Here is a 72,089-nt window from a genome sequence, read left to right as displayed (position 1 = left end):
AAATTTGACTTTCAAATACAACAATCAGGAGAAGCATGAAAAGATAAACAGCAAAGAGAAGCCATAAGGGACTTACCAAAGTTGAACTGTTTACATTCCTACCTGGAAAGATGATATTTGTAACTCATGAGACCTTTTTTCAGCATTAGGGTAATTAGAAGGAATACATACATACATATGTACATATATATAATATATATACACACACACACACACACACATACATATATATACATATCTATGTGAGGTGTATATGGGTATGTATATATATGCATATTATATATGTGTAGGTATGTATATATACATGGGTATATGTGTATATATGTATATATATATATACACACACACACACACACACATATGTGTGTATATATACATATACACACATGTATATGTGTGTATATGTATATATATATATATATATATGTATATATATATATATATATATATATATATAGACATAGACATAGACAGAGCATACAGGGTGAGCTGAATATGAAGGGAGAATACCTAAAAAATAAAATTTCCTGTTGAGTGAAATGTACTAGGAGTAAGAGAAAGATAGGGGTAGAATGTAGCAAATCATCTCAACTGAAAAAAGGCAAGAAAGAGCTTTCATAATGGAAGGAAAGAGGGGGGAGATGAAAGGGTATAAGTAAGCCTTACTCTCACGTGATTTGGCTTAAGGAAGAAATAACGTACATTCAATTGGATATGGAAATCTATTTTACCCTGCAGGAAGGTGGGGGGAAGGAGATAGGAGAGGGAAGATAATGGAAGGGACAGCAAATTGGGGGAAAGGATAATGGTAGGAGGACAGGTCAAGGGAGAAAATGGAATAAATGGAAGGCAGGACAGGACAGAAGGAAATGTGGTTAGTCTTTTGCAACATGACTGTTATGGAAGTGTTTTGCATGGCTACACATGTATGACCTATATTGAATTGCTTGCTTTCTCAATGGGGGTAGGTGGGGAGGGAGGAAGGGAGAGAACACTTTAATAATGAATGCTAAAAATTGCCTTTGCATGCAACTGTGAAATAAAATGTATAGACAATGGAGTATAGAAATCTATTTTGCCCTATAGGAAAAGAGAGAGGAGGGGGATGGAAGAAGGAGCTTAATAGAAGTGAGGAAAGACTAGAGGAAAGGGTGGTTGGAGTGCATGCTTTCCTGGGGAAAAGGGTGGGGAGAGATGGGGAGAAAATTTTGAATTCAAATTCTTGTGGAAGTCAGTGTTGAAAACTGAAAAATAAATAAATTATATATACATATATGTGCATACATACTCACACATATACATACACATATACATGCACATACACATACATATATATGTATAACAAAACCAGACTAGGTCAAATGGTAAAAGAAGTCCAAAAAGTCAATGAGAAGAAGAATGTCTTTAAAAGCAGAATTGGCCAGATGTAAAAAGAGGTCCAAAAACTCATTGAATAAAATAATTGCTTACAAATTAGAATGGAGCAAATGGAAGCTAATGATTTTATGAGAAACCAGGAAGCAATAGAAAAATACCAAAAGAGTGAAAAAATAGAAGACAATGTGAAATATCTCATTGGAAAAAGAACTGATGTGGCAAATAGATCCAGGAGAGATAATTTTAAAATTATTGGACTACTGGAAAGCCATGATAAAAAAAAAAGAGCCTAGCCACCATCATTGAAGAAATTATCCAGGAAAACTGCCCTGATAATCTAAAACCAAAGTGTAAAATAAAAATTGAAAGAATACATTGATCACCTCCTGAATGAGATCCCAAAATGAAAACTGAGGAATATTATAAACAAATTCCAGAGTTTCTATGTCAAGAAGAAAATATTGCAAGAAGTTAGAAGGAAAGAATTAAAGAATTCAAGTTTCATGGAGCCACAGTCAGGAAAACACAGATTAACAGCTTCTACATTAAAGGATCAGAGGGCTTGGAATATTATATTCCAGAGGTCAAGAGGGCTAGGATTACAACTGAGAATCACCTACCCAGCAAAACTTCAGGGAGAATAATCCTTCAGGGAGAAAATGGATATTCAATGAAGATTTTCACACATTCTTGATGAAAAAGACCAGAGCTGAACAGAAAATTTGAGTTCCAAATTCAAAACTGAAGAGCATAAAAACATATATAGGAAAGGAAATTCATAAGGGACTTAATAAGGTTAAACTGTTTACATGCTTACATGGGAAGATGAGATTTGTAACTTGTTGGGGGTGGAAGCTCAATTCCATGTGGACAGTCTCGGGTGGGTAAAGGTGGGAACTTCTAAATCTTAGAGTTCTCATGAGGCCCCCCAGAAAACAGCAGGGAATCGAGGAGTGAGACCGAGCAATCTTGTGTATTTCCGCCTCTTCCCGTGAGAAACGTGATGGGAGGAGCATCCCCCTCGAGACTGTCCCGGATCTGGGCACACCTATTGTTGTCTAACAGGCACGGTATTCAGGTGCAAACTATGCGGCCGGAGAGCTTAATTAGGATCAGGAAAGCCTGAAGGCTCTCTTAGCACGGAGGGGCCCTGACAGACAGAAGGCCTCTCTTCTCTTTTCCTCTCTTCGCTCTCCCCTCCCCCTCTCTCCCCACTTACACTTCTGCTTCCAATCTCTTATTATAAGATCTTTGCCTCCTTGGGAGATTTTCTCTCTCCCTCCTAAGGAAGAGCTTCCCCTGCACATGTAACCGAGACCCTGAATAAAGCCTAACCCTTGTTCGACTCCGGAAAGTCTCTTCTCTCATACGTTTATCCGGTTTGGCCAGCCGAAGACCTGCGATAGAGGTAAGGTAAGATTCGGGTAGCCCTCAGGCCTCTAGGCCTGGCAGTAACTCATAACACCTTTCTCATTATTAGGGTAGTTAGAAAGAGTATATATATCCAAAGGTAGAGCTGTGAATTGAATATGAAGCGATGATATCTAAAAAAAATAAAATGAAGAGATGAGAGAGAAGAATATACTTGGAGAAAGAGAAAGGGAGAAGTAAAATGGGGTCATTAAATCTCCAATAAAAAGGACAAGAAAAAGCTTTTACAGTGGAGGGGAGGAGGCAGAGGTGAAGAGGAGTGAGCGTACCTTACTCTCACCAAAATTGGCTCAAAGAGGGAATAACATCATTTATTTGGGCATAGAAATCTCTCATCCCCTATAAGAGAAGGAAATAAGAGGAAGGGTGTGTGATAGAAGGTGGGTGGATTGGGGAGGGAGTAGTCAGAAACAAAACACTTTTGAGGAGGGACAGGGTGAAAGGAGAGAAAATAGAATAAAAGCAAGGATAGGATGGAAGGAAATACAGTTAGCAATAGTAACTGAAAAAAGAAATTTTGAAGCAAGTTTCTCTGAGAAAAGGATCATTTCTCTAACATACAGAGAACTGTCAAATTTATAAAAATAAGAATTATTCCCCAATTGATAAATGATCAAAAGATATAAACAGCTTTCAGATGAATAATCAAAGCTATCTAAAGCCATCTGAAAAAGTACTCTCATTACTGATTGAAGAAATGCAAATTAAAACAATTCTGAGGCACTACCTCATACCTATTAGATTGACTAACAGGACAAAAAGAAAAAATGACAAATGTTGGAGGGTGTGTGAGAATAATGAAACATTCATGGAATTGTGAACTGATTCAACCATCCTATGAGAGAAGTTTGGAACTATGCCCAAATGGCTACAAAACCATACATGCCACTTGACCTAGCAATATCACTACTAGGTCTGTATCCCCAAGGAGATACGCAAAGAGGAAAAGGACTTATAGGAACAAAAATATTTATAGGACCTCTTTTCTGGAGCAAAAAATTAGAAATTAAAAGGATGCTCATCAACTGAAGGATGACTGAACAAATTGTGCTATGTGATTACGATGGAATACTATTACACTATAAGAAACGATTAGCAGGATGCTCTCAGCAAAACCTGGAATGACTTGCATGGCTTGATGCAAAGTGAAATATACTGTATACAAAGTAACAGTCATACTGTAAGATGATCAGCTGTGAATGACTTAGTTATTCTCAGCCATACAATGATCCAAGACAACTCTGAAGGATTTATGTTGAAAAAGGCTCTCCATTCCCAGAGAAAGAACTTATGGTGTCTGAATACAGATTGAAGCATACTTTTTTCTAAACTTTATTTTTCTTGAGTTTTTTTAGTCTGTGTTTTCTTTCACAACATGACTATTATGGATATGTTTTGCATGACTACACATGTATAACCTATATTGACCCGCTTGTCTTCTCAATGAGCAAGGCTTGGGGAAGGAGGGAGGGAGAGGATTTGGAACTCAAAGTTTCAAAAACAAATGTTAAAAATTGTTTTCACAGGTATCTGTGGAAAAATAAAAATAAAATACTAAAAAGGGTGCTGAAAAAAAGAAAGGGATATATGTTTTCACTTTAATAATAGGCACCAAAATTATACATCATATTTGTTGAGTTTTATTTCTGTTTTGCTTTTGTTACTGAGTAGTTTTCAGCAGTCTCTGACCTTTCTGACCCCATCTGTGTTTTTCTTAGCCAAGATATCAGACTGGTTTGCGATTTCCTTCTCCAGCTCATTTTACAGATGAGGAAGCTGAGGCAAACAGGGTTAAGCAACTTGTCCAGGGTCATGCAGCTAGTGTCTGAGGCTAGATTAGAAGTCAGGAAGATGAATCTTCTTGATTTCAGGCCCAGTACTTCCATGCACTGTACCACCTAGCTACCCTTGCACTGATCTACTGCTTGGTGTTCTTAACATTTATATTATTACACTTATTCTGTACATATTTATTTTGGCTTTGGTTCTTTACTTTGCGTTACTTCATACAAGTCTTTCCAAGTTTTTCTGAAGTTTCTTGGAAGTGAAGGAGTCATATTCGACATTCCTTATGGTGCAGTAATATTCTATTTCCTTTGTATACAACAATTTTTTCAGTTATTCACTAATTGTTGCATACATCATTTTTTTCCAGTTTTTAGTACTACAAATAGTGATGTTCTGAATAATCTGTAGACAGTGTCTTTTGAAGATCATACTGAAAGCTGTTTTTTTCTCATATACTTAACAATCATCAATAAACATGAACATTCCAGTAGAGAAAGAGCAAAAAAAAGGATCATATATGAAACTGCGAACTTCTGTTTGTAATGTTTTGGTAATGTTTTTTTCTTGTTTTCATTTTTTCCATCTTTGTAAGTACCCACTTGTCATCCTTAGCACCACAACCTCAACTGCACCTCCAAATAGAAGTCCTCTCTTGCAACAAATAAGTATAGATAAGGAAAACACATCAATGCATTAGCCATTTCTCTTCATGTCCCTGACCTCTCAGTCAAAAGTGAGTCCAGATGATGGCTTCCTCATCATTCTTCTGAAGTCACTGTATTCATCAGAATTCTATAATCTTTCTAAGTTGCTTATCGTTACATTATTGTGATTATTTTGTAAATTGTACTTATGGGTCTTCTCATTTCACTTTGCTTCAGCTCATAAAGTATTCCCAGGTAACTCTAAAACTGTCATATTTGTTATTTCTTACAATTTAACAATATTCTATTTCATTCATCTATTGCAATTTGTTCAGCTATTCCCCAATTGATGAATACTCATTTTACTAATTCTTTGCTACAACAGAAAAGTGTTGTAATGAATATTTTTGTTCACATTGATTTTTAAACTCTTTCTTTGAAATCTCTACCTTTGATCATCTAGGCCTAATAGTGGTATCAGTGGGTAAAATTGTAAGCAAGTTTAGTGACTTTTGGGATATGATTTCAGATTGCCCTAAAAGAATTTACAGAATTCTAGGAGATGCCAACCTGGTATATTCTTTGAGAACTTAGGGTTACCACCACAACATAAGGATCTAATTCTACCCATAAAGAATTCTAGGGAATAAATACCGCACCCATGAAATTAAAAGACACTTGCTCCTTGGAAAGAAAGCTATGGCAAAAAAAGTAGAGACGTCACCTTACTGACAAAGATATGTATAGTCAAAGATAATATTTTTTCCAGCAGCAATTTATGACTGTGAGAACTGGACTATAAGGAAAACTGAGTACCACAGAATTATCGCCTTTGAATTGTGGTACTGGAGAAGATTTTTGAGAGCTCTTTGGACTACAAGGAGATCAAATCATTACTTAAAGACATTAACTGAGACTATTCTCTAGAAGGTCAAATACTGAAATTGGAGCTTAAGTACTTTGGCTATAAAATGATGACATTGGAAAAGATCCTGATGAGAGAAAGATTGAAGGCAAAAAAGAAGGGAATGGCAGAAGATAAGATGGATAAATAGTATCATGAAAGCAATGGACAGCTTGGACAGACTTCAGGGAATAAAAGAGCCTAGCATACTTATAGTCCATGGGGTCACAAAGAGTCGGGCTTGACTAAATAACTGAACAACAAGAAATGAATGAATTCTGATTAATTATGGACTAAAATGAAAAACATTTATTAAGTACCTAGCATCTATTGCAGACAGCACAACTCTGATGGACTGGCCATGTTGTTTGAATGCCAAATGTACACTTGCCAGAAAGACTATTTTATGGAGAACTCACACAAAGAAAGCACTCACATGGTGGTCAGAACAAGCTATATAAGGACCCTCTCAAGGTCTCTCTTAAGAACTTTGGAATTGATTGTGTGATGTGGGAGACACTGGCACAGGACTACTAACCATCGTGTACTCTCGTCAGAGAAGGTGCTGTGCTCTAAGAGCAAAGTAGAATTAAAGTAGCTCAAAAGAAATGCAAGATGCATGAATTTAAAGAATTCACCCCAAATATTCACATGGACTATTTGTGCTCAACCTGTGACAGGGTATTCTGAGCTTGTATTGCTTTGATCAGCCACAGTTGGATATACTGTAACTTAATTCTAACATAGTGAGGTTATTTTGGTCATCTTCGAGAACGAAGGACAACAACCAGAATATGATAGATGGAGATATAAATACAAAAGCAAGGCAATTATTGTCTTCAAGAAGTTTATATTTTTGCTGAAGAAAAGAACTTATATTAAGGGGATTGCATCCAGCAGAGGCAAGCTAGGTAGTTTGGTAGACAGAGTGCTGAATGGAGTCAGAAAAACCTCAGTTTAAGTCTGACCTCAGACACTTAGTAGCTTTGTGACTCTGGGGAAATCACTTAACCTCTGTTTGCCTTAATCCACTGGAGAAATAAATGGCAAATCATTTATATCTTTGCCAGGAAAATCCCAGGGACAACATTGGTATCTTATGGTCTACAGGGTCATGAAAAGTCATATACAACTGAACAACAAGTGACAAGGAGAAGTTATTTTGGTTTGAGAACTTATAGGGATGGTGAGAAAAGTCATAAGAGCATCTGTTGACATTCTCTGGCATGAAGATGGCTGAAGTCAGCGGTTATATGGGATGTGAAGCATGGTCTGGTGATCAAGCTGGCTAGATATAGTAGGCCATGTGCTTTGCACTGGTTGACTCACCAGTCAGAACTGCAAAACCTTGGTCAGTGGTTTCAGAGATGAGTGAATCAAATTTCTCAAGGCATGATCTCAAGAAGTTCAGTTGCCCAGGGCATTAAGAGGGTGGAGGAGAAGGAAATGGTCAAGGTAGACAGCTGGGTGGGATGTCAAGCATGAAAGAAGGCAAAGATAAAAAAAGGTTAATGATACATTTTCTAAGCTATCGTCCCATCTAAATTCACACTCTCTTGATTCCTGTGAGGAGAGAATTCACATCCAAAAGTATTTCTGTAGTGCCAACATGATATTCACAGCACCTGCAGCAGCTATGAATATGCTATTATGTTTCTGAATCGTGAAATACAACACATTCTTCACATGGAAGACAGAACCAAAACATTTATTCAAACACCAGAAAGCCAAATCCCAACACCAGAAAGGCATAATCATCATAGTAACCAAGAAATCTATACATTATAACAATACAGTGGGCAACCATCCCAAGTCTTCCCCCTCCTAGGGTTTTCCTACAAACCAGCTCCCTTAAACAAATCATAAACAGGATCCCTTCAACAAAATCACAAACAAACACTGCCACTCATGCTAGCCAACTTCCTGCTCTCTTTGTCCTTCCCAGCTCTGACCAATCTGACCAACTTCCTTTCAGCTCTGCTCCATTCTTTCTTCTCCACTGGTTCAGCAAACTCCTCCCACCACAGGCTCCATGTGACTCAGATTTCCATGTGACCCAGGCAGTTCACTTGGGCCTATTAATGAATGGGGAAGATCTTCCCATTTAAATTGCCATTATATTCTTTAAATTACCATTACAATATCCTAATCCATGAATTTATTGAATTTATGTAGGACTTCCATTACATTTAATTTTGAGTCTAACTCTTTACATCTCATGCTAGCCAAGGGTAAAAAGGCAAATCACTTATGTTCCATAAACCATTTTCCCAAACTGCCAAAACCAGGTGACCAATGAATTTCAAACTCAAATGTATGTTTATGCTTTTATCTATTTTTTTCACTCCAATTCAAAAGTCACAATACTTTTCCCAAACTGAATTAAGCTAATATATGTGATTCACAAACTTTTAAACAGTAGACTCATTTGCAAATAACACTAAACTATAAAGTAATTTTTTCCCTGAATATGAGTCTGCAGAAATCTTCTGTTACTTATAAAATAGAACTCATTTATCATCCTATTTTTCCTTGATATCCCAATGTTCTTCCTGTAATGCTTGATTCACATTTTTAACATCTGGTATTCCCCAATGAATGTGTGATATTTTGAAACATCTGCCCTCAATTTCTGATTTAACCTTTGCTCCTTTTTATACCCTTTACCTAGTTAATCTGGGTCTTTCAAAATCTTGCTTTAAAAGTTTATTTTCTGGCTAGAGGTGGCTTACTGGTTTCTTTAACTTATCTAGCATGTGATCCTCTTCTCTGCTCTTAGTTTCCTCTCTTTCTGCCAGTATCCCTGGTGACGCCCTTTCAGAACTTTGTAGACTAACCAACCTGCAAAATAGTCTTTTCTCTTATTAACCATGTTGTGAAAGCAACATTGTTCATCAAATAGACCTAATTCCCCAATGCTTGCCATAATCTCCTTTGTTGATTAAGTGTTAATTAATATTTCTTAAGCATTTTTTAATGATGTTTTTTTAAAAAAAATAATTCACCAACTCCCCTAAGCTTTTCATGTGTAATCTATCATAGCTCCTAGAAGGCGAGTTATCATGTTCATTTCTATTGTCATTCTATACAGAATGACAAGATATTACATTTTACCTTAGGAAAGTAGAATAACTTTGACATTTTATGCTATACGCTATTGATGCAGGGGATTTGGCCCATTCAAGGAATAAAACATCACATTCTCTGCCCAAGTAGCCACTGCTTAAGATTTAGGTTTAAGTTTTAAGATTTGCCAAAGATTTTTCTGACCACAAATTTGGAGGCAGCATTCTCCTTGTACAGATAATTAAATGGAGACTCACAGACTAAATAACTTGTTCATGGTCACACGGATAGGAAGTATTTGAGGGGAAACTTGAACTCAGGTCTCTTGACAACTCCCAGCGTTCCTTCCAACATGATGTATGAACTTTTCTATCTTGTTTATGGGTGCAGGGACCTATATAACATTATACGTGAACTCTACACAAGTCATCACTTCTATCTGTTCATAGAGCCTAACAGTTAGTTGATTATTTTTGTTCCTAATTCTAAAGATAAGACAGTAAAGTTTCTGAAAATGTTTGGCTACTTATTACTGTTCATTTTGTTCCCCAAAGTATCTTTATCTTTAATTGGCACCAACTCAAGGAATTTGGGTAACTATTTAGTTTACATTAGTAATTATTTTGTTAAATTATCCATATAGGGGCCTAGATCAGAACGAGTACACTAAACCATGTGTTCAAATTGAGAGAATTAATGTTTGGCATTGCTTGGCATTGCTTGAACTTTGGCATCAGTCAGTGTAAAGGCAGATTTACTCTATTACTTTATTTACTTTATTCATTCATTCTTTAATTCATTTTTTATCATTTAGCAAAAATTTATTGGATGCTTACTATGTTCAAGGCCCTGTGCTAGGAAAAGCTAGATATACAAAAATGAATATGACACAGCCTGTCTCCCTTTATTTCAATCCCTAAAATTATCAGTAGTTCAAAGACAAAATATATGACACTAAATATATCTCTCCATTCTATAGAACCTTTCCCTAAATATTCAGTTAAGCAAAAACTACTAATTATAGCTATTGCAATTGGTAAAACATATAACTTTTCACTCTTAGCTTAACAGAAAGGAGAAAATTGTGTTTTAATAATAATAATAGCAAGTATTTAATAGCATTTCAATAGCATTTACAAAAATATTCACAAATATTATCTAATTTATCCTCATAATTCCCTGTGAAGTATGTGTATTATTATTCTATTTTACAGGTGAGAAAACTGAGGCAGAGATTAAGTGGCTTGCCCAGGGTAACACAGGCAATAAATGTCTGAGACCAGGTTTGAATGTAAGGTTTCCTGTTTTAACATTATTCATTGAGAACCAACTTTGATTATTATATTTAATTCTGTTCATTAGTGTTGTCTCCATTTACATTTCTTGTCATTATGTATATTGTGCACTTGGTTCTGCTTTCTTCACTCTGCCTCACTTCCTATCAATTTTTCTATGCTTTTCTGAATTCTTCGTTCAGTATAGTGCAATAATAATCCATTCCATTCTTGTACTACATTTGTTTAGCCATTCACCAGTCATTTAGCACACAATTTATTTCTAGTTATTGCCACTACAAATTCTATTAATTTTTTGTTCATGTATGACTTTTCTATTATTGATTTCCTCAGAGTAAAAATCTCATAGGGAATCAGGAGCATGAGACCAAATGGAATGAACAGTTGGAACAACTTTTCTCGAGTAATTCTAAATATTTTCTAGATTGTTAGGGAAAAAGCTCTACAAAATGTGGTGTGTCTATATTCTTACGGTATCTACAATGTTGACTATTTTCATATTTTTGCAGTCTTAGCCAATTTGATGTTTTGAGGTGACTCTTCAGAGAGTTGTTCTAATTTGTATTTCTCTGGTTATTGCTAGTTTTGAGTTTTCCGGAGGGTTACTGATAACTTGCATTTCTTCTTCTGAAAACTTCATATCATTTGACTGCTTATCAGTTGGAGACTGTTTCAGTTTTATAAATTTGTTAATTTATATGCATTTTGACAGACTTTTATAAGATGTTTGATATGTTGTCCTCTAATTCACTTTAGTTCTTATTCTAAATGCAATAATTTTCTTTGTGTGAAATTTAAATTTTTTAAAAATTGAAATTTTCTATTAAAAATAATCTTAACTCTTTTCTTTGTTACAAAGTTTCTCCTAACCACAGTCATAAATTTATATTTTTTTTGATAGTTTGTAATTGAGGTCACACAATAATTTCAAATTCATTTTCATATAAACTATTTGATGGTGCCTAAACCCATTTTCTTCCAAATTGCTTTCCAATTTTGTTAATAATTCTTGTTAAACAAAGAGGGGTATCCTTCCTCAAGTAGTTTTTGTTCTTGTGCATATTGAACACTAAACTACTGTATATTCATATGCCTCTAAGTCTATTATCTATCATACTGGCCTATTTTTCTAGTTTTTAACCAGGATCAAATAACTTTGACAAGTAGTGCTTTATAATATAATTTGAAATCTGGCTATTATAGTTGCCTTTCATTCCCATTTTTTTAGTTTTCCTTTTGCTCTTCATTCATCCTTCATATGAATTCTATTATTATTTTAGCTAATTCTATACAATTTGATCTTGTGTTTTTTTCTAATATAGTTCTGGTTTTGATGTACCTTAATTTAGGTAGTATTATTATTTTTATCTTATTGATATGGTCAAGCCATCAATATTGAGTAGCTCTAATTATTTAGGTTTTTATTTATTTGTGTAAATACTATTTTATAATTATATTTATATAAGTCCTATTTATATCTTCATAAATTAACTTCAGATATTTTATGAATTTGGTAATTACTTTAAATGAAATTTCTCATTCTAGCTTTCCCTCAATGATTCTCTAGTTTCTTATAAGCAATCAATTATATTGTAAGAAAATAGAAAAAACAATTTTCATCTTTTTGCTAATGCTTATTTCCTTAATATTTTTCCTGTCCTCATGACATGGCTATCATTTCTATTACTATGTTAAGGAATAATAGAAAGAGGGGATATCTATGCTTTATTACTTTTTTGTTAGCAAAACTCCCAGTGTTTCTCTGTGACAAATGATGCTAGCTTTTGATTTGCATGTATGTTTTTCATCATATTAAGGAAAGATCTTTTTACACTTATAGTTTTTTTAAAATATAAATCATTGTGACATTTTATTGGTCTTTTTCTGTATCTATTGGTATAATAATTAATTGTTATGGGTTTGTTATCTATATAGTTAATTATGCCCATTTTTTCCTATTATTAAGCCATTCTTGCAGTTCTTACATAAATCCAACTTTTTTTTTGTATGTTTTACATCAATATTCAATATGTTTGAAAAGATTTCTTTTCTTTCTTATCTCTCCCTGGTTTTGATGTTAGGACCCTGTTTACCTCAGAAAAGAACTGTTTTTCACTGTTTTTGAGAATAAGTTGTGTAGCATGAATATTATTTTTTTCTGTAAATATTTGAAAGAATTTTGGACTTTTGTTTCCTTTGGTAGTTCACTGCGTTGCAAGATGTAGATGACAATTCATATATGTAGATACATTCATATTCCTATATCTATATATAAACAGACATTAAGTATACCTATAAACAAAATACACACTTCATCACTTCATTGTTTTTTTTCCTAAGACTATCTACCTTCCTCCATTTTTTACTCACCTTTGTTTAAGTTCTTCTTTTTTCTTCCTCCCTCATCTTATTCGATGTTCCCCTTTTTCTCTATACATAAGTAATATGCTAATTTGTAGGGTACATAGAGACCTGGGAAGATATATCAACTATTTGGGCATTTCTGTACAATTCTGAGTCACTTGGTAAGCTATAAATTTAGAGTAAAATTTCAGTAAGTTGAAGGTAGTGAATTAAACTAATTCAGATAACTTAGGATCTAGTCTTACCTTGACCTCTTTTTAGTGTAAAGTCCCCTAAAATATTTTGTTTCTTACCAAGATTTCTCTATTCTCTGCTTCATAACAGAATAGAATTCATTCAGGCAGCTTTTACTTTACCTGGAGTTGAAGCAAGCAGGCAGCTCTTTTGAGGTTTTTCTAAAGAAACAAAAACCAGACAAGAGGTTAAGAGACTTAAAAAATTTCAGAAATGGAAGTCACAGAGGCTATGCAGTATGTATTTGTATAAGTATTTGAACAAGAATTCCCTTCACAACATAACTGACAAGTGGTTATCTAGACTTCGCTTGATGACCTCTAGTGAAGAGGAATACACCACTTATGCTGGCAATCTGTACCTTTATCCTAGTAATGAATAAGCATTTAAAACATCATAGTCAAGGAGAGATCACTCTACCAAGGTTGTTCTCTTTAAGCTGGCATCAAGTCTGAATATACCTACTATCATTTCCACAATAATATCGAGTTACTTTGCCAAATGCTTTTCCCAAATCCAGTGAAGTTCTCTATATAACATTCCTTTGATCTATCAGCCTAATGACCTTGTCAAAAAGTAAAGGATATAAAGTAAGTCTGGAATAGTTTACCTTTGGCAAAACCATGCTAACCCAGTGATTATTATTTCCTTTTCTAATAACAGAGTTTATAATTTTTGCCAGGAATCAAAAAATTAAACTTACTTTGTAGATTCTCTTTTTGAAAATGAAGGACATTTGTCTTTCTTCAATGCAATAATACTTCATCTTTCATAGAGAACTGATAGTTACTCAGAAATTACTTCTTTCTCAGTTGAGGGACTGAGCATCATAATTAGGGCAAAGAGGTGACCCAGCAAGAGCAAGGGAGTAGGAGAAATAGAAGGGAAGACTAGAATTGGCAAATGTGATTTCTGAGTCTTGCTAGTGATCTCTGAAAAATAACGTAACGTCAGAGATCTTGTAGGACTGAAGATATGCAAATGTTTTCTTGTTGGGTAAGAAAGGTAAGAGAATAGAGTTCGAAAACAATAGGCTAGAGATCTTGACCTCTATTTCCAGCAAAATTCTCTAGTGTATTATTATTAAAGGGATAGATTGTGAGCATAAAGAAAGAGATCAGTGATCACCAATAATCAGTATTATTATACCTGGATTTTAGAAAAGCATTTGACAAAATCTCTTATGCTATGATTATGCTCAATAATTTGTGGTGTACTTTAGATAGATAAGTTATTTTATACTGGAGTTTTCTGTCTTTCCTTTGTAATCTCATTTCTTGACTTTGTAGGTTTAATATCTTGAGGTCAGCCACTGTCCCACAAAGAAGTTCTAGGATTGATTTATGGAAGCTACAGAAGTAGATTTTGAAGTTACATAAAAGAAAAGATTCCTAAAAATGCTGTCCAAAAATGGAATGGGCTTCCACGGGAGGTAGTAATTTCTCCATCACTGGAGGGGATGATTATTTGTCAGAGATGTTGATGAGGTTATTCTTATTCTGCCATAGGTTAGAGTTGTTCACCTCTAAGGTCCTTTCAAAATATAATCTTCTTTGAGATTGATTCTCTCTACTTTAGAGCCACACTAACAAAATGTACATGAAACTCAACAATATCAGCTATTTTACCAGCCAAATGAAAACACTTATGAAATTCAGATTATTTCTTCTGGACAGTTAGGTCTCCTTAGATAATATTAGAGATACTTTTATGGATTTGTTAATTAATCAATGTGGGCATCTCCTCCAACAATGTAGACTGTGATCCAAATATGCCTATTGTGTCCATGTCTTCCTGTGAATATACAACAGGAGGGACACCTAATATGTTAGGGGCCTTTTCTTAATATAACATCTCATTTGATTCTCACAACAATTCTACAAGGCACACCACAAGTGTTATTCCCAGTTTACAGAGGAGGAAATTGAGGTAAGGATCTTTTGACATTGTGTAGATGCCAGTGTAGCACAAGGACTGATGATAAATCGTTTCTCTCCCACTGCAAGATTACACCACTTTTTTTCCCAGTCATATATTTCTCTGATGACATTCTTTATAACAAATCTCCTTTCTGTTAATGTGTTGTAGGCTGTTCCTCCCTATCTTGTGTGTCTCTATCGTCCTTTCTCCCTATGCCCACCCCAATTCGTTTCTTTAGACACCATGACAGTCCATGACTAAAAGCCATACAATGTTCTTAAAAGAATAATTTAAGTTTTCTTTTAAAAATAAGCCTTTTTTTTTAAAGGGAGAACTTAGGGTTAGTAGAGAATTGCATGTTTTTCTGGGGAAAATTCAAACTACTCTCCTAATCCCCTTCAACTCAGCTCACTATACACACACAGTGTTGGTCTAAGTTCTTTGTAATGTTCGGATTGACCACTCAATTGCATGTTGTAGTTTTGGATAATAGGCAACCCTAATTCACTTAACTTTTCCTGTATAAATATTTGGGACAAATATTTTTTGAGTAATTAAAATATCACTCTTAGAAGGTTCCACAGTGCTCATTGGCTTGATGCTGAGAGTACAGTGTCATCCACAAACAGAAGCATTTGAAGGACCACTTCACTGAGGTGAGGGAGAGTGATATCAAGAAAAAAGCATTAAACTTGGAGTCAGGAGAAATCTGGACTCAGATTCTGCCTGATACTATTACTCCACCATGGACAAGTTAGATAGCTTCTCTGAGACTCAATTTCCTATTCTGTAAAATGGGAATAATTCTTACAGTACTTATCTCACAGGATAACAAAGTTACTGAAAGAATCAAATGAGATAATTTATATAATTTTTCCAACCTCGAAGCACTATATAAATGTTGGTTACTATCATTATCTATGGGTTCTTGAACTTTCTTTGTGGGTCATGGACTTCCTTGGCAATCTAATGAAATCAGTGGTACTTTTCTTATAAGTTTTTAAATGTAGAAAACAGAATGCATAGTATTATAAAGGAAATCAATTATGTGGAAATATAATTATCAAAATATAGTTTAAAAAATTTCATTGACCTCAGGCTAAGAATATTTGATCTGTAAAGAATTTCATTTTCATTTGGACTCTGCTGGATATCATCCATGATGGTGGTAGAAACCTTTAGTGAGTATGTCTCCCTATTTTTTGCCTCATTGTATGTTATTAATCAAGGAATATCATAAAAGATTCTTCTTTCACCTTTCAAAGAATCTTATGTGATTTCGACATGTGCATATGATATATCATTTTGAAGAAAATCTAAGACAATATTTTTACTCTAAAATTTTAACCAGTGTTGTTATTTTGAACACAATGTGTTCTCTATACCTATCAATGAATTGTGTGACTATGTAAGTATAGTTATTATAGAATATTATTTGTGGAATACTGTATGTTCCTTTCTCATACATTCTTCAAAGGATGACTTCAATGTGCACATAGTTAATTTTCATAACAATTTTGTACTAATTGGGAAGGACATCTATAAGTCAAGAGTTATTAATATTTTCTCCATCATTTGTTTCAGTAATCACAAGCACCAAAGTTTTTTCCATGTCTTAGATACCCACCTTCCTTTAAATTTTCTTTGAGAATTAAGGCCCTAATATCCTCAAAACTGTGTCACCTCCAGTACAGACTTCTTCCATGTATACAGTGAGAAAATCTCTGCTTGCTTCCAGAAAGAATAATGTATAGTAAGCTCTCCTTTGAATTCCTTTGAATGTCTCTTGTAAAAAATTTTTTAAAGAAATATTTACTTTTTACAATTAGAAAAACCACTATCCTTCTACTGTCATGATTCCATAAACCCAGAGTGTATTACATACTTGAGATATTGTGAATCTGGAAAGTATCAGAACTCAGCAATATGTTGACGTACTGCATAGAGACAACAAGAGCAGTCTTTTGAATGATTTTCAAGGTAGACATATTTAGGTTCTCTTCCACTTTCTTGAACACCATGTTGATCTCCTTGAAGGTAGGTTATAGAGGCATGAAAAATATTCTTTCTTTTATTTGAAAGCAATTGCCTTCCAAATAACCAGCCTTAAAGAATGGGCACTAGTGAGGCACTGCCACACATCCAGTCTGGATTGTAACTGCCCACACTGGAGAGACTATTGTATCTGTTGATAATCCTACCAGTATCAGGGGATGGTATGATGGAGTTGAGGTCGGGTCTTTTTCCTATACTACATTGGAAAGCAGGAATAAAGCCCAGTACATTTATTATTTGAATAGAAGGGAAACCAGAGCTTATATATTTATTACAATTAACCATTCTGTTGTAGTTTTTGCAAAACAGTACCAAGATGGATATGATCTTTGCTTATTTTCATTCTAACAATAAAGAAAAGGTAAGAAAATGAAGAGTTTGTGAGAGTGAAAATAGTATTGCTACATATTGGGTTATTTGTCATATTACATGTTTTAGATTTCTTCCTATGTTACCTTCGAGGAAGACAAAAACTGCAAAAGGGGGGGCAGAGCCTAGATGGTGAAGTAGGATGGACCTGCTCTAACTCTTCCCCCATAGTCCATAAAATACCTTTAAAAAAATGACTAAGCAAATTCTAGCACAGCAGAATCCACAAAACAACAGAGTAAAAGAGATTTCCACCCCAAGATGGCCTGGGAGACTGACAGGCAAGGTCTATCACACCAGCCTCAGAGCAGAGTCCACCCAGCCCAGCCTTGGCCACATGCCATGGCACAGACAGGACTGGAACAAGCTTCAGGGTGTAGAATCACAGGTAGTAGTTGCAGTTCCCAGATTTCTCAACCCACAAATGCCAAAGACAACTTCAAAGATCAGTAAGAAAGCTCTTTCATCTGAGTGAGAGGGGAGTGTGGTACGGCCCTAGCCCCAGTCTCAGGGTGGCAGCAACATCCACTTTTGGAGCCCTCAGCTGAAAGATGCAGGAGGAATGAAGCAGCTGATCTGGGTCTCAGTCTTGAGTGGCAGTCCTGGAGTGAGGAGGACCTCTGGTATGGTGGAGCTGGTGGCATCTGTGGAGAGGGAGCCCTACTTGCAGTTCCAGGGCAGAAAAAAGTGCTTGCGGTTGCTCACAGACCACAGTGCAGGCTTTGATTGTGTCACCTTGGAGAAACTGAGAACTTACAGGTATAACTTTCACTTTACAAAGGACTCAAAAGTCAAGTAACTGACTGGGAAAATGCCCCAAAAAGAGGCAAAAGAAAGAATGTAGAAGGTTACTTTCTTGGTGAACAGATATTTTCTTCTTTCATTTCAGATGAGGAAGAACAAAGCATACCATCAGAGGAAGACATAAAACTCACAGCTTCTACATCCAAAACCTCCAAAAAATATACAGTGGTCTCAGGCCATGGAAGAGCTCAAAGAGGATTTTGAAAATCAAGTAAGAGAGGTAGAGGAAAAATTGGGAAAAGAAATGAGAGCGATGCAAGAAAATCATGAAAACGAGCCAACAGCTTGCTAAAGGAGACCCCAAAAACTACTGAAAAAAATAACACCTTTAGAAATAGACTAGGCCAAATGGCAAAAGAGGTAAAAAAATCAATGAGAAGAATATTTTAAAAAGTAGGCTTGGCCAAATGCAAAAGAAGGTTCAAACTCTCACAGAAGAAAATAGTTCTTTAAAAATTGGAATGGAGCAGATGGAAGTTAATGACTTTATGAGAAACCAACAAATTACAAAACAAAACCAAAAGAATGAAAAAATAGAAGACAATGTGAAATATCTCATTGGAAAAACAACTGACCTGGAAAATAGATCTAGGAGAGATAAATGAAAAATTACTGGTTTACCTGAAAACCATGATGAAACAAAGAGCCTAGAAATCATCTTCCAAGAAATTATCAAGGAAAACTGCCCTGATATTCTAGAACCAGAGGGTAAAATAGAACTGGAAAGAATTCGCCAATCACCTTCTGAGAGAGATACCAAAAGGAAAACTCTTAGGAATATTGTAGCCAAATTCCAGAGTTCCCAGGTCAAGGAGAAAATATTACAAGGAGCCAGAAAGAAAAAGTTCAAGTACTGTGTAAATACAATCAGGATAACACAGGATTTAGCAGCTTTTAAACTAAGGTATCAAAGGACTTGGAATATGATATTTCAGAGGTCAAAGGAGCTAGGATTAAAACCAAGAATCACCTACCCATAAAAACTAACTAGGGGAAAAAATGGAATTTCAATGAAATAGAGGACTTTCAAGCATTCCTGTTGAAAAGACCAAAGCTGAATAGAAAATTTGACTTTCAAATACAAGAATCAAGAGAAACATGAAAAGGTAAACAGAAAAGAGAAGCCTCAAGGAACTCAGCTTTAATAGTTGAACTATTTACATTCCTACAGGGAAAGATGTTATTTGTAACTCATGAGACCTTTTTCAGTATTAGGGTAGTTAGAAGGGATATGTATATATATATACATACACACACATATACATATATATATACACATATACATATATACATATAGGTGTGTATAGGTATGTATATATTTGTATATTATATGTGTAAATATATATAGGTACATGGGTGTATGTGTATACACACACACACACACACACACACACACACACACACACGGACAGAGGGCACAGGATGAGCTGAATATCAAGGGAGAATACCTAAAAAAATAAAATTTACTGTTGAGTGGAGGGTACTGTTGAATGGAGTAAGAGAAAGAGAGAGGTAGAATGTAGCAAGTCATCTCACATAAAAGAGGGAAGAGAGAGCTTTTACGATGGAGGGGAAGAGGGTAGAGATGAAAGGAAATAATTGAGCCTTACTTTCATGGGATTTGGCTTAAGGAGGGAATAACACGCACTCCATTGGATATGGACATCTATTTTACCCTGCAGGAAGGCAAGGGGGAAGGGAATAGGAGAGAGAAGATAATAGAAGGGACAGCAAATTGGGGAAAGGGATAATTAGAAGCAAGCACTATTGTGGGAGGACAGATCAAGGGAGAGAATGGAAAAAATGAAGGGCAGTATAGAACAGAGAGAAATATGGTTTATCTTTTACAACATAACTATTATGGAAGTGCTTTGCATTGTTATACATGGATGACCTATATTGAATTGCTTGTTTTTTCAATGAAGGTGGATGGGGAGAGAATATAGAACTCATAGCTTTAGGAATGAATGTTAAAAATCATTTTAGCATGCAACTGGAAATTAAGCTATACAGGTAATGGGGTCTAGAAATCTATTTTTGCCCTATGGGAAAATAGAAAAGAAGGAGGATGAAAGAAGGGTGAGTAATAGAAGGGAGGACAGACTGGAGGAAGGGGTGGATGGGGTGCATGTTGTCCTGGGGTGGGGGTGGGGAGAGATGGGGAGAAAATTTTAAATTCCAATTCTTCTGGGAGTGAATGTTGAGAACGGAAAAATAAAGAAATTATATATTAAAAAAAGGAAAAAAAGTGCTGCCAAAAATATTAGTGAGTTTGGTAGTATTGTGGCAGAAAGGCAAGTTAGTTAAAATCAGATTATTCTTGACCTCTTGAGTCTTCGCAGAAGATTCACAAAGAAAAGAGTGGAACACAAAAGCAATAGTATGGTTGGGAAATACCCCATGTAAATGTGCTCAATTGGCCTCGTGGCTCTTGACTTCAATTCTAAAGTAAAGACAGGGAAGATTATTCAATATAAGAAATACTCAGACTTGAACTTTCAAGTAGATACATTTGAAGAGAATGAAAAGAATCATGGGCAAAGTAATGAGGGCAGCAGAAAATTGAGTGGGAAACCTTCAGACAAAGATAGGGAGTTTTAGTTTGAGTTAGATAGGCAAGGGAGGTATTGAAATATAGTTTATTTATTGTAAGTTTTGTTGAAAATTCCCCTTATTGAAATATTATGCTTGATATCTCCCAACCATCAGCCCCCCCCAAATTTCTCTGTTCTTGTGAGTATTCCTTAAGTGCAAAGAAAGACTTTCAAGTTGCTAGAGGATTGTTGATTGAATTTATATATAATAAATTCACCAAATTTCAATAATATAAGTATCGTCTTATGAACCTATTCTATTTTGAGACCTTTTCATTTCAACAGAGTCAATGAAATAAGCAAATCTTCAAAAAGTTGAATATTATTCTAGTTAATCCAAATTAGGATATTGGCAACATTTACTACAAAATTAAAATTGTTGATAATTAAAATTTGTATTAATTACTTATGTCTCCAAGTGATATGTCTGTAATAAGATTGGAAAATCATAATATAACTGAGTAGATGATTTTAATCAGATGAGTGAACATCAGCCACTGGAGTGGAACCTGACTGTGTTAATGACTGAGACATAATTTGTAGAGTATTTTACCCCCTCTTTCTGCAAATTCAAAACAAAATAAGTCTCCAAATGCAAATGATAAATTCACTTCTGAATATATTATGATTGTTATTTTTGACACGACTACCTAGGATTTTGCAAGGCATTTTTTAAAAAGGTTGTACAGTAATGGTGGATATTATTTTGAAGTTGATAGAACAAAGGACATATGTTAGTGATGGCTAAGTCAGTGATGTATAAACTGTAGCATTCAGATCACATTTGTATGCTTGTACATCACTGTCTGATATTTTCTATTCATTTTTCTAGCTATTAACAGAGTTGCTACCTGAGGTTGCTACCAGGCAGTCAACAAGAGAGTATGGAATGTATGTGAGCATGATGTGAGTAGAAGTAGATTCTCATATTCCCTCTATAGCCTGCTCTAGTTGGTAGAAGTCATGGCTTAACATCAGTAGCCATAGCTCCACTGGACTGCTGATTGGTGAACATTTGCTATTTTAGTCCTGACCCAGTACTACCTTTTATATCCTCAGTCACTTCTAAATTGCCATGCTCCTATACTCCAGTCTCCACCTCAGACCTAGCACTCTAGCTCCCATCCTGGGACTCAGTACTTTTTCTTGGTGATTGGTATACTTTTACTATATCTAGCACTTACCAAGACCTAATAAGATACTCTGGGCCCATCTATATACCGTATTTCTGTACAGATAGCTTCCCTTCCTCTTTCCAAATGTAACTCTGAGAATAAGAATAATAATAAATTATAAACACGTAAATATTACCATTCCTAGAAAAGGAATATAAATCAATTGCCACATTATTTCTATCATAATCCTTGTGGTTTCCAGGTCATTCCTCTCTGGCCATTCTCCTCACCTCCCCACTCCCAGTATATGTGCATTCCCCTAATAGAATTTAAATTCTTTAAGGACTTCCTTATATTTTTGTCCTCAATGCTTAGCACAGTGCCTGAAATGTAATAAATAATTAATAATTTTTTTTTTATTAATTCCTAGATGTTTGGAGTTGTAATGGTAATTTAAATGGGAAGATCTTTCCCATTCATTAATAGGCCCATGTGACCTGCTTAAATCACATGGAAGCCTAACTCACCTGTGGTGGGAGGAGCTTGCTGAATGGGTAGAACAGGAAGGATAGAGCAGAACTGGGAGGGAGTTGGTGAGAGTGGTTGGGGTGGAGGAGAGAGGATACAGGCAAGCAGGCACAGCTAGGCTTGTGAGTGTTTGTTTGTGGGAAGGCCCCAAGGTGCATGTGAGAGAGGAGTGTGTTGGGGGGGAGAAGACTTTGGAATGGCTTTGTCTCCCGCAGTGCTAATGTGTATTGACTTCTTGGTTACTATGATGGATTTCTTTGTGGCTATGATGGATTTAATTTTCTAGTGTTGGGATTTGACTTTCTGGTGTTCAAATAAATGTTTTGGTTCTGTCTTCCATGTGAAGAGTCTGTTATATTTTGCTATTCACAACCATGTTGGCATATTCATAGCCACCATAGGCTCTGGGAATATCACATCGACAATACAGGAGTTTGGTCAGTGGAGTTAAATGTTAGTACTAAGAATGGAAATTATTTTTGAAGAGGACCAATGACATCACAGGATGATGCCTTGACTTGTAAGTGAACCGGATTTAAATGAGGCTGAGTTGTATAAAGTTGTCATCCTCACTCTGTCTTCCAGAGTCACTGAGGTTTAGTGACAAAGCAAAAGTTAGGGTGACTGGTAATGGCCTGGGATACAGTGAAAGACCTTGGCATCTTTTATATGTAATCTAAGCATTCCACAATACCTGTTTCAATTCCCTTCATGGCCATTGGAACAAATTGTTCTCATTCATTCATTAAGCAAGGGGGAAGTTTTCATATGTTTGAGGCCTCTCAGTTACTCTTAACCTGGTTTAGCTCATCTACTGAAAGGGTTTTAGCAGAGTGTAACTGCTGTTTATGCTACAGCTTTTTGGAGCCACAAGTGAGAAACTGAGTGATTGGTTGTACATTGAAGGTGGATGAGTAGCCCTGAACAGGATTTGGCAAGCCCTTACACAAGACGTGCTAGTCCAACTTGGCACTGGGCTACAGACAAGCTGATAATTCATAGAGGAGAGAGAACATCATCTATCCAGAAAGATAGATGGAACTCTCAATGTATGGTTGAAAAGAGTGAGTGGGAAGTCAGGTGAAGTGTGTGTGTGTGTGTGTGTGTGTGTGTGTGTGTGTATTATAATCTTGTCCTCTCTTTACAGAAGTGTGAAAATTTGTAAATTTGGAGGGATAGAGATAAAGATGGAGATGGGGATGGGCACTGGACCTCTGATTTCATTACTTTAGAGAAATCTTGGGTGAGGAAACTATCTCTACCAGTGCAAGTCAATACTTACTCTTCAAATTGCACTTTTAGAGAGTTGCCTACAGGTCTGAGAGATTAAATGGCTTGCTTAGAATTAGCCAGCATGTGTCAAAGGTAGGATTTGAACTCAGGTTTTCATTGCTTCTAGGGTAGCTTAAGATCCCACTACACCACACTGTTCTGTCATTACAGGGACTTTCAAATTAATGAGATCATAGATCTATTTGAATATTTTCCCATTATTTATGCTACCACTTAAGCATATTTCAGTTTCCTTGTTTATCACTCTGGACAGGATCTGTTTTTGCTGCTACCCTACCTGAAGTCATGACCAAAATTCCTGCTTTCAAGGCATGGAAATTGTATTGTAGACCCTCACTTTGACTATTTATGTATTTTTATGGTTTTAAGTTTAAAGGAAATGATGACATTCTATTTTCTAGTCTCTTCTACAACTCTCATGTTGCAAAGGTCAGTTTTATCTATTGAAATTCAAAGTTATATGTACTAAGTGATTTTTCTCTTTATCAAATTCTGTCATATTACAACTAGCACCTTGAAAAAGATATGAGTAAACAATATTTAAAGGGAGATAAACAAGCTATCAACAATTTTCAAAGGAATGGTCCAAATAACTAATAATATAACAAATTCAAGTTAGTATAACTCTGTATTTACCTCATATGCATCAAATTTGAAAAAATTACCAAAAAATAAAAAAAGACAAATGTTAGAAAGGTTGTGGGAAGACAGCCTGGTACACTATTGGTGGAACATTGAATTGATCTGAAAGTTCTGGATAATAGTTTGCAAGAAATACTAGAAAAATTACATAATTGTACATATTCTTTGACTCAGTTATAGCACTGCTAGACTATTTCTCAAGGAAGTCAAAGAAAGAGGGAAAAATTTCATGCATGCAAAAATATTTATGGCAACAATTTTGCATTAGCAAAAGACTAATAGGAAAAAACAGAGAGTCATCAAGTGGGGAATGCCTGAATGAACTGTGGTTTTTATGACTATAATGGAATATGATATGAAGAATTCAGAGAAACTTGAGAAGATCTGTCAGAACTGATGCAGAATGAAATAAAAACCAGGACACTTTTGCAATGGTTAAAATAAGGTAAAGGAAAATCATATTGAAAACATCAGAGTTCTGATGAAGAACAGATTCTGTTCAATCAGTTTTGACTCCAGAAGACTGATAGTGAAACATTCTTCCCTCAGTAAATTGATGATAGACTATAAATGGATGGTTTGTCATTTAGGACTAACTTTTCATACAAAAGGAGGTTCTAGGTAAGGGATAACTTCATTGGGAACCAAGAACAATATAAAAGGGTTCAATAAAATATGTATTTTTAAAAAATCATATTCAGGTAACTTCTGCTTATTTAACTTAAAACAATATTATCTCATTTTTTGCCTTCACTTATAGATACCCTCCCCTGCCCATCCCAGACCTAGATCCCACCATTGTACTTTTATTGATAGATTTTAATGATGTTGTATATCTCTTTGTGCAGCTCATATAAGAGGATGATTCAGGACCACTACCTCTCTATCTTATATTTTGTTTGGCTTGAATAACATTAAGTTTGGACAGGTAGGTGGCATAGTTGGATAGAGCTTGGCCTGTAATTAGGAAGATTCATTCAAATGGGGTCATGGAGAGGCAGACACAACTGAAAAACTACTTAACAACAACAACAAAGCATATGTGTATGTATGTGTAATAGTACTTTAAATGGAAAGATCTTTCTCACTAATTAATAGGCCCACATGATCTGCTTAAATCTCCTGGAAGCCTGGGTCACATGTGGTGGGAGGAGCTTGCTAAAGACATAGAACAGGAAAGGTGGAACACAACAGGGAGGAAGTGAGCGAGTGGGGTCAGGTCACAGGGGAGAGAATGCAGGCCAACTGACACATTGTGACAGTGGGTAGTGAGAAGCCCCTGGCTGGGGGAGGGGTGGTTTGAGACTGAAACATTGTTACAATTGATAGTGAGAAGGCCCTGTCTGGGGGAGGGGAGGTTTGAGATTGAAACATTGTTACAATTGATAGTGAGAAGACCCTGGCTAGGGGAGGGGAGGTTTGAGATTGAAACATTGTTACAGTTGATAGTGAGAAGACCCTGGCTAGGGGAGGGGAGGTTTGAGATTGAAACATTGTTACAGTTGATAGTAAGAAGGCCCTGGCTGGGGGAGGGGAGGTTTGAGATTGAAACATTGTTACAGTTGATAGTGAGAAGACCCTGGCTAGGGGAGGGGAGGTTTGAGATTGAAACATTGTTACAGTTGATAGTGAGAAGACCCCTGGCTGGGGGAGGGGAGGTTTGAGAATGACTTTACCCTCTGCTGTGATCATGTTTATTAACTTTTTGGTCTCCATGATGGATTCTGCTTTCTGGTTCTAGGATTTGGCTTTCTGGTGTTTAAAGAAATGTTTTTCTTCTGCCTTCTATATGGAGAGTCTTTTATGTTTTGTGATTGAGAACTACTCTAGCATATTCATAGTCACCACCAGTGCTGTGAATATTGCCTTCATGATGCAGTATGGGCACATACACACATGTGCACACATACAGCCATACATGTCAGACCTTGAAGTTTATTGTTTAGGCATTCTTTAGTCAGATTTGACTCTTCAAGACCTCATTTGTGGCTTCCTTGGCAAGGATTTGGTTTATCATTTCCTTCTCCAACTCATTTTAGAGATGGGGAACTGAAGCATGTATATATATATGTATATGTATATGCATATATTCATGTACGTCTATATTTGTATATGTATGTATGTATTTGTGTACATATTTGTTGTAAAGCAATAACTTTTTTTTCATGGACTGACTTTTGCCCTTTTTGTTTTTATAACTCCAGGGCACAGTGTCTGACACATAATAGTCGCTTAATAAATTATTTTTGACTATTGACTGATTGACTTTCTTGGTATAATTTATCACAAGTATAAAAGAAAAGTCTAGAAAATACCTCATTTCTTTCTAATTTTGATATCTTTTGATTTTGCTCAGGTATTGCTTCATCTATCTATGTTCTATTTCTGTTATGTCTCCACCATTCGCTTTTTCACAGAGTGACTATTAAGATCTTCCACCATCTGTCCTAAATTGTTGATTCTCTTGTTCATCTTTAAAAATTATTTAGGAATTGTAAATTCCCTGTTTATGTATTTAATAATTGTCTTAATTTCTACATCCCTCTGGATGATCTTTAGGTTTTTATAATCTTTCTTCTTAGGGTTTGTTGTTGTCATTTCAGTAGTGTCTGACTTTTTTGTGATCCTTTTGGGTATTGGTTTGCCATTCCTTCTCCCACTAATTTTACAGATAAGGAGCTGAGGCAAACAGGGTTATATGACCTGCCCAGGGTCACACAGCTAGTAAGTGAAATCAGATTTGAATTCAGGTCTTCCTGACTCCAGGCTTAGCACTCTGTGCACTGTGCCACCCAGTACCCTAGTTGTGCACCTAGATGTTACTATGGACCGTTCTTTTCTTCAAGATGTTTTTCCTTGTTTTCTTACTGAATAAGAGAATCTCTCTCTCTCTCTCTCTCTCTCTCTCTCTCTCTCTCTCTCTCACTCTTTCTCTCTCTCTCTCTCACTCTTTCTCTCTCTGCTATTTCTTCCATTACTTTGCTAGGTTTTCTTCAAAGTTTTCCTTATGAAGATTTCTTTCCTTTCTCTTACTTTATTGTTATTGTTCTTTTACTTTATTTGACTTGTTTTTGGGCATTGCTCTTCCTTAGATGTGAAGTAGAAATGGACTTTAGCACAACTGCTCATTTTGTTGTCTTAACAGGTACTGCCTACTCCAGGTTACTGGGTAGGTCTTCTTTGGAAAATTTATGGGGAAATAGGGAGAAGTCTCAAAAAATATGAAAGGATGAAGAACTTTTGAGGTACAAGAAGGACTAATCATATTGATACAAAAACAGATTTACCAAAGTACTGTGAATTAAAAGTCATTGCCAATTAACTAGTTTCCACTTCATATAGATAAGCCATATGATCACTCTATCATAAATATTAATAGTGATTAAGACAAGTATTATTCCCAGTTACAGATGAATCAACTGAGACTCCCAAATCTTGCAATATTTCCCCATGATTAATAGTTAATTAGTGACAAAACCAGAAAGAAATTTGAATAATCTTATATCCTTTGCTTTTCTTTTGCCTACTAAATTGCTCTGCTTCCAGATGGTAAGCAATAAATACTCAAGTGATTGACTTGACATACTCTGTTTTCTTTCCTTTTTAGAATGTTTCCTTAAATACTATGTGACTTTTTTCTTAAACCTGTTGCTACCAGATCCATTATGATGTACCTCTTCTTCTCTAAATCCTAAAGTAGCAGTCATTTAAAATATGCCATGGTAAGATTATTTTGTTATCCAAATTGTAATTTATTTGTGTTTCAATAATTATTCTAAATCTGCTAAAATTAGTGAACTTTGCTATTCAAGGATAAAATATTGACCTTATTTTTAGTTGTGGCTTTGGCCTGTTTCCTTGCCCTTCCCAAAGTAACCTTGACAATATTATTGTAGTTATTCATTATAATTTTTATGGAGCAGCTATCTATTGATTTATCTGTGACCTTTGATTCAATAAATCATGATATATTGCTTTCTGAGTTTTCCTCACTTTGGCAGAATTTAGCTATAGTGGAATGGTTCTTAGGCTACATTAGTGAGAAAACACTAGTCATTTTGTTTAATGGTGTTGAATTTGAGGTGAAAATGTTACATCCAAAGTTACCTCAGGACCTAATTATAGGGCTTTTTACTTTTTCAGTTTTTATTAATGACCCGTCGACATCATATAGTTCATGAAATGCTCTTTACATCTACATTCTGATAATATGACCTCAGGCCTAGGAAGAATTCAGATGATGTATCCAGACCTTGAGGGTTCAAATTAGGGATTTATTGAGTAATTTTCACAAGACAGAGATGCAAATTTTTCTGAAATAAATGGTACTGAAACTTTTAAAACCACACAGAGACAGTTTTGGTAATATAGCATTCTTCTACTTTGTAGATTTATTATGGAGGTGAATAAGAGAACTAGGTGACAGAAAGAATATTTGAGCCTTTATGTGAAATTCTATCCCTTTAAAAAATACAGTTACATTTTACATGATATAACTTTAAGAGGTTAGGTAAGTGGTACTGTGGATAGAGTACTGGGCCTGAAGTCAGAGAGACTCATCTTCCTGAGTTCAAATCCAGTCTCAGACACTTAATAACAGCTGTCTGATTCTTCATGACCCAATTTGGTGTTTTCTTGGCAAAGATACTGGACTGATTCGCTATTTCTTTCTCCATCTCATTTTACAGATGAGGAAACTGAGGCAAAAAGGGTTAAGTGACCTGCCAGTGACTTGCACAGGTAAGTAAATATCTGAGGCCAGATTTGAACTTAGGAAGATGAGTCTTCATGACTTAAGGTCCAGCATTCTATCCCCTATACCACCTAGTGGTCCATAGATTACATTTGCAAAGTTAGTAACAAAATTGCCCTGTTTGTTTCACCTTCTGAACCTTTTCTTTTTATTTCTTCAATGTATTTTTACGTTTAGATTTCTCTTAGCAATGCTTCCTACTCTTTCCAAACCCACATCTACATATGATATTGTTGTAGTTAAAATAAGGTAAACTGAGGCACAAAAGTTCCAAGAATGATCAACTTATTGGAAAATCATGCAAATCTACCAATGAATAGGATCTCAGCTTCCTCAGTAAGCTAAAACCCCAAATGAGGGACTTTTATAGGCTTTTGGGGAGTACAGAACAAAGAACAGAATAAGGTAGGTGACATCATGGCATAATAGGCATGAGGAGCAGTACGAATGGTTGCAGGGGTGAGGTACAGGGAACAACATGACTGATTGGAAATTTGGGGGGCTAGCAGTGATCCCCCTCCTTCCTTCCCTATGACTAAGAAGTGTTCACTGAGTCCATCTGCAAAATAATGATTTGGACATCTTGGATAGTAAACCAGACATCCTTGAAGGATAGCTTGGATGTGTAAAGACTCTCTTGTGCTCACAGGCATCCGCCAAGGTTAGGAAAATTCCTTAATGCAAGACTAGATCAGTGATTAGCAGTGATTCCTGAACTTAACTCATTGCAAGGCAGCTGTATCTTTGAACTAAGTTCAGAGATCAAGTGTCATGACTTAAGCAAATACAGGAACAAAATCAATTAACTCTAATTAGGATCAATAAGAAAATGATACAGAATAAATATTAATCATTTCAATATTTTAGCTAGGAAATATTTTAGTGTTAATCTAGTCCAATTCCTTTATTTTACAGATGAGGAAACTCAGGACTAGAAAGGTACTGACATACCTTCTCCTTGCCTCGGTCCTTCTGACGTTGTCAGTGCATATATTCAAAAATTTATTCAAGTCTAGACTAAAAGTTTATCTTCAGCTCTTTATGTGGTAGCATCATAGGAAAGGCATAAGAAAAACCCCACAATCAGGGTTAGGCATTTTAGGCACAGTGCTTCACCCTAATTTCATATAACATTCATTTAGTACTTTACCTATTGGCTTTCTCCTGCAATCCAACCTTCCCAGCATATCTCATACAGAGTATATAGCTGAAGGATCATTTTGTCACTATGAGAAGTAATTCATTAGATTTATGTTCTAACAGCCCACCCTCCACTCGTCAATATCCACTTGTATATCATAATGCTGTAATTTTGGCAGAATTATATGATTTTTATGAAAATATGATGAAGCAATCTTCGAAGCCCCTAACATTAATCAAAGAGTTGTTGCAAATACACAAACACAGCAGTTAATGTTTCCCTTCCCCTATTTTTAAGTTATTCTCCACTCAGTACTGTGTAGAAAAGATTCTACCTAAGTACTGCACTCTGAAAGAGTTCTACACAGTATTTGCAACCCAGTTCTGATACACTGAGAAATTGTGGTAAGACTTTAATCATTAAAAATTTTTAAAAAGTGATGTTCAGCTTAAGCTTCTTGACATCTCTTGGTATCTCTTACAATCATCACAAAGAGAGAAGGAATTGGGATTGGGGAACTTGTCCACAGTATCCCTAATGAAGCAATTCAAGTACTAATTTCACATCTTTGTTAACTCAACAGGTAAACTTTTATTAAGTGCCTATGCACCATGTAGAGCAAACTGAGGAAAATACAAAGTTAATGCAAGATATTGTTCCTTTCTTCTTAGGGCTCAGAGTCTACTAGAGGAGTAACACATAAACATACATGGCTACGATATAAAATTCTACAAATTGATTCCTTTAACAGATCCACAGACTTTTAGTTGACAAGGGAACTCCGAAACCATTAAAGTTACCTTATATTTGAAAAATACCCTCTATATCAAAGATGAGAAGTGGTCTTCCAGGCACCCATGAAGATATCTGATGAAGGGCACCCATTGCATCCTGAGGCAGCCCATTTCACTTTTGAATATCTCTTATGGTTAGGAAGTCTCTTCTGGTATTAGGGCTAAATTTTTCTCATTGCAACTTTTAACCATTGTTTATTCAAGCAGAACTAATTCAATCCTTTCCTGTGACAAGTATGGTTAAGAGTCATATCCTAAACTTCTCCCCTCCCTTCTTTCTTTAAAATGGTATGGAGAATTTCCTTGAAATTTGATTGGTTCAGGAGACTCAAAGCGCAGGTCATGGAGGTCACTTTCTCATTGCCAGAGGTCTAGTTCAGCCAGCTAGGGATGTCCTCTTAGTTGCTTAGTTGTCCTCACTCAGCTGCACTGCCTCTTTGTGGCATAGCTTTCCCCAGCTGTGGTTAAGTAAGTCACCCTTGTTAAATGTTGAATTGCCTCCTTTTTTTCCAATATCAAAGCTAAACCACTGGGGTTTAGCTGCATCAGGTCCAGCCCAGAATAGCAGTTCTTCAAATACTTTAGGAAAACCAACATGTTCCCTCTAAGTCTTTCCCCAGGTGAGGCTTCCTCAGCCCCTTTAACTAATCCTCATGGCATTAATTCAGGGCTTTTTCGCCATTCTGGTTGACTTCCTATTGACGCTCTTTAGCTAAACAATGTGCTTCCTAAAATGTAATGCCTAGACCGAGATACAATATTTCAGAAATGATCTGATGAAATCAAGGCACAGCAGAAGTGTTTTCCTTCTGCAACTGAGAGTGTATTTTAATGGATGTGTTAGCTTTTCTGATGGCCCTATCTATTGACTCATATTGAGCTTGCACACAAGCACTGCCTCCCTTCTTTTGCATTTAAATCAGTTTTTTATTCTAAGTGCAAAATTTTATATTTAAGTTTTGTTTTTAATATGAATACTTAATGTTGATTGTTTTCCTTTGTACCATCTTTGCATCCCTAATGTGAATTTCAGTCAAAACGAATAATTTATTGGATAAATTGTTGTAGTCTATTTGACAGGATTTTACCTAAAATTGTTGAAACAATATTCATTAAGAATATTGGCCTAGAGTTCTTTGTTTTATCTTTCTGTTGTTTATGTACTAACACTATATTTATCTCATAAAAAACCTGGTAGAGTGCTTTCTTTCTCAATTTTTGAGAGCAATTTGTGTAGTAAGGATTGCTAATTATACTTTAGAAGTTTGATATAATTCTATTTTGAATCCATCACAACTGGAAGTATTCCTCCCCCCTTTTCTAGTTCCTTTTATAGAAAGTTTTGTTTCCTTTTTTGATATTAGATTATTTAAGATCTTTATTTGGTTTTTTATTCTAATTAGTATTTTATATTTTTAAGGTTTTCTTCCATTTCTTTTGTGTTCTCAGTTTTGTTAGCATATCATTGTGCACAGTACATTATGTAATTCCCTTTATTGTAATTTTACTTTGTTCATTTGTTATTTTGTTGACTGTTTTATGCTGTTTTCTTTTTAATCAGGTTGGCTTATCAATTTGATATAGGCTGATATAGGTTTATCAGTTTAGTTAGCCTTTCAAAGAAATAGCTTTATAAATATTTTTAAAGGTTTTTTTAATTTCTCATTTATCTATTTCTCTTTTAATTTTCATTATCTTCTCTTTTGTGCTTATTTTGCATTTATTTATTTTTTGGCTTTTTAAATTTAATGTGCATGTTCAATGAATAAGTTCTGTAGTTTTCTATTTTGTTAATGTATATTTTTAGGAATGAATTTTTTTCTCTTGAGAATTGCTTTACCTGCATCCCAGGGATTTTTGTATGTTTCATTATAATTTTCTTTCAGATGATTACTTATTCATTATTTAAAATTTCATTTTAAAATCTCCTTTTAGATCTATATATTTTATTTGTGCTTCCTGAACTGATTATTATTTTTATTGTATTATGGTTTAAAGAAATATTTCTGCTTTTTTAAAGATTTTTTTGATAATATCTATGTGCTCTAATAAATGATAAGTTTTAGTTCCATGTAGTACTAAGAAATGCACATAGACACCTTTGTATGCACAGAATATGTATGCTTTGTGTGTATATACATATAATATTTATAATATGCATATATCATGTGTATGTGATACACACATCTCTCCCAGGCTGAAAGTACAACAGTTACTTATGGACCTGATCACAATGTTGATTGGTATAGAAGCTTAATCCCTGATCTATTTTTGTGACCTGAGACAGTTAGCCCCTCTATATGCAGCCTGGTGACTCTCTACTCCCAAAGGCTTACCATATTAGTGCCAGATTTAATGAAATCACATTATCAGTTTTAGCTTTACTGAACTCTGAACTCAAATGATTAACCAGTCTCAGGTTCTCCCAGTACCAGGGATTACAGGCATGTACCACAATGCCTGAGAAATACATACATTCTTAAGGATCATTTTTATTGTGTTACTATATATTACTTTAAGCCAGTTATTTTTCATTATGAATTTGAATGCTCAGTCATTTGCAACATTTTTGTTGTTGTTCAGTGATGTGTGACTTTTTGTGACTCTGAGGTTTTGTTGGCAAAGATACTGAAGTGGTTTGCCATTTCCTTTTCAAGCTCATTTTGCAGATGAGGAAAGTGAGGCAAAAAGAGTTAAGTGACTTGCCCAGGATCACACAGCTAGTAAGTGCCTTAGGCTGCATTTGAACTCAGGTCTTCCTGACAACTGGCCCAGTACTCTATTCACTGTGCCAGCCAGTTATCATTTAGAGCATACACGTTTAATATTGATGATAGTGGTTTCTTGCTTATGGTTCCTTTGGGTGTAATGTAATTTCTTTACGTTGTGAAATTTTGTTTATGATTTGAGTTACATTGTTTTAGATTCACCTGATGCATAGTACATTGGTAGGCCCTCTTTTTCTCTGTTTTTTCTTTTTTGGATATGTTTCTTGTAAGGAAGAAATTGTAGGTCTTGATTCTCTTATCCAATTTGTCACTATTTTTCATTTTTTTGGATTGTTTGATCCATTCATCTTTAAAATGATCCGTTAGGTTTATGTTTTCCTCCATTTGTCTCAAATGTTGATTTGTTTCCTAAATTACAAACATTTTTTTGTTCTTCTTCCTCCATAAAGACAATACTTTGTCTCTTATGTTATTTTTGCTAATCTACTCTAAGCCAACCTTATTCTCACAACCTTCACTCACACCCTTTCTTTTGTCACTCCTTTATCTCATTTTGAAATTTATTCCTTTTTCTTTCTTCCTTTTATTCAGTTATTTAATAATTTCCCTTTTTTCTCCCTCTCAGTTAAGTAGTTAATTAAAACCCCCTTCCTTTCATTTCCTTGAGTTTATTTTGTTTGTTTTTTCATTTTCTGTGCCTCTTTCTAAAAAAGATTTCTTTAACTTTATTTATTTGCTTTTTTCTTTATTGTCTTTTTTTTTATTCTAAACTTTTAGTCTTTCATTCAAGGTCCTTATACATATTTATTCATTCTCTTATCTCTGTGTTCCTCATGGAATTAAAACTTTTAAAGTACATTTTTTGAGTTTCTTTTTAAAAAAAATTATTTAATGCCTTATAGATCTTGCCTCTTGCCTCTTCCCTCTAATTTTTCTGTTGTGCCTTAGAAGTAGCAATTCCTACAGGAGATAAAGAGGATAAAAATGTTGACCCAAGGTAGTGATTTTCCTATGCTCTTTTTCTGCCCTCATATTTCTGCAATCATTTTCTTTCTCATTTAGAATGAAAATTTCCCCTCTGGATCCATGCCCTGCTACCTTTCTTTTCTCAGAGAAATTATTGTCCCTGAATACCAAGCCCCTACAGATTATACCCATCTTAACGTCCTTATCTCCCATTATAGAATATGTGTCTTCCTCATGGGAATATTCTTCAGTGCATTGTTATCCTCATTGCTTGGAATAGTGCCTGGCCCATAACAGGCATGTAATAAAGGTTGATAGATCAATTAGATGACATTTATCTGTGTAAATGTACACACATATGCATATCTAGATTTATGTATCCTAATTTGTGTTGACAAAGACAATCCCACAATCAGGGACAGCAATCTAACAATAATAGGTATAGACATAGCACGGCAAAGAATTCCGTAAGTGTTGATGCCACACTAATTAGAGACATGTCTTACTAAAGGGCCAGGGGACAGGGTATCGGGAGGAGGAAAGAGGGAATGTGTCCAAAGAAGGGGATGCTAAAAAAGTCAGAGACATACCAAAGGAATGTAGCTGGATGAAAAATGATGTCTGAGCTGAGCTTCCTCTTAAATGGAGATTTGGAGCTTTGGGCTCCATATCAAAGGCAAAGAAGATGGTGACAAGGTGGACTACCAAGATTGATAGGGTCTCACAAAATGATGAGCTCTTCCTCATATATGTGAAAATATTAGAATATATGTGTATATAAATATATTTGTGTATGTTGATGCATATAAATATATTTGTGTTGCAATAAAAATATTTCAAGTTGTATAGTAGGCACTAGGGATACACAAAAAAGATGAAAGTATCTTCAAGGTATGTACATTCTGTCAGGGCAGAAAACATATGCCTTAGTAAATATAAATAGGTCATTTGTTTTATTTTTGGTTGCTGTGGTGCTGGTGAGGGGACACCAGTAGCTTCCATTTATATAGTGTAATAACTAAATAGTAATTGTTTCTCTTTTACCCAGGAACCCTGAGGGTCTTCCCATCCCAGGTAAATTTTTTTTTTATTAAAAGGATCATTGCTTGAGTAACTTAAAGAAGCCTATTCATTGACTGGGTGTATGTCATTCAAAGTGAGAATGTGATAAGACCTTAGCCTGAAAGGGTCAGGGTCTCACATTGCATCCTGGTTCATTTCCAGTTGTCCTGATGAATATCAAGCCACTGAACCCAGATGACTCAGGAGAAGAAAGTGAGGTTGGTGACCTTGAACAGCTCTCTCTCACTCAAATCAAAGTCAACTGCAAGTCATGTCATCATCTTGATGTCATGGTCCTCTTTGAGAATGAAGGATAAAACACATTCTTCAGTGGGACCCTCCACTCACCACTAAATTGAAATTTCCTCTTCTTTTCCTTTATTTTAATCCTCTTTGCTACTTGGCTACATTTTCCTGTAACCTCTCTTCTTATTTACTACAGGAGTTTTTTCCTTCATTGCTTACCATTGGATTGATTAGAACAAATCAGACTTTTTAACCTACTCCCTCTCCTGTTCCCCTTTCTGCAGTTTTGTCCCATGAGACATTGATTCATCTATAAGGGAAGGTTTTCCACACCTATTCTTCCATCATCACTTCTATTTAAGTTCCACTTTCATCTTTATCTCATTGTGCATTTTTAGAAAGAAACCTTAATTTTTTTCAGTTGTTATTTTGTCATTTTTTAAAAACTCCATAGGGGTTTTTCTCTTTCTAGTCTCTTTTTTTTCAGTTAAAAGTCTCTAGAGATAGGACAATTTATTTCAGTAATTATATTTTTATTGGTGGGTAGCTATATTTATTTAGCTTATGTGCCTATTGTCTTGGGATGTTTACAAGTCAAATAATTTGATCATTTTTTTCTTTTTTTACTCAGAATGATTGAAGTGCCTCTCCTTCATTGAATATCCAGATGTTTTCATTGATGATTACACTGTGATTTGCAGGGTTATATCATTTGGGGCTGTATATAATGTTTAATTCCTTCTATGGTTTTTGGTGTATACATAAAAGCCTTGTTACTCAGATTTCCTTCTATTTACCTTTAAAGGTCTTCCTAGTGGCGTGCAGAATTTGTTTGTCATTGGAATTGTTAAATTTAACCATTATATGTATTGAGATTTCCAGCATAGTTTTTTTTTCTCTCCCTGGACTTTATGTACTCTTTTGATTGGTACTTTGTTTTCTACATTCAGAAATTCTGGGGAGTTTTTTTGTGAATACTATTTCTTGCATTATGGTATATGGGATTTTTGACTTATGTTCTTCTGGGAGATCTTTGATGTTGAAGTTTTCTCTATGTAATATATTTTGGTTTCATAGAGATCATGTATTTTGTTAATATTATTGATTTTTGTCTTCCATTCCAGTATAAGTATTTTCAATCAGTTATTCTTTCCCTCACTTATTTAGGGAGACTCCCTACTATGAATTTAAGATTTTTGTTGTTTTTTTGCTATTTATTTCTACTGTGCATGCCATAAACTCAGTTTTTATAATTCTTATTCCTCTTTTGAGTCATTTAGGAACATACTGAATGTACTCTAAGGAATCTACAGGACTCTCATCACATTTTGATTCAAATTCCTTTGTCCTATATTATTTATTTAGAGACATTTGGACTCATTTAGATGGTTTGGAAGTCATCTTCGCTTCTGTTTTAGTGTCTTCCTTGCTGATTTATTTTCTTTTGCTCAGGGTTTTTAATTGGATTTTCTTCCTCCTGAGATCTTAGGTAATTTCAGTCTTTTTTCCTTATATTCTCCAACCTGCTTTGATAACAGATGCCCCCAAGACTAAACTTCAAAGCTGTCTCAAGCTCCTTCCACATTGGAAAATTTAATTTTCATTGACCTTAGCCACTAAGTGAATTCTGGGTGCACATAACTCATCCTATCTTTATTGCCAATTCCTTTTTCTTTAGGCCTGGTATATTCCTGCATGCCTGGTGGCACCATGCCATCTTTTCTTTAGTTCTCTGGTTGAGTGCTGCTCCCCCAGAGAGAGCATGCCTCTCCTTCCTCAACAAATGTGTAACTTGGGGTGAGAGGGGGCAGGTGGTTGAGTAGAGATGAAGTCTGGAGTTTTTTTTTTTTTTAATAATTTTTTATTTTTTTTACAGGAAATGATGGAGTGTGAATAGTTTCAGTGTGTGCCAGTCAAGACCACAGTGGTAGGTAGATGCTGAATACATCCCAGAACTCAAACCTTTGGGTTAATTTGTGCTGTCCTGCCAGAGAGTAGACCTGGAGCATGAGAATGTGCCAAGTGAGCACTTCGAGGATTAGGGACTAGCTTTCTCTCTTGTAAATTAATCATGTTTTTTACTTGAATTGACTTCTTGGTGTCTTGGCTTATGACAAAAGCTGTGAATTACTTTATCTCTTATATATGACTTATTTTGGGTGGTTTTGAGAGATTGGTAAAACCAGAAAAAATGTTCTTTGTACTATTGGTCACATTACAATACTTAAATTGATTTAAAATTTTTTATTCCAGTGTTTTAACTTGTCAAGATCTTTCTGGATCCTGATTCTATCTAGCATATTAGCTAGGCCTCTCAGCTTATAGCTTTGACATAGATATAATCTCTACCATTAGAAATTTATAATCAAAGTGCTACAAGAAGTCTAGAGGATCAAGAAAGCTCCCTGGAGGACATAGCATTTAAATTGAGTTAGAAGATGAATAAAAATTCATCTGGAAAATATAAGGAGAAATGGCATTCTAAGGATAGAGAACAGTTTTAAAGAAAAGGTAGGGAAACATAACGGAGGCAGAAAATAATCCAGTTTGCCTTGAGCTTGACATACATGACGGGGAGTGACATGAGTTAAGGTTAAAAATGTAGGCTGTCATCAGGTCATGAAGGGTGTTTGAATCGAGTTCAAACTTTACTTAACAAATGATAGGGAACTACTAAAGATTTTTGATCAGATAAGTGACATGAGCATCCATAAGAATAATTATTCTGCTAATGGTTTCAAGGATAGACTAGAGCATATCTTAGAAAGAAGCTGTTGCAATATCAGGTTTTTACAAGTGATATTGTGTGCCTGTCCTATTCAATGAATGGGCATTACCTCACCCTAAATTAGTACCTGCAAAGATCTTGGCCTAAAGGGCTCAAGGTCTCCCATTGCATCCTGGGTCATCTCCAGTCATCCTGATGAATATCTGGTCATTGGATTCAGATGGCTCTGGAAGAGAAGTGAGGCTGGTGACCTGCACACCCCTCCCTCACTCAAAACAAAGTCAAACGCAAGTCATGTCATCATTTTTCTGATGACATGGTCTTCAGCAACAAAGCAGGAACACAGTCCTGTGAGTTGATGCAGCTGGCTGAATGAGGACCCAGCTAGCTGGATAACTCAGCTCCTCCTCTTCTGTCTGTCTCCCCCTCTCCTTCCTTCTCCTCTCCAAAGAAAGATAAATTTAGATGGCCAAAAGATATCCAGTTGACTTGAGTTTTACTGGCTAGTTTCCTTTCCTTTCCTTTCCTTTCCTTTCCTTTCCTTTCCTTTCCTTTCCTTTCCTTTCCTTTCCTTTCCTTTCCTTTCCTTTCCTTTCCTTTCCTTTCTTTTCCTTTCCTTTCCTTTCCTTTCCTTTCCTTTCCTTTCCTTTCCTTTCCTCTATTTTCCTTTCCTTTCCTTTCCTTTCCTTTCCTTTCCTTTCCTTTCCTTTCCTTTCCTTTCCTTTCCTTTCCTTTCCTTTCCTTTCCTTTCCTTTCCTTTCCTTTCCTTTCCTTTCCTTTCCTTTCCTTTCCTTTCCTTTCCTTTCCTTTCCTTTCCTTTCCTTTCCTTTCCTTTCCTTTCCTTTCCTTTCCTTTCCCAAAACCTTAAACCTACAGCACTCTGAAGCTGGGACACCAATGGGCCCCTGCCTAAGGGCTCTTTTGGATCCTAGCTTTATAGTGATTATCAGTAGTAACTGTTGCTGTTTCCCTTCCAACCTGAAGTCTTTCTTTTTCTTGGCCACATTAAAGGGATCATGCCCTGGCTACTTCTTAAGCAGGCCTAGTCAATGAATGGGCATTACCTCACCCTAAGTGAATACTTGCAAAGATCTTGGCCTAGAGGGTCCAAGGCCTCCCAGTGCATCCTGGGTCATCTCCAGTCATCCTGATGAATATCTGGTTACTGGATCCAGATGGCTCTGGAAGAGAAGTGAAGCTAGTGACCTACACAGCCCTCCCTCACTCAAAACAAACTCAAGTGCAAGTCACGTCCTCATTTCTCTGATGGCATGGTCTTCTTTGGCAAAGAAGGACGAATACAATCCTGTGTGCCTGTACTAGGATGATGACTGTGGAAATAAAGAGGAGGGGACAATTGTGTAACATTCCAAAGATGAAAAGCCTTTACTACTAGAAGCAGGAGAAAGGAAATGTTCCAAGTAGAGAGATTGAGGAAGGATAGGTAGATTAGAGAATCATCAACATAGAGAGTGTAATGAAACTCATGGGAGCTGACGCAATCACCAAGTTAAACAGTATGGAGGGAGAAAACAATCAAGGACAGAACCATGAGGGATACTTACGGGTTTTGGGTTAAGTATATCTACTGGGTTTAGGACAAGGTGTAGATAGCAGCAGGGTTCCTAAGGTTTGAGACCCAGCCTCTCCAGACCTCTTCAAAAATTAAGAAAACGAAGAGAAAGAAGGAAGGAAGGACTTAGTGAGGGACTTCATCAATCTAGTCCAGCCCCCTCATTTTACATATGAAGAATCTGAAACCCCAGAAGTGAACCTAACTGTCCAAGATCACAGAGGTAGCAGGTGACAGAGCTTCCATTTGAACCCAAGTTGTCTTATTCCAAATCTAGTGCTCTTTCCATTGTAGCGCTCTGTCTTTTAAATGGTCTGTGAAGTTCCTTCAAACTCTCAAAATTTTATAACTATGTGAATTTTAGTTTGTTAAGTTAGACAATGCTCACTGTGTCTCTTCACTGCCTTTCTCAGCCCTGGGTTGCTCAGAACCCATGTAGGCTGCTTGTCTTCTCATGCCAAGTGGATAAGATAGGAGTCACCAACTTTATTCCTTCTAGTGAAGTGGAAGGCTACCAGGATTTACCTTTTGCCCTGTCTACATTTCCTCTCTACTCTGAAACTGTCATCTGATCTGCAGATACCACTTTTGGTACCTCTGTTACTTTGTCATATCAACATGATAATGTATCCTTATCATTTCTAGGCTTTCTTATACACCTTATGGCTGAAATTTTCTTTTATGTATTGTCTCTTGCAGCTAGTTTGTATTTTCAGTGCTTAATAGTGTAAGCACTTAATGCATGTTATTTCTTCCTTTTTTCATTCCATTTTCTCCCTACTCTCTTCTTGAAGAAAATACTTACTGTATATACCTTGAGATATTCTGTGTACCTATTAAGCCTTTTGTTTCTGTATCTTGAGGCACATTTTCCAGTATATTTTTGCCATTCTTTTCTGTGAAAGAGGCTGCCTTGAATGATTTTAACCTTGAAGTCATTGAATATAAAGACGTTCATGTAAATATGTAAAGTATCTTTCAATATAGGGAACTCCACAGAGAGAGCTATTTGAATTGATACAGAGATCAGCCCTTCTGTGACCTAGTGAATAAGTCCCAGGAAGTTGTCTAAGGACAAAGAAATTAAGTGGCTTGCCCAAGGTCATACAGTTTGTAAACATCAGAGACACACCTCAAACCCAAGTCTTTCTGACTCTACACCTAATACTATATGTTATACTATGCTATTTCTAATCAAAATATATTGATTTTATTTGTAGGGTCTTAACTGAATTCCTTGTAGAATTTGTTTATTTTTTCATATCCTATAATAAATATTGACATATAAGCTGCAATTATTTTTATGAGGTTCTGTGAAGTCATCATGGCTACTGAAATATGAGATAACTAAGTAAACAATGAAATGATGCATCTTTTGGCTTTTGGATGCATGATACAACCAACTGTGCCAATGCAATTCAGTAAGTATTTGTTAAGTGCCTGTTGTGTTCTAGGAAGTATGCAAGGTGATGGAGATACAAAAAAAAAAAAAAAAAAAAAAGAAACAGTGCTGACCTGTGAGCCATCCTTGAGTTATGATATAACATACTTTGAACTTGTTTCATTTGTAGTGAGCATTCCTTCCTTCCTTCCTTCCTTCCTTCCTTCCTTCCTTCCTTCCTTCCTTCCTTCCTTCCTTCCTTCCTTCCTTCCTTCCTTCCTTCCTTTCTTTTCTTCCTTCCTTCCAACACCATATGCTTTTCAATCATTGGACAAGCATCTCACTGGGAATACCAATAATTGTTACAGTTTATATAAAAACTGTCATCTTTAACCCCTCTGCTCCTACTTTCAGCCACTTTGCCACTGTTACTGCTGTAGAGGAAGGTTAAAATTGTTTTATACGTTGTCATGAAACGTGACCAATCTTCATTAGTGATCTGTATTTAGCTTGGCTCATCTTTGGAAAACATACAGAGTATGTGTCTAGGACTATATTCAGGATCTGCATCTTTGTATTAGTATTTTATTTTTATTGAACAGAAAACCACCATTTATTAGTATTAAACATCCGTTTTGTTTTTTTAAAGATTAGATTTCCCTATCTCACCTAGTCTAGAAGTGCATTCATAAGCGTGCTCCCACTTTCATCATAGGAGCTTAGTTCTACCTCCATTTCCTTGACTAATCCTAAAGATTTATCTGATTGACTTTAGTCCACTGCAGCTCAGAACTTTTGAGTTCAAGAGCCACTAGCCTCAGGCCCTCACTAAGTGGAATTAGAGGTATCTTCTACCACATTCTGCCATTTATTGTTTTTGAAAAGAATTAATTGGATAAAGGATTATTGTGAGTGAATGAATTCATTAGGTTCTTCATAATAGAGATGCTCAATTATTATATTTCTATTTTTACTGGAGTGAGCTTAAAGGGTCTCTAATTTTGCTGAGAAAATTTAAGTGAAATGGAATATTTTTGAAATCATAATTTCACTTCCTAACATTATGACTTTTTATTTTCTTCATGGCTTTGGACACAGAAAAAAAGTACATTATAGTAATTTGTGGTCACATTATATGGAAAACCTATATTTATAACTCTTCTACCTGTCTGATGGAAAAATCAAGTGGCTGCATTGTGTCATTGCTCATGGGGACAGTTATGTAGTGCTTCATAGATTATAAAAGTTTGATATGACTCTGAAAAGAGGTGAATGGAGAAATGATCTGACCAAGAAGAGAAAATCTGTGAATCAATGAAAAAAGTACATGGAACAAATTGGGGATGGTAGAGGGAGTTCATTTTGCAAGTTTATATTCTGACATGTTCAATTCTCATTTCTAGTCAATTTCGTATGTGCATATAGTGACCTTAGCAATACTGCCAGTCAGGTTTTTCGTAATAATAAGTTATGCTTATAAATATTTTCCTTTACACTAGGTAAAATAGAGGTTTGCTTGAAAATTTACTCTGGTAGTTTCTGTCTTCTCTTTTAAGTGTCAGTGTTTAGACAATACAAATTTATAGCTCAATTACTTCTTCAATGAAATACTGATGAAGTTACCAGAGGTACTTAACTTTCCCTCAGATCATTTGACTCACCCACATTATGCACATTTTGCTTGTGGATAGGCCCAAATTTACTAGCAACATGGCAAAATACTAGTGGTAAACCAGAAATCAAAGCTTTGGCTGGAAGAGTGCCTTGCAATCAGTTTACAATTATTCACTAGTTCGCATGTTCCATGAATAATAATTACCTCTCTTTCTTTAAGAATGTTTAGGGACAGATAGTGAATTACTTTTAGAAAGTTTCTGATCAGGAGAGAGAATGTGTGTTTAGTGGAAAGAATATTGTATTTGGAATCAAGTTCAGATTTAGATTCAACTACTTTCTGTGTGATCATGGACAAATCAATTGTCCTTTCTGGTTATCAATATCCTCATGTGTAATAAAAAAGGAATGAACTAGATCATTTTGAGAGTCCCTTCCCATGCCAAATCCTATAAGCCTTTAATTTCTTAGGTAATTGTTATAGCACATGCTAACGGAAATCATGGCATGGCTTAGTTTTCATAGAGTTGTTAATAATTTAGCCTATATCCTCTTGCTTTATAATGTGATCAGAAAAATGAGACCTGTTTTTTCAGAATATTTGTATTATACACATTCTTAAGAGTGAAAGCTTTTTCTAGGTGCTAGTACTCCCATGTACATTTTATTGAACTGAGTTATGGTATGGTCCAGTGTCTAGGAGAGCTGCAAAAATGAAGATATAACTGGTAGAGTTCTGTTCTTTGCAATCCCTGTCAACATTAATGAGAATTATGGACTTTGCATGAGCATGAAGTGTAAAATTTACCCCTGAAATTATTTTATTGATATTTATTCGTGGGACAGTCTTGGGATATGGGACTTTACAAACACATAAAAGATAAGGTCTCTGCCCTGAGAAGCTTACAACCTAATTCAGAGAGATGATGGCTTCTTTAATATGTTTTAGTGTGCTGGATTCTCTCTTAAACATCATGATACCCAAAGGAGACTGGAATACAATCTTAGGCACTGATGAGCTGGATTCATTGCTCTGAGTGTTTCAGAAATGTCCTGGTCGTTTGCTCCCATCAGTGGGAGTGGGTTGTATGTAATGATCATTTACATTTAGAGGGGGAAGATAAAGAGCTAAGACAGAACTTTAAAACACTGAAATAAGTAAGTACAAAAGCAAATACAGAGCTTCTAAACTGTTATATTGCTTATATAAAATCACCCAATCTGGAATTAATCACTTCTTTCATTTATGAGGCGGTTTGTGTCTCCTTTTACATAAGTATTGAGCCTTGCTTTCCATGACATCTTTCTTTACAAAAGTGAAATGTGAAAATCTACTGATAAGCCAAATAATAAAAATGTTATAGTATGTCAGGGCTTTTAAAAATTATTATTTTTTAACCTTGATCATGTTATAATGCTGAACACATGTATCCTTGGCCTAAATCACCTTGTCGGGTTTAGCTATATATTCGACTTCATTTACATGACACATGATCTAATATTGGAGAACAACAATCCCATTGTAGTGTTAATTGAAAACCCCGAACCAAGAGCCAGAAGAAACCACTGGTTTGATTGCTGAGGGTCCCAGGGAAAAGGGATCTATTCCCACACCTGCAGTTGGTCCATAACACTAACATTGTTACCAACATCTGGGTCTAATCAGCAGAGAGGCCTTGATATGCTGCTCTTGCGGCACATAAATTTAGCATTACATTCATTTTAAAAGCCCCTTCTTTCAGTTTTTTAAGGACAAGATAGATTCATGGCTCCACTGAGTCTAACAAAGTAGAAACCACAAACAGAGTAAGTTACTGCCAGATTTCTCAGACTTTACCTACCAACTTTTTGCCACTTAAATAATGGAATTTTATGCTCAGGTCTGACTACCAAAAGTGTGTTTCCACAGAGAACTCAGTGACTCTGAAAAGCTATATTTAAAATAAATGCAAATTCTTGGAAGGTGAGCCAATTTGTATAAATCAGACTTTATGTAAGGATATGAGATAACATCTAACAGAGAAATGTAAGCTCAGGAGTCATATAATTTGCTTGCTTCCCTTTGTAACTCCCAGACCTTTCAGTGGAAGGGTCTTTTCATTGGCATATTGACTCTGCATAATATGTTGGAAGAAGGTTAGCATTGAAATGAACTTTTCTGAAGTAAGCTGTAGAAGTCTTCATCTCTTTCAATTGGCCTTTGGACAGATTACAACCAAGGCAAAAAGCCTAATGTTTGAGTATGAAATTATTTTCTTTAACTTTCAAAAATGTGGATGCAGGTGGCTGATGGTTTTGGTGCCACTTAGAGCAAAATAATTATGAATATCTTCTTGTGCTCTCTGCAAAAATCATAGGGAACTAGTTTAAAAATAGAATGAGCCCATGTAGTTTCAGTTATATTCAGAAAAAGGATGTAATTGCCAAATCCGAACATAGAAATTTCTGCAAACAGTTACTTGCTTGTATACCTGAGTCTAGTAGCATGTACTTTGTATGGAGCCATGTATATATGTATATATTTTAAGAATTTCTTTCTCTTTTTTGGAACAAAACAAACAAACAAATGAAGCAATTTTATACATAGTTTCTTTGTAGGTTGAGGGGATGCATGATAGATAGAAGAATTTTGTGAATTGATAAAAAAATTTTTAAAATTCCTTCACAAATTTGTTTCACTATTTATTGACTAGTGATAGTGCCGATCTTAAGAGTAGGAGATTACGCAAGTAGTCTTTCTAAACAACTATTTCTAAATTTCCCCACACAAAAATCACAGCATCTTTGAGCTAGAAGGGATCTCAGTGACTAATTCATACCCAAACAAGAATCCCTCTTCAGGACTTTTAAATCTTTTTTGTGTTATAAAACCCTTCGGTAGACTGGAGAAGTCTATGGATCTCCTCTCAAAGTAATGTTTTTAAATGCATACAATAAAATACATGAGATTATAAAACAAACCAATTATATTGGAATACAGTTATCAAAATGTGTTTTTTTTTCAAATTCATGAACCCCAGTTTAAGTACCCACTTTCTGTAACATCCCTGACTGATCATCCAGTCTTTGAAGATGTCCTGTGAGGGGGAATCAGTGCTTGTTGTGTTGAAATAATTTAAATAGAATTCAGTGCTATACCACTCAAACTACCAATGGGTTACTTTATGGAGCTAGAAGAAAAAATAATGAAATTGATCAGGAGGAGCAAAAAGGTAAAAAAATCTCATGGGAATAATAATTAAAATTAATAATTAAAAGCATTTCTCAAACTATTTATATATATGTATATATATATATACACACACATACACACACACATATATATGTGTGTGTATATATATATATATATATATATATATATATATATATATATATATATATATATATATATGTAATCTAAATGATTTGGTACTGATTAAGAAATAGAGAGATTGGTCCATGAAACAGCTCTGGCACAAAGCATGTAGAAGAAAACAAGCAGTAGCTTAATGCTTGATAAAATCAAAGACCCCAGCTACTCAGTCAACTAATATTTATTAGGCTCCCACTATGTGAAAGGCACTGTCCTAAGTCTGGGGATACAGAGAAAGGCAAAACTGAGTTTCTGCTTTAATAAAGAAGTTCACAGTCTAATGGGGGAAACTGTACAAACAGCTATAAAGAAGATATAGACGGGAAAAATTGGAAGTAATCTCAGGGGAAAGACACAGATTAAAGACTAGGAAAAGCTTCAGGCAGAAGGAATTTTAGCTGAGACACAAAGGAAGAGGAAGCTAGGTGGTAGAGGTAAGGAGGGATAACATTTGATGAACTAATATCTGCAAGGATCAGCAAAATGGCCAGTGTCCTTCTATGGCAAACTTCATGGAGGGGAGTGTATGAAGGAAAGGTAGTAAGGACTGTACTTATGAGGGGCTTTTGTTCTTAGAAGTAATAGACAGCCACTGGAATTTAATGAATATGGGATGATAGGATTAGCCTTACATTTTAGGGAGCTCTATTTAAGGAACTGAGTTTAGGATGGATTGGAGTGGGAAGAGAGAGACTTTAGCCTTGGAGACCTACTAACAGACTTTCAGTAGTCTAGGTGTAAGGTGATGAAGGCCTTCAGCAGGGTCATGGTACTATCAGAGGAGTTGTTCAGTTGTTCAGTCATGTCTGACTCTTTGTGACCCCATGGGCCATGGAACACTAGTCCGTTCTAATTGCTATCCTTTTTTTACTTTAAAAAAATATTTTATTTTTAAATTTATGGTATTAAAACAAGCATTTCTATAACGTAGCACAACAAAGATGATAATACATGAAACTGCAAATATACTATGTATGACTTGCCATTCCTTTCAACTATACAACAAAAAAAACCATATAAATTTCTTTTTTCCCCTTTTTTCTTTCCTCTTCACCACTATCCTCCTGCCCCTCCCCCCAGAGATGGCTACCATTAGGCATAGACAGAAATAGGCATACATATGTAAAATTGTTCTATACATACCTCTATGAGTTCTTTCTCTGGACATAGCATCTTTCTTCATGTGTCCTTTATAGTTAATTTGGACATTTATAATAGACAAAATAACTTATTCATTCAAAGTCATTTTTAAAACAGTGTTGTTGTTACTGTATACACTGCTCTTTTGGTTTTGTTCATTTCACTTTTTATGTCATGCAGGTTTTTCATGTTTTTATAAAATCAACCTGATCATCATTTTTTATAGCACGCTAGTATTCCATTGCAATCATACACCACAACTTGTTCAGCCAATCCCTAATTGATGTGTACCCTCTCAATTTCCAGTTCTTTGACACCACAAAGAGAGCTACTATAAATACTTTAGAACTTGAAGGTTCTTTTCCTTTTCTCCTAATCATGTTTGGAAATAGCCCAAGTAGTGGCATTGCTGGGTCAAAGGGTATAATAGCTCTTTGGGCATAATTTCAGATTGTTCTCTAATCTTCAACCCATCCAGGTTGGATAACTTCTTATTTCCACCAACAGTGAATCAGTGTCCCAGTTTTTCCATATCCTTTCCAACATTTGCCACTTTCCCCATCTATCGTTTTAGTCAGTGTGGTAGAGAGTATGAAATGATATTTCAAGGTTGTTTTAGTCAGCATTTCTCTAATCAATAATGATTTAGAGCATTTTTCATGTAATTATAAATTGTTTTTATTTCTTCATATCATTTGATCACTTATCAATTGGAAATGACTCATATTTTTATAGATTTGACAAAGTTCTTTATATATTTTAGATATGAGACATTTATCTGAGAAACTGTCCATAAAATTCACTCCCCTCCCTCCAACCCCTTTTCTGCTTTTCTTCTGATCCTGACTACATTTTTTATTTGCACAAAATATTTTTAATTTAATGTAATGGAAATTATCCATTTTACACCTAACTTTGTTCTCTATCTCTTGTTTATTCATAAATTGTTTGCCTATACACAAGTCTGATAAGTTACTATGTTCCATGTTCTTCTAATTGTCTTATAGAATCTATATTTAGGTCATGTACCATTTTGTCGTTATCTTGGTAAATGGTGTGGATATTGATCCATGTCCAGTTTATGCAATACTGTTTTACAGTTTTCCCAACTGTTTTTACCAAGTAATGAATCTTTATCCCCAAATCTTGTCTTTACACTTGTCAAATACAACATTATCCATTGATCTACCTTTCTATTTCCTGGTCAGTACCAGTTAGTTTTGATAATTACTGCCTTATAACATAGTTTAATGTCTGGTAGTGCTAAACCTTTTCCTTAACTTTTTTTTTATTATTTCCTTTGATATTCTTGAGTTTTTGTTTTTCCAAATGAATTCTAACTCTAACCAATATCTTTTGAAGTCTGTCCAAGTTCATGGTTGTTGTTTCCATGATAGTATATATCCATCTTATCTTCAGAGAAGGGGGTATATATAATTGATATTATGAATGTAGAAATGATAGGAGTTGACCATTGATTGAATAAGAATTTGAGAGAAAGTGAGGAGTCCATGATGAACTCTAGGTTGCAAGCTTAGGTGACAGACAGAAGGGTGGTATTCTTGCCAGTAATAAGGAAGTTAGGAAGACGGAAGGATTTAAGGGGGAAGATAATGAGTTCAGTTTTGGACATGTTGAATTTAAGATGTCTACTGGATATCCAACTTGAAATGTCTAAAAGGCAATTGGAGGTATAAGTGAGAGATTAGACTTAGATGAATAGATCTGAAAGTCATTTGATAGAGATGATAATTGAAACCACAAGAGGTTATGAGATCATCAAGTAAAATAGAGAAAAGAGGAGAGAGACAAAGGCAAAGACTCAGGGGACCCCCACCCTGGTTGTTACTGGATAGAACATGAATGAAAATCCACCAAAGAGATAGAGGAATGGTTAGAAAATTAGGAGGAGAACCAAGAGAGAGCAGTGTCATGAAAATCTAGAGAAAAGAGAGCATCAAGAAAAGGATGATTGACAGTGTGAAAGAGTATGTATCACAGAGCGGGTAATGGGCTAGAAAAGATAGGATGGAAGGGGATTACTTGTTCATAAAGAGCTATGGTAAGAAGAAATGATTTACTGGGGTATGGCCACCAGTGCAGCTTCTTGGAACCACAGGTGAGAGTTTAGAAGATGGATTTAAGAGTAACTAAGGGATCTCAAACTCGTTGGTGAGTCAGGGAGGTGTCTACCCTAAGCATGAGAAAACTTCCCCTGGTGGAATGGGTGGATGACAATAATTTGTTCCAATGGCCATAAAGGCAGCTAACGCAAGTGCTGTGGAGCACTTAGAGCTTATTTAGATATCGAAGATGCCAAGGCCATCCACTGCATCCTGAGCTATCACTAGCCATCTTGACTCTGTCCTGCCACTGGACTATGATGACTCTGGAGGAGAGAGTGAGGCTGATGACTTTGTGCAACTCTGCCTCACTTAAATCCAATTTACACATGAATCAAAAGACATCACCCATACCATTTTATTATTATACCTCAAAATACTGTGGCAACAGGCAAACGATGAAGCAGCAGGTGTGGATACACTGGGAGCTATATTCACAACCCTGCACACAGGCAGCCTAGGCCATAGGGTTATTTCTCACTGGAAGCAGCAGTGTGATTCAGCAGTCTCCTGAGTGTCTGAGCAGCCTTTTAAAGATCACACTGCTCACCTCCTGGTGTGAGGAAGGGGGCTAGAAAAGGTGCCTTAAAAGTTTACTCAATCCCAGCCTGATTACCATAGTAGGCAGGGAATCCCACTCTATTGTTGAAACACACAAAAAAATGTACAAAATATACAAAAACATCTCCAAAGATGATTTCACTCACCATCAGCCCAGGAAATGTGTGCACACTTATAGACAACACAAAATCCATTAGACCTGAAAGACAAACTGTTCTTGTTGCAAGAGGACTCAATAGGTATCACATCCAAATAGCAGCCCTGAGTGAAACAAGGCTGGCAAATGAAGGCCAGCTTACTGAAGTTGGAGCTGGATACACATTTTTCTGGAGTGGCCACAGTGAAGAGGAGTGTGGTGAAGCTGGTGTAGGTTTTGTAACCAAAACTAATCTAGTCAGCAAGCTGGTATGCCTGCAAAAAGGAGTGAATGACAGGCTTATGGCAACACAATTGCCACTTGCAGGAAAACGCCATGCCACCATCATCAGTGCCTATGCTCCCACCATGATGAACCCTGATGAGGTCAAACAAAAATCTTATGAAGACTTAGAAACCTTTATCTTCAATGTGCCAAAAGAGGAGAAGCTCATATTTCTGAAGGACTTTAATGCTAGAGTAGGCTCAGATTACCAGAGTTGGCAGGGAGTCCTAGGGAGGATTGGAGTTGGAATGCAATGAGAGACCCTGATCATTTTAGGCTAAGGTCTTAGCAGAGTCTCACTTTGAGTGAGATACAGGGACAGAGATGTATTATAGCAGAGGGACAAAGACCTAATATAGTAGAGGGAAAGAAGGGAAGAAGATGAGCATTGTTTGAACCTTACCCTCATCAGATTTGGCTCAAAGAGGGAATAACATAATCAGTTAGGTATCAAAATCTAACTTACCCTATAGGAAAGAGGAGGGAAAAGGGAAAAGAAAAGGGAGCGGGCTAATAGAAGGTAAGGCAGACTGCGGGAGGTGGTGGTCAAAAGCAAAACTAATGAGGAGAGAAAGGGAGAAAGGAGAGAGAAAAACATAAATAGTGATGTAGGGGAAATAGAATGGAGAGTAATCATAACTGTGAACATGAATGATATGAACTCTCCCATAAAATGGAAATGGATAGCAGAGTTGATTAAAAAACATAAACCTGCAATATGTCATTTACAAGAAACACATTTGTAGTAGAGGGATACACACAGAGTAAAATGCTGGAGCAGAACATTTTATGCTTCATCTGAAGTAAAAAAAGCAGAGGTAGCAGCCCTAATCTCAGACAAAGCAAAAACAAAAATAGATCTAATTAGAAGATATAAGGAAGGAACTATATCCTACTAAAAGGTACCATAGACAACGAAGTAATATCATTATTAAACATATATGCACTAAGTGATATAGCATCCAAATTCTTAGTGGAGAAGTTAAGAGAGTTACAGGAAGAAATAGACAATAAAACTATACTGATGGGGAACCTCAACCTTCCCCCCTCAGAACTAGATAAATTTAGCCACAAAATAAACAAGAAAGAAAGTAAAGAGATGAATAGAATTTTAGAAAAATTAGATATGGTTGACCTCTGGAGAAAATTGAATGGGGATAGAAAGGAACATACCATTTTCTTCAGCAGTACATGGCACCTATACAAAAACTGATCACATATTAGGGCATTAAAAACCTCACAATCCAATGCAGAAAGGCAGAAATATTAGGGACATCCTTTTTAGATCATGATGCAATAAAAATTACATGTAATGAAGGGCCATGGAAAGATACACTAAACATTGGAAACTATATCTAATCCTAAAGAGTCAGTGGGTCAAACATCAAATCATAAGAGACAATCAATAACTTCATCCAAGAAAATGACAATAATGAGACAACATACCAAAATGTGTGGAATCCAACCAAAATGGTACTTAGGGGAAGTTTTATATCACTAAATGCTTACATGAATAAAATAAAGAAGTATTGAATTAGGTATGCAACTAAAAAGCTAGAAAATGAACAAATTAAAAATCCCCAATTAAATGCCAAATTGGGAATTCTGAAAATCAAAGGAGAGAGTAATAAAACTGAAATTAAGAAAATATTGAAATAATAAATAAAACTGAGCTGGTTTTATGAAAAAAGTCAATAAAATAGTTAAACCTTGATTAATTTGATTTTTAATAAAGAAAACCAAATTCCCAGCATCAAAAATTAAAAGGGTAAATTCATCACCAATGAAGATGAAATCAAAGCAATAATTAGAAGCTATTTTGCCCAACTGTATGCCAATAAATCTAACAATCCAAGTGAAATGGAAGAATATTTACAAAAATATAAATTTCTCAGATCAATGGAAGAGGGAATCAATACTTAACCTTGGGATTTCAGAAAAAGAAATTGAACAAGCCCTCAATGAATTCCCTAAGAAAAAGCTGCCAGCATCAGATGGATTTACCAGTGAATTCTATCAAACATTTAAAGAACTATTAATTTCAATTCTATATATATGGAAAAATAGGTGGAGTCCTGCCAAATTCTTTTTATGATACAAATATGGTGCTGATACCTAAATCAAGAAGAGCCAAAACAAAGAAAAAAATTATGGACCAATTTCCCTAATGAATATAGATGCAAAAATTTTAAATAAAATATTAGCTAAGTGATTATAGCAACTTGTTTTGAGAATAATAAACTGTAACCAGATAGGATTTATACTAAGAATGCAGGGCTGGTTCAATATTAGGAAAACTATCAACATAATTGACCATATCAACAACAAAACTAACAGAAATCATATGATTATCTCAGTAGATGCAGAAAAACATTTGACAAAATACAACACCCATTCCTATTACAAGCACTAGAGAGCATAAGAATAAATGGAGATTTCCTTAAAATGATAGGTAGCATTTATCTAAAACCATTAGCAAGCGTCATGGGGATAAGCTAGCATTTCCAATAAGATTGGGGGTGAAAAAAGGATGTCCATTTTCACTATTGTTATTTAATATGGTACTAGAAAGGTTAGCTTTAGCAATAAGTGAAGTGAAAGAAATTGAAGGAATTAGAAGAGGCACAGAAGAAACAAAGCTGTCACTCTTTGCAGATGATATCATGATTTACTTAGAGAATCAAGTAAAAAACTATTTGAAATAATAAACAAATTTACCAAAGTTGCAGGCTGTAAAATAAACCCACATAAATCATCAGCATTTCTATACGTTACTAACAAAGTCTAACAATAAGAGATAGAGAAATTCCATTTAAAATTACTGTAGACATTATAAAATATCTGGGAGTCTATCTGCCAAAACAAATCCAGGAACTCGGAACACAATTATAAAACACTTTTCATACAAATAAAGTCAGATCTGAAAGCTTGGGAAAATATCAGTTACTCATGGGTAGGCTGAGCTAATATAATAAAAAATGACAATTCTACCTAAATTAATTTACTTTTTCAGTGCTATACCAATCAAACTACCAAAAATTGTTTTCTAGAGCTAGAAAAACACTAACAAAATTCATTTAGAAGAACAAAAGTTCAGAATATGAAGGGGATTAATGAAAAGAAATGCAAGGGAAGGTAACCTAGCTTTACCAGATCTCAGATTGTATTATAAAGCAGCAATCATCAAAAGTGCTTGGCATTGGCTAAGAAAAAGAGTGGTAAATCAGTGGAATAGGTTAGTTATACAAGACACGATAGACAATGACTATACTAATCTATTATTTGATAAATCCTAAGACTCCATCTTTTGGGATAAAAACTCAGTATTTGACAAAAACTACTGAGAAAACTGGAAAACAATATGGCAGAAACTAGGTATAGACCAACATCTTACACTCTATACCAAGATAAAGTCAAAATGGGTATGTGATTTAGATGTAAGTGATACTATAAGCAAACTAAGAAAGCAAGGAATAGTTTACCGTCAGACCTATGGAGAACAGAAGAATTTATCAGCAAACAAGAGATAGAGAACATTATGAATTACAAAATGGATGATTTTGATTACATTAAATTGAAAAGTTTTTACACGAAGTCAATGCAACCAAGATTAGAAGGAAAGTAGAAGTTTTTACAGCCAGTTTCTCTGATAAAGGCCTCATTTCTAAAATATGTAGACAACTTGATCAATTTCACAAGAACACAAGTCATTCCCCAATTGATAAATGGTCAAATGATATGAACAGGAAGTTTTCAGAGGAACTGATTTGTTCCTCTATAGTTATATAGCTCTATAGTTGTAAGCTCTCTATAGTTATATGAAAAAAGAAATGCTCTAAATCACTATTGATTAGAGAAATGCAAATCAAAAAGGTACCACATCATGCCTATCAGTTTGGCTCACATGACGAAACAGGAAACTGGTAAATGTTGGAGAAGATGTGGGAAAATTGGAACAGTAATGCATTGTTGGTAGGGTTGGAAATTGATCATTCTGGAGAGCAATTAGGAACTATGCCCAAAGAGCCATAAAACTGTGCATACCCTTTGATCCAACAATACCACTTCTAGTGTTATATCCCAAAGAGCTCATAAAAGTGGGAAAAGGACCCACATGTACAAGAATATTTATAGCAGCTCTTTTTATGGTTGCAAAGAATTGGAAACTGAGGGGATGCCCATCAATTGGGGAATGGCTGAACAATAACCACCTGAAAGAGATCCCAAAATGAAAACTCACAGGAACATCATAGCCAAGCTTCTAAGCTCTCAGGTTAAGAAAAACTACTAGAAGCCACAAGAAAGAAAACAAATTAAATATTCTGGAACTGTAGTCAGAATAGCACAAGATCTAGCATTTTGTACATTAAAAGACCAAAGGGCTTGGAACATTTTTTGAAGAGTAAACAAGCTGGGTTTGCAACCAAGAATAACAAACCTAGCAAAACTGAGTATAATTCTGAATAAAAAAAAAGATAATTAATGAATTGAAAGACTTGATATTTGTGCCAAAAAGACTAGAATTCAATGGAAAATCTGACATAATAATACCTGGGAGAAACAAAGTAAACACTACAGATCAATTATCATGGACTAATAAGGTAAAACTTTACTTTTTATATGGGAAAATGATGTCTGTACTCTTAAGAATGTTATTATTTAGATATTTTGAAAGAGCATACATAGATAGAAGGCTTGGGGTCGAATTGAGTATGATGGTATGATTCTAAAACAAAAATAACATTGATCAGTGAGAGGTAAAAATAGAACAATTACATCACCCTAACAGGTCTGAATGGGAGAACTGTTATAGTGGAAGCAGGTGGGGGTGGAGGGCTGGTAGTGCTGAAACTTTATTCTCACTTGAACTGCATTAAAGAGGGAATAACATACATTTAGAAGTGTATAAAAATCTTCTAAATTTATAAAAAAAATATGGTGAGGGGACAGGGGAGGGACTTTAGAAGGGTGAATAGATCAAGAAGTAGGAGGATGGGGGAGAGGATAAGGTAGAGGGGTGGGTTAATGAAGGAATAGGAGGGTAAGGGGAGAAAAGGAATTCTTAAAAAAAGGAGTGGATTAGGGAGGTAGTGGTTAGAAGTTCATCAGAGTTGTGAGGAGGGATAGGATAAAAAGAGAGGGTGAGAAGGATAATAGAGAGGAAAAATAGGATGGAGGGAAATACATAACTAGCAATTATAACTTAGAATATGAATAGGATGAATTCACTCATAAAGTAGAAATGGATAGCAGAATGGATGAAAAATCAGAATTTGACAATATATTGTTTACAAGAAACACATTTAAAATGATAGATACACACGGAGTTAAAATAAAGGACTGAAGCAAAATTTGTTATGCTAAAGCTGAGATTAAAAAAAAACAAGTGTAGCAATCATGATCTCAGACTAAGTTAAAGCTAAAATAGATTCAATTAAAAGAGATAAACAGGGAAACTACATTACGATAAATGATACTTATAGAAAAATGAATCATTATCAATACTTAACCTGTATGTACCAATACTACAGTGTCTAAATTCTTACAGGAAAAGTTACATGAATTATGGGGAGAAATACATAGTAACATTGTCATAATGGGGGATTTTAAATTTCCTTTATCAGAATTAGATAAGCAAAGTAAAAAAATAAGGTAGAAATGAAGGAGGTGAACAGAATCATAGATAATTAAGGATTGAATGGGAATAGCAAAAAATAAAACTTTTTCTCAGCAGCACATGGTACCTTTATAAAAAAATTGACCTTATATTAGGTATAGAAACTTTATAATTAAATGCAGGAAAGCAGATATATTAATAGTATCCTTTCCAGGTCAGAATGCAATAATAATTATATTCAATAAAGGACCATGGAAACAGATTACAAACTAATTGGAGACTAAACAACCTAATCTTAAAGAATGAATGGATCAAAGAACATAGAAATAATCAAAATTTCGTTAAAGAGAATGACAACAGTGAGACAACATCAAAACCTATGGGATACGGCAAAACAGTAATCAGAGGAAAATTTATATCTCTAGATGCTTATATTAATAAAATAGAGAATGAACACACCAATGAAAAAGTATGCAGTTAAAAAAATAAAAAAAAGCAAATTTAAAAAGTCTTAATTAAACACCAAATTCAGAAACTTAAAAATTAAAGGTGAGATTAACTAAATTAAGTGTAAGAAAACATTGAATTGATAAATCAAGCTAAGAGTTTGTTTTATGAAAAAAAACACAAAATAGATAAATCATTAGTTAATATGAATAAAAAGAGAGAAAGCCAAATTACTAGTATTAAAAACATGTTTGCATGTTGTCTCCCCTACTATTATAAGCTCCTAGATGGCAGGGACTGCCTTTTGCCTCTCTTTGCATCCTCAGCACTTACCACAGTGCCTATCACATAGTAGATACTTAATAAATTTTTATTGATTGATTGATATAAACACACACAGAAGATATAGCTAATAAGAAGTGAAGCTATCTAGACCTAAGAGTTTAACTGCCCAAGTAGGAATAGAACTGCTTTAAGAGACATCTGTACTTATTAAACAAATAAATTAGAGCCAAAGCATAATTTCAGGAACTCAGAAAAAAAGCTGAGCTGTATGGAAATGATCAGAAATAGAAATCAGAAATAGGGATGATTAAAAATAATATTTATCAAAAAGACATAGGCTAATTGTGACAAGATTAAAAAAGGAGATCAGCACCATAGTGAAGATAAGAAATGGAATGAACAAACTTTAATTAGGTGCTTATTATGTTCCAGGGACTGTTCCAAGTGCTGGGAATAAAATACAAGTAAGTAATGTAGCTTTTTGCTTTAAAATAGCCTATATTTCAAATATGGAAAGGAAACATATAATAAGGAATGGTGGTTAGGAAGAAATGTTTTGCTGGTATTCTTTTTTTTTTTTTTTAAACAAACTTGGGTAAGGTTGACTAGTATAGACTGATTACATGCAGGGGAAGGGGTGCTGTGTGAACTTAAGGTAGTTCAGGGAGGTTTGGTTTTTTTTGTTTTTGTTTTTTATCTTGAGTTCCTGGTGTCCAAGACCCTTGGAGACAGCTGAAGTTGCTGTATTAGTTGGTGTATAATTTGTGTTTTGTAGAAGTTTGTGAGGTAGTGAGTATCAGAGAAGATAAAAGGCCTCCACCTTACTTGTCATGCGACTCCTCTCAGTCAGTTGGTAGTGCTGATAAGATTTCTTTTTCAGAGTTCATGTAGGAAGGGGCAAGCAGAATGCACGCAGCAATGTGGCATGAAGATGGTCATAAGTAATGTAATGGATCTGGGCTTAAACTATATATGGTGAATGCTCATCACCTTGAATCTCTGGGTCCTTGAGTGGGAGTTTTTAAGTATTGATTTGGAGGTGGAGGCTGGATCACGTTTGCATAATAGAGTGAAGACAGCTGAGGAGCAACATGTTAGGTCTAGACTCAGGGAACATATTACTAATGATCACCAATGATATGTAAAATACTTTCAAAAATCATCCATTGTCTTTGCTATAATGTTCCAAATATTTTATCAGGGATAATGGATATACATACTTGACTTAGAATTAAATTTTGGAGATATACTGGCTCTGTATGAAAGAGATGTGTCTATAGTCTGTAGAAGAAATGGTTTTATGCCTTAGAATTGTGATATATTTTATTTAAATATTGATAAAATCATGAAAGTCATCATAACAAGAACTGAAACCATCAGGGGATGTTATTAACAATTTTGTATTTATACTTTTTATATGAATTCCATTTGCCCAAGAAATTTTGATTCTCATGCTTGGTGTATATGCAGTTACCTCAGCATAGTTGGATTGTACATTTCCATTAAGTCTCTTCTGCATTTAATCAAATTGCATAGTAAATGATACAAGAGATTTCCCCAATTTTCCTATGAGATATACACTCCCATATGTTACCGTCCCACCATGTGGGGAAGCCCATGTACAGGTAATATTCATTAGTAAGGAACATGTATGATCAGGAGAGTATATTTAAAGGTATCTTAGGTGAAGAAGCATGTATCAAGAATTCATGTAACCTTGGAATAATTATGGAGGGTGCATACGTTGGATCCTTTTGATTCTCCAAGGTAGCATATATTCTCTGGGGAGGCCAACATGCTGCTCTTTGTGGAAAGTAGACTATAAAATGCCTAAATGATAACAAAATCATGTAAGTCATAATAACTGAAATCTCAAAGTTTTTCACATGAATGTGGACACTTGGATTTTTACTTCATTTCCAAGATGCTCTCTGGTTTAGCATGTCAATACATCCAAACAAACCCAAGAGTAAAGGAAGATGCCAAGGCCATTATCCTGTGTTTCATTTTTTTTTTTTTCTATCAGCAACAAGATTCCTTTGGCTTGGTGTTATAACTTCATCAGTGCAAAACATCAATGGCACTTTACAGGGACTTAACTGAATCTCAGAAATGACTAGCAATGAAGTTAGAGGTAGAATTAAGATTTCTTTGTTTCTAAATTCTGTGCTTTCTTTTCTGCATCATTTTTCTAAGTCTTTATAGAATCATCTATATAGGTTTATATATGTGTATATATCTATATAATACATATATATATATTTTTCCCCCATATCCAAATAGGGCAAAATTAATTCAAGTCTTAAAGCTGTGGTGTAGATAGCTGGCTCCAAAATCAGGAAGACCTGGTTTCAAGCCCTGTCTGACACATACAGGTTCTGTGACCTTGGAAAAGTCACAATCTCTAAAGCGCTTAAGGCAAGACTCAGAGACTATAAATTGGAGAACAATTGCTGACTTGGCATTGATAGAAGAATTATACGTAGCAGTAGCATCCTACAGCAATGAAAATCACAGGGCTGGATCAAAGGGGGAAAAGGAAAAAAGAAACACCTTACCTGACTTCTCTAAGGGGGAGAAAAACTGAAAAAATATCACCCTACTAAATAGCCAGCTATTCATTTAGAAACCAGTACTAGTTGCCCTACTACAGGTGAGAAGTTCCAAAATGAAGTAAATTCTACGTCGTAGGACAGATCGATTTGAAGCCCCGCTTCTGCAAGTCCCTCTGTGAGAAATGACCTTAGAGGTTCTCTCTGTTTTCTGGTACGAAAAATGGTCCAAAGTGCTATTAGGAGTGAGGCTGACTTCCCTCACTTACTGTTCGATCTTAAATGTCAAGGTTGCCTCTTAAAATCCTTGAATTGAATTATAAATAATTGATGGAGGGGCAAAAATATTTAATTCAGGCAATGTCTTCGATATCAGAAATTGGGACTAGATGCTAATGACAGAACCATAACTAGGAATATTTTTATCTGGTACCAAAACACTTTGTTGAAGAAAAGCACCAAAAACTTTGTTCAGGAAAGTGGCATAAAAGACCCATTTGAATAGGGTAGTGGTGAGCACTTTTCTGTGTTTGGGGAGACAGACTCTGGCATACTACAACACTTGCTGCGGGGGGGCTCTCTTTGCCCTTCTGTCTCCAGAAACAGACCATATGGTACCTTCCTATTTTAACTAATTATTCATGATGAATAGTTGCTAAGGTCAGATTTGGCATTAAAGAAGCCTGATTGGTGGGAGTGGAGTCGTAACATAAGAAAATAGTTATGTTTTTACATGCAATTTGGAAAAAAGTAAAATATTATTAAAAAAAGAAAATAGATGTTTTGGGGGAGGGAGCTGAAAGATAGCTTGAAGACATCATCTATACCACTTCTCCTCAAAATTATTATGTTAGACTTAGATGGAGTGTTCAGAGTGATCTGTTCCATTTCCTATACTTTACAGAGAAAGAAAACTTAGCATCCAGCTAGGGTAAATGACAGAGGAAGAATTATTCAACCATCATTAAAATTGAAGCTGAGCCAAAGTGGGGTCAATGGGCTGAAAATTTCTAGGGACTCACAGGCTGCTAGATGTGGAGGCCTTAGAGACCACTTGTCTAACCCTTTCAGTTTAAAGAGGATAGTACAGAAGCCCAGAGTTAACATCACTATAGAGACTGAAACTTATATCTTATGACTTTCTATTTTCCACCATCTTATTGAAGTTCACCTTCCCACAGGAGAACAGAAACCCCAGCATATCCAGAGGAGCGTTTCCTGTTCATATGATTTCATGATTCATAACAAGCAGCTGATCGGGAGTGGGGGGGATGGGGGATAGGGGTTGGGGCAGGGAGCAGTGATCCTTCCAAGGTCACAGTGGCCCCAATTTTTTGCCCCAACAAAGTTTGTGTAGCTTGAGAGAGAAAATCTTCGAGAGAAATAAAAAGAGTTTTGAAATGCATTCCTGGCAAAGAGTGGTTCTCCAACAAGAGTTGAGGGACTATTTTTGTCCTCTGCATTTCCCCTTCAATCTTCCATCCTTTGGGGCCAATCATATTGATAGCAGAGAATTCCTTCATCTAGAAAAGTATTTTCTTCTCCAGGAGAAAACCCTGTCACTATTCCCCATAGAACATAGGGACCCTGATTATTCTCTTACTAAATAAAAAACCCCAAAACATGTGAACTGTTAAAATGGAAGAATCCCCAGGTTCAAAAAGGGGAACCTGGAATGAGCCAGAGTCTGATCAGAGTTTACACAGATTATAAATGCATTTATTGCCTGAAAAGGAGCTTGCAAGCTGAAACAGTGTTCTCATCTGTTGGAAGGGGAGTTGGAAAGGGTGAGGTATATATGCTTTTCAAAGGAAGGCAGGGAATTGGGGAGAAAGGTAGGATTTGGGCAGGTTCTAGAAAGGAATGAGGCAGGAAGCCTCATTCCAAAGGGGAGAGGGAGATCCAGGAAACAGGGGGGTGTGAGGAATTTTAGGTGTCAGAGCTGTAGCCCTTTGATCCACAAATCAGAAGGCATTCTTGGTGATAAACAGTCTGGACAATTGAAGGCTTATGCACAAACAATAAGGGGATGTTTCTAAAAACCACAAAACAGGATGTGTCTGAGAGCCCCATAACTAGCAGTTAGGAGAGTCTCTGAAGATAAGGATGCCTCTTGAAGGTCTATAAATCATCAAATAGCTCAGGGTCTGCTTCAAGACTGGCATGAACTGACTTGGCTTCAGAGTTGCTGATTTTCTCCTCATCCAGCTGGGTTTACTCTCGGGTACCACAAAGGACTGTTGGTATGTCAAGCCACTTTGTATTGTAGCTAATACAGTCAGTCCTCATATAGCTCCTCTCTGTTACCTAGATAATTTGAAGGTTCAAGCCAATAAAGGTTGTTAGTATATTCATTTTCACACTCTGAACTCCTAACATAACCCCTCATATTTTCGATCATGCCCACCCCACTACTACCTTTCAGTAAAGTTTGAAAGACTATGGAGGTTAAAACTTTATAGAAAAGAGAATGACCCTAGAATAAGGAAGAAGTTCATCAGGAGTGGTAAGGTACTGTCTTGAATGACTACCCTTTTCTTTAGGTTGATCATAGGTGGGAGAACCCTACTTCCCAGTGCGTCAAGGGTTCCTGGGACTTTACACTCTTATCTCCCTGTGGGAGTGACACCTGCTATGATGTGATCACTTTTGGCACTGAGGGGACCAGATATCTGAACCAGGGCTGGGCCAGAGCTTGGCTCCATTAGACTTGGCTTCTGCCTCATTAAGTGTACATTGAGACAACTGACCCTCTCTGGATGAGAGCCTGCTTCTATTCCAAATCTCACTGTCTTGCCACCAGCTGTTTAGTTAAAGCTTCACCTCCTGCTCTGACCTGGTTCAGACTCTCTCTACTTCCTTTAAGGAATACAAGTCTTGTCACATGCATTTATAGTTCCCATTCATAGGCAAATTTTGACCCTGGAGCCAAATCCCAGTTTCCCCTTACTCTATAACTCTAGTTAGAGCCCTGATGAATCTACCCATATATGTTTCTATCTCCTCATTGGTTACTCTTCATCCTACTTCTCACCAATAACTTTATCATACTACACAGGGCCAAATGAAGCAGTTAAGGGGCCCAGACCCCCAAAGAGTTTTGGAGCCTCTCAAACAATGAAAATATAAGTACATTATCACAAAAACTCCCACTGTTAAAGTTACCATGTGGTGTTAATCTAAAGTTCTGTGGTCCATTATATCAGGTTTTGAGAAGCAAGCAGTTCACTCTTGAGATCAGGGACCCTGGTTCTTTTAAAGTACCTAAATCAGTTCTGCATATATGGAAAAATAGAAAGGAAAATCTCATTTTCAAATACCATAAACTCTGAAAAAGTGATTGAATTTCCCATAGGCTGCACCCTTAAGAATGACCCTTAAATTAGGGGTGGGGAAAATAATTCCACCATTTTTCCAAGGGCAGAACAAATGAGAAAGGGAGAAACTGTTTTAGTTTAAAATATTCTCATAAATCCCTGAGGGTTTGGACTGACTAGTGGGGAAGCCTACTCAGAACTGTAGCATCTGGTGAGCAATAGCACTTCCTTCTAAGTCTGTTTACTGCAAAGCTTTGACTCAGTTGCTTTGAGTAAATCTTAGTCGCCTTAGACCCATTATCACCATACCACTCTAGACCCATGTGGATATGACCACATGATGAGAATTTGTGGTGATATTTCAGGGCGAAGTCTTGGTAGATTAAGTCTTACAATTTTCCTTGATTAATCACTGTGAGGAGGAAATTTCTCAATATAGGGTTGGGTCCAGAAGGCTAATAGTCCTTTAGGAAGTATTTAACACCCCTAGTGAGCCTTCCCTACGCTGAGATTTTTAAAAATCATCTGTATGGGCTGATTATATTTAACTTGAAGTGAGTGAATCCCCTAATGGCATCTAGTATAAATTAGACATGCCTTTCAGTAGAGATATAACCTGCAAAGAATAGACGCTAGGGTACTATTTCTCAAATTGAAAATGGGAATCTTTGAAGGCATGTTACAAGTGGTCTTTACTGACCAGTACCATACATGTTTGTTATAGTCATTCTCATAAATTGCAATGTCCTTGCTTCTAGAAGTAAGGCTAAGTGATAAACTATGTTCCTTTACAGGATTAGATCTGTTTATTGCTTATTGTTTACTCCAACCACAAGTGTAAAATCCCTCAAACCCCACCCCATCCCTGGCCAATTTGGGGAAACAAAGTACAGGTGGAAAATCAATTATTAAGTATAGTACATTGTGATCCTTTTTGCTTGTATGTTTGGAGTTAATAGCTTTCTTTGAAGTGTATCATAAGTGCTTGTAACTTCTTAGTTTGTTTGTTAAGTTTCAACTGGATTTTTCCCCATTTTGACTTTTATGAGAATCCTTATTATTTTATTATATAGACTCCACCCTTATCTCCATTTTAAATAATAGTATCGCTTTCCTTCCTTCCCTCTCTCCCTCTTCTTCCCCTTCCCCTTGTTTTCCCTATCCTTCCCTTTCCCCTTTCCTTCCCTGTATACCTCTTCTTCTTCTTCTTCCTCTTCCTCCTCCTCCAACCCTTCCTCCTCCTCTTCCTCTAGGCAGGCTGCCATCCCTGAGAAGATAGATAGCTTGCAAAGTTGCAGAATATGTGCCAAAAGGCAACTCATGAGTTCAGAAAGGTTGTCCATGAACTCAACCATCTGTAATCTTGCTACTTCGCATGTTTCAAACCTTTAAGATGACAGCAAAAATGACTTTACTTATAAACTCCCTCAAAAGAGGGTCTTCTTGTATATAAATAAGAATAATCCAGTTTCAAAGCACACTTCCTGTCTGTTGCTGTTGACAGACCCAAGACGAATATGAAAGGCAGTTTCATTTCATCACTTTCTTCATTATTTTGGGAGTCTATCTGCTGTGTCCTTTAATAAACTTCACTAACTTGTGCTTTGGTTTCTGCTTTAATTTTTAATGGAACAGTGGTTGCCCAATATAACCATTCATTTAGGGAGTATTAGCTGGAAAATATTTAGTAATGAACAGAACCTCTTTAGCCAGTGACATTAGCCTCCCAAACTTAAGACAGGACAAATAGCAGGAGATTTCCTATTGCTCCACAAGGAGCAGGGCTATGGAGCTCTATACAGAATTTGATAGATGAAAGCTCTGTATAGTATAATGATTATATTAACAATAATAAGTATTTATATATTGCCTACAATGTGTCAGGCACTATGCTAAATGCTTTACAGATATTATCTCAATAGATCCTTGCGACAACCCTGGGAAGTAGGTGCTATTATTATCCCTGTTTTATAGATATATGGGAACTGAAGAAAACAAGGATGAATGATTTGCCTTGAGTCATATAGCTATTAAGTTGTATATTTTATATATATATGTGTATATATAAATTCTATTAGTTATATATAATAGCTATATATGTATATGTACACACACATATACACATAACATATATAATAGATATATTAAGTACCTGAGGCCAGATTTGAACTCAGGTTTTCCTGATGCCAGGTTCAATGCTCTTTTGATTGTGTCATTTAATTAGCTAATTTGGATATTTGAAGAGGGTGAACTTGTCTTTCATATCCTAGGTTCAGATACCTAATAACATAATTGTAGGCAAAACACTCAGATTTCCTATACTACAGTTCTGTCATTTATGAAATAACTATAAAACTATAAAAATTTGTAAGTATGCGTAGTGACTCAGTTTTTAAATATTTGATATAATGGAAGATGGTGGCATAGAAGCAGCGACTTGCTAGAGCTCTCCCCCCAGACTCTTCAAAAAAATCCTAAAAAATGACTCTGAAGAAATTCTAGAGCAGTAGAAGTCACAAAAGGACAGACTGAAGCAAATTTTCAGCCCAAGACAATCTGGAAGATTGACAGGAAAGGTATATTGTGCCAGGTTGGGAGCAGAGTGCAGTTTGGCATGGGTTGTGATGGGCATGGACAGAGCTGGAGCAGGCTTAGGAGAATGAATCACAGGCCGCTGCTATGATTTTCAGACTTCTCAACCCATAAATGCCAAAGAAGTCTTCAAAGGTCAGTGGGAAGGTTCTCTCACCTGGTTGAGAGGGGAGTGTGGTCTGGCCATAGTCCCAGCCCCAGGGTAGTGGTACTCACTGCTGAAGCAGAGGCTGCTTCTGGAGCCCTACACTTAACAAAGAACTCAAAAGTCAAGTAATTGGCTGGGGAAATGAGCAAACTGGAAAAAGAAACAGACTATAGATTCTTACTTTCTCGGTGAAGAGATATTTTCTTACATCATTGGTGATAAGGAAGATCAAAACATAATACCAGAAGAAGACAATAAAGCCAAAGCCCCTGCATCCAAAGCCTCCAAGAAAAATATGAGTTGATCATAGGCCATGAAGAGCTCAAAAAGGACTTTGAGAATCAAGTAAGAGAAATAGAGGAAAAATTGGGAAGAGAAATGAGAGTGATGCAAGAAAATTATGAAAAATGAGTCAATAGCTTGCTAAAGGAAACCTACTAAAATATTGAAGAAAATAATAGCTTTAAAATTAGAATAACCCAAATGGCAAAAGAGACTCAAAAAGTCAGTGAGGAGAAGAATGCCTTAAATGCAGAATGGGCCAAATGGAAAAAGAGGTCCAAACACTCACTGAAGAAAATAATTGCTTAAAAATTAGAATGAAACTAATGGAAGCTAATGACTTTATGAGAAATCAAGATATTATAGAACAAGACCAAAAGAATAAAAAAATAGAAGACAATGTGAAGTATGTTACTGGAAAATAATTGACTAGGAAAATAGATCTAGGAGAGATAATTTAAAAATTATTGGACTACCTGAAACCATTATAAAAAAAAGAGCCTAGACATCATCTTTCAAGAAATTATCAAGGAAAACTGCTCAGATATTCTAGAGCCAGTGGGTGAAATAGAAATTAAAAGAATTCACTGATCACCTCCTAAAAGTGATTCTAAAAGGAAAATTCCTAGGAGTATTGCAGTCAAATTCCAGAATTCCCAGGTCAAGGAGAAAATATTACAAGCAACCAGAAAAAAACAATTCAAGCATTGTGGAAACACAATCAGGATAATACAAAATTTAGCAATTTCTATACTAAAGCATTGGAGGACTTGGAAAATGATATTCCAGAGGTCAAAGGATTTAGGTTTACAACCAAGGATCACCTACCCAGCAGTATGATATTTCAGGAGAAAAACCAGTCATTCAATGAAATAGAGGACTTTTAAGCATTCTTGATGAAAAGATCAGAGCTGAATAGAAAATTTGACTTTCATATGCATGAAAAGATAAACAGGAAAGAGAAACCATAAAGGACTTATTAAAGTTGAACTGTTTGCATTCCTACATGGAAAGATGATATGTATAACTCATGAGACCTTTCTGAGTATTAGGATAGTTGGAGGGAATATATATATATATGTTTATGTGCATGTGTATATATATATATATATATATATATATATATATATGTATATATATATGTATATATATATGTATATATATATGTATATACATGGAGAGAGCGAGAGAGAGAGAGAGAGAGAGAGAGAGAGAGAGAGAGAAGAGAGAGAGAGAAGAGAGAGAGAGAAAGAGAGAGAGGGCACAGATTAAGTTGAACATGAAGGAGTGATATCTAAAAAAGAAAAGTGTTCAGAGGAATGTACTAGGAGAAAGAGAAAAGGAAAAGTAGAATGTAGTAAATCATCTCATATAAAAGAGGCAAGAAAGAACTTTTACAATGGAGAGGAAGAAGGGGACAAGGAGCAGGAATAAGTGAACCTTCCTTTCATCAAATTTTCCTTTAGGAGAGAATAACACACAGTCAGTTGGGTATGGAGATTTATCTTACCCTACAGGAAAGCAGGGGGGAAGGGTACAAGATATAATGCAAGGGACGACAATTTGGAGAAAGGGGTAATCTGAAGCAAACACTTTGACAGAGGGACAGGTAAAAGAACAGAATAGAGTAAATGGAGGGCAGGACAGGACAGAGAGAAATATGGTTAGTTTTTCACAACATGACTGTTATGGAAGTGTTTTGCATGTCTACACATTTATAACATATTGAATTGCTTGCCTTCTCAATGAGGGTGGATGTGGAGGGGGTAAGGGAGGGAATGTGGAACTCAAAATTTTAATAATGAATGCCAACAATTGTTTTTGCATGCATCTGGGAAATAAGATATATAGGCAACAGGGTATAGAAATCTACCTTGCTCTACAGGAAAATAGAAGGGAAGGAATAAGAGGAGTGGGATGATAGAAAGGAGGGCAGATTGGAGGAAAGGGTAATCAGAATACATGGTATTCTGGGGTAGGGGATGGAGGGAGATGGGGAGAAAATTTGAAATTTAAAATTTTGTGGAAGTGAATGTTGAAAACTGAAAATAACTATGACAATATTTGATACAATGTTATTAGGGTCAAGGAGCAGGACGCTTGCATTGTATATGACTCTGTAGAGTAGGGATAGTTCACAATAGGCACATATACTCCCTTCTCAACTGAGGTAAGGGAAATTAAATTAAACCTAAGTCTCTTACATCCCTAAAAATTTTCCATAACAGTTTAGGAACTAAAGCATAGAAAGCAGAGCAGCAACTTTTTTCTCCTTTTACACTCTCTTTTTCCTTGTCTCTTCCCCTCAAGCTTATGATAAGCACAGGGAAAGACAAATGACCAGGAAATAGAAGGGAGAATAAAGATCTTCTGCAACGTTCATAAGACCCCTTTTGGAAGCAAGTGACTGAGTCAAGAAGACATGTAAGTTCCGTTTTCTTTTGTCCCATAAAACCCCTTTGGTAATGTTAAAGGAATCTGCAAGGACTCCTTATCTCACTGCTCCTTTTGGTTGCTCATTCCAGCTATAGGATAGGATAGGGAGAAATCACTGAGATTTTAATGCCTAGATACTTAGGGGACTTTAAAGTGTACTATTACTTATAGGCTTGGCTATATTACAAAGTTGCTAATACCTAACCTAGTATGACAAGTCTATTTCCATTTCTCACAAATGTACTGGCTGTGATCCTGGGCAAGTCACTTAAGCTCACTTTACCTAGCTTACATCTTATGTAAAATGAAGACAACAATAATACTTCCTAGGGTTGTTATGAGAATCAAATGAAATACCAGTTATAAAATTCTTTGCAGACTTTAAAGTGACATATCAATGCTAGCTTATCATCTTCATCCTCATCTTCAATTTCCTGAGAGTTGGGCTTGACTGGACAGATGATTTTTGCACATGACTCTTTTACTTCTAGAAAGAGGCATTCAAATATCCCTTATTTAAAATATAGTATCCTTCTTACCTTTAATGCTTGTAAAGCTTTTAATTACATAATACAACTTAATAATTCCAGATGATAATTCCATCTGGAAAATAACCAGAATTGGAATAAATGAAATGTTGGAAGAATTGAATGCCACTACAAAAAACTGCATGTTATAATTCTGTGACTTGAGCTTTCATCAAGATTCAGGCATATCTGTAGGTTCTGCAGTGGCATCCTGCTCACAACTGGGCATGGAGAGGTAACCACATCATTAGCAATTTTAAAAATGAAATGGAAATAAAATGACAATTAGCATAGAGATAGGAACAAGACCTTGTGATTTTCTTGATAAAGGAAAAAACCCCAAACTTCCTTTACCAATGAAATATAAAAATGCCAATATATTCTCTGCAATTTATAGTTTTTAAAGAACTATCTATAGAGTTCCATAAGACTGTAAATCACATTGAGCATTTAAATGACTTGCCCTTGGTAATAACCAATATATATCCTGGCTCCCTTGCTGCCTTTCTATCCACTATGTTATACTGCAACAACTAACAAATTTGAAAAGGAAAGAAAAGAAAAATGGAGAAATTAAATTAACTAAGTTTCCTTCTCAGAAGGAAACTCCAGTTCCAAATGAGTTCTTTGAGCATGTGAAACTCTCTTAAGAGGAATTAGGAACTATGAATTGACTAGAAATCATCCCTTTACCCTTAGGTGAGAGATGAATTTTCCTGGGTAAAAATTCCTTCATTTGTCCCCACAGTATAGAAGACAATCTATGCAATTTCCTAGCCTATTTTCTGCCCATACCTAAGTCAGTCCAACTGGAAGTTCTGACAAAATATCTCCAGGGGTCCCTAAAAACATGGCACCCCACTTGCTCCAATGCATCTCTACCGGTGAATAGGGACAATTCAAATAGAGGTCCAAATTCACCCAAGAATAGGATAAGTAGATTTCACATAAAAAATAAAAATAAGCTCAGATGAGCCCTAAACATATTTGTCCCTCTCAGAAAGAGATTAATCACCAAAAGTTGCTTGAAATCAATCCCTTGGATCCTGGGAAAAGTCCCCAAGTTTACTAAAACAAAATCACTGCTGGTCCCAGGAGGGCAGGGACACTTGCCCTCTTCCATTCAGAGGTCCTACTTCTAGACCTATATGTATAGACCAGGGGCAACCTTGGGTTCCAGGATTTAAGGAAAGTAATCAGGCTTTTTATATCACCACTCCAGAGTCCCAGAGTACTAAAGTTTAGGTTTGTCTAATACCCCAGGTCTTCTCAAAGTGAGGAGTAGAATGGTATTCAATGTTCATGGTAGATCAGGATTAATACAGCTGTTTATTTTCTCAATACACATGCAATTAAAAAAAAACTCAACACTAATGATTCACAAGAACCCATTGGCCAAGGCTTAAACCTGAAGCACTAATATAACTTCTATTTTCTTGGAAAATTGATAATTAAAATATTAAAACATTAATCATTTTGTAGTAGTGCTAAATAGGTGTTCTACCTTCCCTTAACTCTTCACTGCCTCCTTAGGGTACATGTTTTCTGGCAAGGAATGGGCTCCTTTTCCTATTGGTGGTTGTCTTCCTCTCCAAGAAGCATTGCAATAGCTGTTGGGGGCAATCTCTTAAAGTCTTGCTGGCATGAATTGAAGAAGTCCCCAACTGACAAACTAGCTGCTCCTCAAAGTCCATTTCTCAGGGTGAGTGTTTGAGTGCCCATGTTCATGGAAACACACACATACACACACATATACACACATGCACACACACATAACCATGCCATGCCATGCCACACTACACCACATTGCATCATACCACAGAGCCAGAAACTAGAGGCTCAATGCCCAGGTTCAGTCTTGCTTAGGCAGTATATTATTCAAAGATATCATAAAATCCAGAAGAGTCGGGGAAGGAAAACTGCTCAACCCATTCAATGGAAATCCCAGAGAGACTTACATGTCACATTTTCCAAAGACAGGAAGGGAAAGAAGACCCAGGGGGCAGAGTTACTCATTTTAAATTTTCCCGAGTGGGTGGCTCTTTTGGCACAGTGGCTAATCATGCAACTCCCTACTATTGCTACCATCCCAGAGGCCAAAAGCTTGTTGCATCATTCTAAATTACCAGTCCTTTAGGTAGTGATTCAAACATATCCTGAGAAGTTGCCAGGGGAGCTCAAAGAATGCTTCACTGGGTGTACTCTAGCCAGAGTGGATCAAGGATGGGGGTGTTTACTTGATTACACCCATTACATAGAGATCTGAATAAAATTAAGATGATGTGGAATGGGTGAGGTACATAGTATCCCCATTACTCTGTGTGCTTCAGTCAGACCTAATTCAAAGATAGCTTAACTCAGTTTCCTCATCTGGAAGCTGAAGCAGTTGGATGTGATAACCTCTATGGTCTGGTCCCTTCTAATTTTAAATCTATGATTTTTTATACTTATGAGTTTATAGAAGATGAGCTTACATACCAATATTCATATGTAATTACCAAAAAAGTTGTCATTGCATTCATTGTCATATTTTAGAACTAAAAAGAGCTATGATTCTATTGTAAGAATATCCATTATCTTTTCCTGTTAGAAGTTATTTTAAAAATCCTTTGAATAGGATAACATAAGCTTCATTCAAAATGTCTCCAGAACATTGACTTGAAAAGATTGGAAGGGCAGAAGCTTTTCCTTGGACCTTTTCTACTAAAATGTCATTAAAAAAGATAATAAGAGTGAGACAATAATAATATTGGTCATCCTTAAGGAGCACAGCCTTACTGATAAAAATTATGTAAGAAACGTACAGCATGTTATTTCCGCTTACAAAAATTTACACATACCAAATGCCTAATAAGACATGACCTGGTAGTTAGAATAAC

At 35.8% G+C, this 72,089-nt stretch overlaps 1 long non-coding RNA gene across 2 annotated transcripts; it reads left to right on the top strand.

Moving 5' to 3' along the window:
• The first annotated feature begins 25,668 nt into the window (after positions 1-25,668).
• On the top strand, positions 25,669-71,377 carry LOC140533582 (uncharacterized). Of its 2 annotated transcripts, XR_011976994.1 has the most exons (7): positions 25,669-27,668; positions 28,031-28,145; positions 29,112-29,163; positions 35,855-35,880; positions 37,991-38,041; positions 68,558-68,671; positions 70,744-71,377. It is a non-coding gene; the product is annotated as an uncharacterized lncRNA (long non-coding RNA). The 2 variants fall into 2 exon arrangements; XR_011976993.1 differs by having other exon boundaries at positions 25,669-28,145.
• Positions 71,378-72,089: the final 712 nt, after the last annotated feature.

Source organism: Notamacropus eugenii, chromosome 3 (assembly GCF_028372415.1).
Source record: "Notamacropus eugenii isolate mMacEug1 chromosome 3, mMacEug1.pri_v2, whole genome shotgun sequence".
In the NCBI taxonomy this organism is placed as follows: Eukaryota; Metazoa; Chordata; class Mammalia; order Diprotodontia; family Macropodidae; genus Notamacropus; species Notamacropus eugenii.
This window is presented reverse-complemented; position numbering and strand designations above follow the sequence as displayed.